This window comes from Musca domestica, unplaced genomic scaffold, assembly GCF_030504385.1.
Source record: "Musca domestica strain aabys unplaced genomic scaffold, Musca_domestica.polishedcontigs.V.1.1 2, whole genome shotgun sequence".
NCBI classification, from domain to species: Eukaryota; Metazoa; Arthropoda; class Insecta; order Diptera; family Muscidae; genus Musca; species Musca domestica.
In genome coordinates, this window is record NW_026712249.1 from 433258 (window position 1) to 505346 (window position 72089).

The 72089-nt window shown below is 35.0% G+C and overlaps 5 protein-coding genes and 2 long non-coding RNA genes across 10 annotated transcripts; 2 read left to right on the forward strand and 5 right to left on the reverse strand.

The window, feature by feature from the left end:
- Positions 1-21446: 21446 nt before the first annotated feature.
- Positions 21447-22250, reverse strand: LOC109613377 (uncharacterized). The gene is made up of 2 exons (XR_002194939.2): positions 21866-22250; positions 21447-21804 (listed from the first exon to the last, which is right to left on the reverse strand). It is a non-coding gene; the product is annotated as an uncharacterized LOC109613377 (long non-coding RNA).
- Positions 22251-31021: 8771 nt separating this feature from the next.
- LOC101891537 (mitochondrial amidoxime-reducing component 1) lies at positions 31022-32517 on the forward strand. Its single transcript, XM_005187242.4, has 4 exons — positions 31022-31196; positions 31288-31910; positions 31966-32252; positions 32317-32517. Exons 1-4 carry the CDS (start codon positions 31190-31192, stop codon positions 32429-32431), a joined length of 1032 nt encoding a protein of 343 aa, XP_005187299.1. The 5' UTR covers positions 31022-31189; the 3' UTR covers positions 32432-32517.
- LOC101891712 (vesicle-associated membrane protein 7) lies at positions 32501-36468 on the reverse strand. 4 transcript variants are annotated; one of them, XM_059121536.1, is made up of 6 exons: positions 36448-36468; positions 36264-36390; positions 35850-36069; positions 35545-35773; positions 35412-35479; positions 32501-32897 (listed from the first exon to the last, which is right to left on the reverse strand). In XM_059121536.1, exons 3-6 carry the CDS (start codon positions 36051-36053, stop codon positions 32739-32741), a joined length of 660 nt encoding a protein of 219 aa, XP_058977519.1. In that variant the 5' UTR covers positions 36054-36069; positions 36264-36390; positions 36448-36468; the 3' UTR covers positions 32501-32738. The 4 variants fall into 4 exon arrangements, with proteins under 4 accessions (XP_058977519.1, XP_058977520.1, XP_011294079.1 ...); XM_059121537.1 differs by having other exon boundaries at positions 35850-36065; positions 36448-36466; XM_011295777.3 differs by having other exon boundaries at positions 35850-36065; positions 36264-36454.
- Positions 36469-37703: 1235 nt separating this feature from the next.
- LOC101892179 (transcription initiation factor TFIID subunit 5) lies at positions 37704-39938 on the forward strand. The gene has a single exon (XM_005187246.4). It carries the CDS (start codon positions 37786-37788, stop codon positions 39835-39837), a length of 2052 nt encoding a protein of 683 aa, XP_005187303.1. The 5' UTR covers positions 37704-37785; the 3' UTR covers positions 39838-39938.
- Positions 39826-40993, reverse strand: LOC101892006 (uncharacterized). The gene is made up of 3 exons (XM_005187245.4): positions 40586-40993; positions 40347-40525; positions 39826-40291 (listed from the first exon to the last, which is right to left on the reverse strand). Exons 1-3 carry the CDS (start codon positions 40793-40795, stop codon positions 39952-39954), a joined length of 729 nt encoding a protein of 242 aa, XP_005187302.2. The 5' UTR covers positions 40796-40993; the 3' UTR covers positions 39826-39951.
- Positions 40994-41232: 239 nt separating this feature from the next.
- Positions 41233-44093, reverse strand: LOC131802115 (uncharacterized). The gene is made up of 3 exons (XR_009342047.1): positions 44012-44093; positions 43862-43954; positions 41233-43786 (listed from the first exon to the last, which is right to left on the reverse strand). It is a non-coding gene; the product is annotated as an uncharacterized LOC131802115 (long non-coding RNA).
- Positions 44094-50489: 6396 nt separating this feature from the next.
- LOC101893543 (sulfotransferase 4A1) lies at positions 50490-52440 on the reverse strand. The gene is made up of 5 exons (XM_005187254.4): positions 51910-52440; positions 51613-51847; positions 51352-51556; positions 51170-51296; positions 50490-51111 (listed from the first exon to the last, which is right to left on the reverse strand). The coding sequence occupies exons 1-5, from the start codon at positions 51998-52000 to the stop codon at positions 50726-50728; spliced, it is 1044 nt and encodes a 347-aa protein (XP_005187311.1). The 5' UTR covers positions 52001-52440; the 3' UTR covers positions 50490-50725.
- Positions 52441-72089: the final 19649 nt, after the last annotated feature.

Genomic DNA, 72089 nt, shown 5'->3' on the forward strand with positions numbered 1-72089 from the left:
GTATGGTAAAGGTAAAAAATCAATTATAAGTTCCCGATTAACTTCTGAATAGACATTTGCAAATTCATGATGTTTCAGAGAGAACACACTTGGCCTTTTCAACGATCTGCAGCCGAATCTTCTTTACCAACACAATTGATTCCCACACACAGGCGCACAGCAAAACTACTTCCGTCTATCATGCCTTCTGTCGTAGCCAAGGAGAGTGTCTGAACTAAAAGCCTACTGTTCTACGTACTTTATCACTCGCCTTCAGGCGAACAGTACCCGAATGTGTGCAGTCGAATGCATATGTGCGCGATATCATCCGACTGTTTTACACCACTTACGATCGGCAGTGCGAAATTGAGTGCAGAGATCTTCGGCTAAGCAGTAGCTAAACATTATCGAAAAGTGCTAGGCTTATCGACATCATTACAGCGAAACAACGCCGTTAACGTAATCTCATTCCACTTGCTTCTCACAAAAACATTCGATCCATGAGCGCGAACCAAATACAGGTATTGCAAAATCCACGGTTGGCGTCGGCATCACCATTCGGGCAAGATGCGTTCCAGATGACCGAAACGGCCGACCCCATTCGCACTGCAACTTACAGTGACTTGGGCTTTGGCAGTGCTGATCAACTTTTCAGATCGTGTCAGATTAGAGAAATTTATTATCGAGCGCTTCAGAGGAGAAGACCAACTCTTGTAACTTGCTGCTATCCATATGTGCACATCGACACTTGTTTCTCTGCTGCAAGAGTGTGTGTGTGTGTGCGTGTGTAACGAGCCACCGGCTGACGGTGAGGTTTCAATTTGCCGGACAACAAGTCTACTATTGGGAACCTTAGTTTCAAACATATCCCAGGTGGCAAAAACAGTAAGAGTCGCGAATGACTTGCTAACTGGTCGTGGCCAGTCTGTATTTTTGGCTAGAGTGAGAGTTTTGTCGAATGGTCCAACCGGCAGTAAATCATTGATAAAACGGCGTTAAGCGCGCTGATGAGACAAGGCAATCCAAATGGTCGTTAAGGCGATACGATTTCCACTGCCAACGTTTTCTGTCGATAGTCGCTCGCCCGAAGATTTTTTTTTTGTTTTTTTTTTTTTTTTTTTGGCTGAAACTGAAGCCTTGGCTCTTATCTGTCTCCCTTGCCTTGTGATTGGACGTTGCAAATATTTTGGGTAATTTTGTATCATTATGTCAATTAATCACATTTAATTTGGCAGAAAAGGATGTGCGAAAACTTCCACAGAACTAATTTATAATCCCACCACCGGCCGGCAGATAGTTGCACGCGATAGCAGGCCCCGCGGTTTTAATGCAGTTGCAGTGTGCAGTAGCGCATGTTTATTTGCAACAAAGTGAACGTCTCTTTGTGTCATCGTCAAAGAACTCATTAAAGAGATCAGATTTTAATTGGCGACTTGGCTGGACGTTGGAGTGGAAATCGTTTATGAAAAACAAACGACCGACCCAACACAAATCATGGCCAGTAAAATATGGCGGACAAACATAGAAATATTAAAAGTATTCCCGACCGGTCTTCTGGGAGTACCACAAAAACCCTTCACTATAGAAATGTATTATTGCGTACAGGGTTGCCCATATTCGACGGACCCATCTGGCAACGCCATAACTTTTGACAGAGATATCACATCGCTTAATGACATACCGCGTTTGAAGCGTCAGTCCAAGCAGATTTTTACCATGAACCAATACACGCCACGCGAGCGCTCTGAAATAGTTGAAATTTACATTCAACAGAAGAAGTCAATTGTGAAAACACAACGTGCTTTTAAAAAATGTGAGAATTGAGCCTTCTAAGAACACCATTAAGCGTTTATACGAAAAATTTTCGACTGGTAAGGCTCTTTCTAATCCGAAGAGGCCATGTAAAAGCGACCAAGGCGATCGGCCGAGAATATCGCTGCCGTACGAGCCAGTGTTTAGAGGTCCCCAAGAACATCCCAAAAACGCCGTTCTCAGCAGTTGGGCATGGCTCGGTCCACTTTACAACGGATTATTCGCATTGATTTGCATTTGTTCCCGTACAAAATTCAATTGACGCAAAGAATGTTGCCTGCCGACAAGCTTCGTCGATTGGAATGGGCCCAAAGGGGCCAAAGGTCCGTCGAATATGGGCAACCCTGTACATAAATGGGTTTCGGACTTCCAAAGACTTTTTTGCCACACGTGTCCGATGTAAATCGCACTTAATATTGGAAATGAGAAATCAAAGCAAATCAGCAAAAAAAAAGTGGAGAATTGTAGCCATTCAATATGACAACTTGTTTAATTCGCTGTTCCTGCATACTACAGTATAGCTCAATGATTAATCATACCTTCTAAAAGTGTGTAATACGAGTCCGATTGTCTTAAAATTTCGCACATCCCCATATTTCTAACATTGGGAAAGTATAACGCTAGGATATAACGGACCACTTCATCTCGCACAACGAGTCAAGATTTTGAATAATCATAGACCTTATAACATGCGAATCGAATCAATCAGAATCAGATACAGCGAATCAATTTGGCGACTTTCGTCAAACTTCGTATAATTCGTACATAATACCGGTCCCTCCCTCTGGTGCTTCCGCCACACAGGGTCAATAATTATAGCTCTCATAAAACGTAAAATATATAAATATATATGTTTGAGATTGGGACTGCTCGATCCACTTCTTTTGGTACCTTCGCCACCATATCAATGTCTCGTTCGATCGAATAATATATGTCCCAGATCTCTCTTAAAAGTTCTCGCATTGTAATATTTGTACTAAAATTCGCTTTTGTATAAAGATGTGGTAAGTAGGTCCAATCGTTATGGAACGTCTCAAAAGGTTATACATACATAAATAAATGGTAAAATTCGAATGGTTTCCGGCAGATGGGCGAACCGTTATAGTTAACATTTATTAATTAAAGGCGTAAGGCAATGGTTATTATCTGTAGAAAAAATCTAACAATTTCTAATATTTTCAAACAATTTCTCTTCGAATCCGTGAGACATCCGATCTTTTCCTCAATGTTTGAACCAATTATTCGAAAACTAGTCTAAACAGGACCTGAAGCGATCGAAATTTCTATTTCTATAAAATTTTTAAAATCGATCAATTCATATATGAGTAAAATAAACATCTACCCACAAAAACTATTCGATGATTGGAGTTTTAAAGCTGTGAGGTTTTCCCCTTTTTTCGCTTCAAAATGTGTTGACTTTTAACCTTCCACCCTTCTTGGCTTTGTATTGGAATAAAAAACAACCCCTTCGACATCATCCCTTTCTGGATGTGTAATAAAAAGAAAACTTTTTTCCATTTCATTATGTTCCAAAGAAAATTACTATGTATAAGACGACAATAAAGAAAACCCTCCCGAGAAAGACGATAAGGCAAGATGTAATAAAACTTTCAGATTTTTTCTTTTCCTTCTTTTTTTCTTAGATCAACATAAAAAACAACAACAACAAGAGAAGAACAAATTATGTTTGACGACGTTGCATCAGTTGTTCGGACGAAGAGAAGGACGTGCGGAATGAATGAAAAAATGAATTCATTTCCAAAGTCATATTCTCAAATGACTTGTGCCAGCGGTGGTAGCTAGGAGAGGGGCAGATAGGACATAAATGAAGCGCCCTTACATTGTTGTTGACCATTGTTTACATGGAGGATAGATTTGAAATTATGAAAACTCACTCACATTCAGTTATGGTTTAATCATTCAAAACATAACAAAGCAGCCACAAATGAAGGACATCCTATGCAAATCAAAGTCACAGATATTGGATGAGGCTCCAAGGGGATTTACTTTTATTAAAATTATTGAAGAGTCAGAACAGAAGATGGAAGAGTTTCCACAATGAGAATGCCTGCACTGCGGAGAATTTATCAAGAAATTTGAGTCCAGTTCCTTTACCAACAGCACAGCAAAAAAAGCCTACACATGACCACACATTTTTTTAAAATAACACATGGGGCATGCAAACCACAAGAGGTTCGTAAGTTAAATCGCAAGTGAAAATGTATTCATATAAGATATTCTGTGAGAAAAGAGGAAGTAAAAACATTAAGTTTGGACAAGCCAAACGTAGAATACTCCTCGCCGTGAAGATAGATTGGGATCAGCAGGACATAGCCAGATTATGTAAAGTGATAACAAATTATGACTCAAATAAAAACATAAAAAAAGGCTATGGAACTTGACAAAATAACTCTGTCGAACACTGATATGACGAAAGAAGTACGAATAACAACAAGATTACCATCCTACAGCAAAGACATAGAAATATAAAGATGGGACAAGACACAGTCAGGATATGACAACCCTGTGAAAATACCTCTTAAACGGCTTAGGCAATATGCAATTAATTGGGAAAGTCTGTGGAATATAATTTTAAAACCCACTTTTTGAATTTTTCAAACTTTTGTTTGTCATTTGTATACCCTCCACCAAAAAAGGTATGGAGGGTATATTAAGTTCGTCATTCCGTTTGTAACTCATCGAAATAATCATTTTAGACCCAACAAGTATATATATTCTTGATCAGCGTAAAATTCTAAGACGATTTAGCCCTGTCCGTCCGTCTGTCCGTCTGTTGTAATCACGCTACAGTCTAAACGAATTAGGATAGGAAGCTAAAACTTTGCACAGATCTCTCTTTTGTCTGCAGGGAGGTCAAGTTCGAAGATGGGCTATATCGGTCCACGATATCGTATAGCCCCCATATAACGGTACCCCCCGATATTCGGTATTTTGATGATTTTACCCACATTTTTCAACGGAATTGTCTGAAAATCCACACAAGGAGTTCCTTGTGGGTACTTTATACCTCGGCAGAGAATTATCTATATAGATCCACGATATTGTATAGCCCTCATATAACGGTACCCCCGATATTCGGTATTTTGAGGTTTTTAGCCATATTTTTCAACGGAATGGTCACAAGGGGTTCTTTGTACACAAGGGGTTCTTTGTGAGCACTTTACCCACCGACAGAGAATTCTCTATATAGGTTAACGATAACATATAGCTCCCATATAACGGTTCCCCGCGATATTCGGTATTTTGATGATTTTTGCCACATTTTCCAATCGTATTGTCTGAAAATCCACACACGGAGTTCCTTGTGAGTACTTTACACGCAGACATAGATTTGTCTTTATAGGTCCACAATATCGTATATCCCCCCATATATCGGCACCTTCCTATATTAGATATTTTAAAGATTTGAAAAGAATTTTTATTGGATTTTATTTTTTTGAAAATTTTCTAATTCGTTCCAAATGGTGGAGGGTATTCAAAGTTCGGCCCGGCCGAACTTACTGCTTTTTTACTTGTTTTCTATAAATGTGTTTTTTTATATTAACATTGTCCTGTCATGAGCTGTTATCTAGATAGTATAGACACAAACCATTTGCTCAGAATGCGTTTTGTCTAGTCTTTACCATTTTAGGTCTTTGCCTACAGGTCTCTAGAGATAGATGGTGGTAATTCAAAACATGATTTTATGGTTGGTGCAGATACCCATCACAAGAAAACGTGAAAAAACTTCTGACCAAAACACTATGGGGCCAATGGCATGTTCTTGGGGACGAAGTAGAACTTCCAAATTTCGTTTTTAGGTGCTGTTTACGATTAGAACAACATCTGTCAAATTTCTTTCGAATCGGCAACAATATAGATATAGCTCCCACATATAACTTTCATCCGATTTGAGATTTAGGCCCCTCAGAATCGTAATGTGAACTCTATACAATGATATTCGGTACGTGGCATCATATGCAGCTTAGAAATACTTTTGAAATATTTAGTCGAGATCTGTTCAGATTTACATATAGCTCCTATATGTATTCCCCCAATTTTTTGTATAACTGATACACCAACCGTACTATTTTTGTCTGTCTTACAGTACGTTTATGTATATAAGGGTTAACCCACTGGATTTAGATTTAAATTGTCATATCCAAATCGATTTCATTATAGCTACAGCTATTATATATAGCTCTCATTTTGTCTTTCGTTAAAATATCTAGGTGATAAGGACTTGAAGACTCTGTCTTGAGCCAACAATACCTTTTTATCTTTTACAAAGCTTAGCTTAGTTTTTTTTAGCTTTTTTCAGGGTGGTAAAATATTTATCGATAATATTTAATTCACATATTGCGGAAATCCAGTTTATTACATTGTAGGATTCCAGACAAATGATTTTCCAGACAAATCTTAAAAATATATGAATTTTAGAGCCTTAAGCTACATGAAAATGAAATTTTTTGAAAAGGTACAAATTGTCGGATTTTTTTATACCCTCAGCCATATGGCTACAGAGGGTATATATCATTTGATACGGCCAAAACGTGCCTAGTCGAAATAACGGTTTTAGACCCTAGGTCTCTTTGGACCAAATCCGTTTCAGAACATTTGGAGTCGATCTAGCGATGTCCGTCTGTCTGTCTGTCTGGCTGGTGCGCACGATAACTCTCGAAGGGAGCATCCGATTTGGTCCAAACTTGGTACATCGTAATATCTTTGTCAAACTTAGATCGAGTTCGGAGATGGGCAATATCGGTCCACTCCTTCTGGTACCTCCCCCACAAAAGTTTGGAATTTGCAAAAAAAAAATATTCTTTGCACAGAAAGAGAAAGGTTAATCCGATTTTGTTCCAACTTTGCAAATCCTAATATTTGCGTCAGTACTCGGTCAGGTGTGAAAATGGACAATGTCAGTCCACTCCATCAAGTACCTCCCCCACAAATGGTCAACATTTTGAATAATTACAACTCTCATAAAATGTGATGTACGAGTCCGATTGTCTTCAAATTTCACACATCTCAATATTTATGTTAACCCAAGGTCTGGTGTTAAGATGAGCCATATCGGTCCACTCCTTCTGGTACCTCCCCCACAAAAGGCCGAAATTTGCAAAAAATATATTTTTTGCACAGAAAGAGAAAGGATAATCCGATTTTGCTCCAACTTTGCAAATCCTAATATTTGCATCAGTTCTACGTTAGGTGTAAAAATGGACAATATCGGTTCACTCCTTCTGGTACCTCCCCCACAAAAGTTTGGAATTTACAAAAAAAAATATTCTTTGCACAGAAAGAGAAAGGTTAATCCGATTTTGTTCCAACTTTGCAAATCCTAATATTTGCGTCAGTACTCGGTCAGGTGTGAAAATGGACAATGTCAGTCCACTCCATCAAGTACCTCCCCCACAAATGGTCAAAATTTTGAATAATTACAACTCTCATAAAATGTGATGTACGAGTCCGATTGTCTTCAAATTTCACACATCTCAATATTTATGTTAACCCAAGGTCTGGTGTTAAGATGAGCCATATCGGTCCACTCCTTCTGGTACCTCCCCCACAAAAGGCCGAAATTTGCAAAAAATATATTTTTTGCACAGAAAGAGAAAGGATAATCCGATTTTGCTCCAACTTTGCAAATCCTAATATTTGCATCAGTTCTACGTTAGGTGTAAAAATGGACAATATCGGTTCACTCCTTCAAGTACCTCCCCCACAAATGGTCAAAATTTTGAAGAGTTACAACTCTCATAAAATGTGATGTAATAGTCCGATTGTCTTCAAATGTCGGCCATCCCAATATTTATTTTAATCCAAGCTCTGGTGTTAAGATGGAATATATCCGTCCACTCCTTCTGGTACCTCCCCCACAAATGGTCGAAATTTTCAAAAAAATACATATTTTTTGCACAGAAAGAGAAACGATGATCCGATTTTGCTCCAACTTAGGTCTGGTGCGAAAATGGACAACATTGGTTCACCACAATTGGTCAAAATTTTGAATAATTACAACTATCATAAATGTGATGTAAGAGTCGGATTGTCTTAAAATTTCACACATCCTAATCATTTTATTAGCCCAAGGTCCGTTGTAAAGATGGAGTATATCGGTCCACTTCTTCTGGTACCTCCCCCACAAATATATATTTTCTACACAGAAAGGGAAGCAATAATCTAATTTTGAAAAACATAACGTTCAAAGAAAGCGAAATAAGGATCCAACTCTCTTCAAATTTCACACATAAAAGCATTTTTCCTAACACCAGATCTGTTGTGAAGATGCTATATATCTTCGAACACCTGCTGGTACCTCACCCACAAAGGGACACAATTGTCAATATTTTCATCTGTCATAAATTGCGAAACAACTCAGCGATTCTTTACAATTGATTTATCCATCTGCTATAATAATATTTATATCATATTTATTTAGGTCCGATACGAAATGAACAATATTGACCCATTCTTTCAAAACCCACTCCATAGAGGGTGAAGAGGGCTGAGGGTATACATCTATCGGCAAAACCGACCGATACTTTTTTACTTGTTTTTTTTTTAATATTTAATAACTTCTGGGGAGAATATCCCAGACAAGAAACAAGGGAACTGATGAGGATTGGTGGCTCTTTCCGAAACCTAGGTATTCCCTGCCTTACCCCCTGGTAAACATTACCATCGTTCTCCACTCATAAACAAACGTTGTTTTTATAAAAACAACAATAATGGGATTTTGCCTGACGATTTTGCAACAACAAAATACTATGGTATCCCAAACAAGCAAGCCAAACACTGTTCTATTAATAGACACAGGCACGGTCGACGAAGGGGTTTTTGTTGTAACAGACAAAACAAACTTACATGGTTATGTTACTTCGTTCAGGTTGAACGAAAGCATACCAAGTGGAGAAAGATGTAAATGTTTATAAGTGCGGTTGTAAGATTTAGAAGATTTTCCAGAAGAATTTTAGTTTTATGTAATTCTTTTGTTCCTCTTCTATTGAGCTTACGATCTCGTCACTTGGGTAAAAAAAATGTTTTTTGTCATAGAAGTTATTTTTTAAAATAACTTCTGGGGAGAATATCCCAGACAAGAAACAAGGGAACTGATGAGGATTGGTGGCTCTTTCCGAAACCTAGGTATTCCCTGCCTTACCCCCTGGTAAACATTACCATCGTTCTCCACTCATAAACAAACGTTGTTTTTATAAAAACAACAATAATGGGATTTTGCCAGACGATTTTGCAACAACAAAATACTATGGTATCCCAAACAAGCAAGCCAAACACTGTTCTATATGATAGAACGCTTTTTCTCCTTTCACCAAATGTATATTGTTTCCCGAATACGTCCCAATACCGAAAATTTTACTTCAAATGACACACGGACTAAAACAAAAACTAGATAAAAAGAAAGAAATAGAAATAGAAGTCGCCAAAACAGCGACGAAACGTCGGGAAAAAAATACAAAATAAAATTATTTTGTTTTAATTTGTATATGAAACCTAAGGTCAAGAAGCTAAAACACACAAACCATAGAAAATTTAAACGTTTAACAATACATTTTTATACCCTCCACCTTGGATAGGGGGTATATTAACTTTGTCATTCCCTAAATATTCATCGTAGACCCCATAAAGTGTATATATATAAATTCATAATCAGCATACAATTCTGAGTCGATCTAACGATGTCCGTCTGTCTGTCTGTTGAAATCATACAGCCCACATTATTTGATGTAGATCAAAATTTAGCAGAACAATTTGTATTGTGCCTAGGATGGTTGGTATTGAAAATGAGATATATCGGTCCACGTTTTGACATAGTCTCCATATAAAGGTACCTTTCGATATTCGGTATTTTGATGATTTTTGCCACATTTTTGTACGGATTTGTCTAAAAATTGGAGTTTGTTCGCCTGGGTTCTAGCTCCGGTGGCAAAATATTCTACGTATAGGCCCACGTTTTGGTGTTGCCCCTTATAACGGTACCTTCCGATATTCGGTATTCTGATGAGTTTTCCAACATTTCTCCACGAATTTGTCTAAAAATTGGTATTTGTGGGACATAATGGGTTCTAGCTCGTATGGCGAAACGGTACCTCCCGATATTCGATATTTTGATAAAAGTTGGTATTTATAGTTCATAATGGGTTTCGGCCTCACTCACTTTACGGTTTTTAGATAGGTTTAACTGCCTTATCCAGACCGTATTACTGGTATTTGTAGTTTAAAGTGTAACATGTTTGAATTCAGATACTTTTCCGGCCGAACTTAATGTTTTTTACTTGTTTATTTTTAATAATAATCTTAAATTAAATTCTTTTCTGTGTTTGTTTCTCTTTCGAGACGAGCTTAATGATCTGAAATTTGCAGTGAAAAGGAAAGCCAGATAGACACTATCACACACTCACCACTATGCGACGCGTTTTGCCGTTGGTTCATCAGGCATATTTGGTGTGCACGATGGCTTACAAGGGCCGTTCTCTGGAAAGTAGTATTTATTTCGAACTTATTGCGATTTAGCATATGTGAATTAAAATCTTTTCTGTTGTTAATATATTGCAAATATTTTACGTTTTGGCTTCTTATTTAATAGCGGTTGTCATCAGTTTATGTACGCGGACGACACACATTTATTTTTAATGGCCAATCAAGCGTTCAATTAGAGAATAACACGTTGGTGGATTAAAAATAGTCTAGTAGTAAATGTTTCTTAGACAGCGGCAATAATATTTGGTCCACCTTTCCGACTCAATAGCAGTGTTAATATACAGGTAAATGGTGTAGCAGTGGATTTTGTTTACCGTAGGGTAAGAGTGCCTAACTTCGACATGTCCAGTAGTCGGCAGTTTTGAAATTTAAACTTAAATAACTAAGAATAGAATTGACCAAATAATGAAATAATTGCAAAAAACGTCAACAGTGTTCTCTGCTCTCTCCCTGTAAAGAACAATGACCTCCGATCATTTATTACGAGCGAATAACGGTTTTCGTCAGTGAGTTCCTTCCAACACTTGCGATAGTGCTTGTTTGTAAAGAAAAAATTAGTGGTGGCGCGAACTTAATAGTCGATTTAAGTAAATTAAATTTAATACTTTTGGAAACAGAAATATTTTATAATCGTAAATAACAGACTAAATATCATTTTATAACTCAAAAATATACAAATCAAACATCTTTCTGTTATATTATTTAATGCCGACATTAGGAACAGAAAAAAAGAGATTTGCCAGTAGTCGGCAGGGGGTGCCAATTACTAGAAAAATATCATTTTTGACCATCCTTGAGAAAAGTATTAAAAAGTAATCCAAAAACTACTCAATTAAAAAATTAGTTTCGAGTCGGTAGTTGCTTTTATTTGTGCTTTCTGACTATCTTTTAAAAATTAAGTAGGTTTTTTACATCAGCTATTTGACGTTTCAGATAGCGGTGGCATATTTGAAAAAAAAATGTTGGCTATCTAAAGGAAAAATATCAATTCACAAATTAGAAATAAGAAATGTACTTTTTTCTTTTTTTATTAGTTCTCATTTTTATTTTAACTGAAAATCTAACGTTACTGAAGGTAATGATAATTGAATAAAACACGAAATTAATTTCAAATTCTGGATTAAACTGTGAATTAGTAATTTAGCATTGTTTTATACTATTTGAAATAAAAAAATATACAAAATAATATTTTTTTTACTGAAATACCATATGCCGACTACGGGCAAATAGACATGAGGAGCATTGGAAAATGGTGCCGACCACTGGCAAAAAACTAAAATCGGAAATTTTTTTTAGTAAAAACAAATTTAATTTTTGTTTATTATTTCGAAAACTAAACAAAATTTGGAATCTGAAAAACTTTATTTTTCTGCAATTGAAAGATTTCACTCAGAATGTTGAAAGATTGAAAAATCGAAATCCTAAAAGTGCCGACTACTGGTACACTTTCCCTATAAGTTGTTTATTTTTCTTTGCATATTTTTGTTATGAATATGCTCCGAAAATTACACACAATTGATATCTACTTACCTTTCTTTGTAAAAATAAATCTTGCATGTTCTAGGTTATTCGCGGTAATTTCCTATTGTAGTGAAGTGGTATATGATCCAACACATGAGTATTTTATGAAAATAGAACAACTTTTTAACATGATTATATGATATGTTTATAATTTGCGTCCTTTTAACCATATTTCTGTACATGCAGCCCTCTTTCTAGCCGTGTCATTATATTCTTTTGTTGAACAACGTGTGGTTTCATTTCTATATAAATCTAAATAATAATATAAAAAAGGACTAACTCTGTGATAATAATTTGTATTTAATTGAAAATTGAAATTTTTAATTTTCCCCGAAAAAGGGTATTTTAATGGTTGGATTGTAATGGGTTGTTATGTAAATAATTTACCTGTTATTTTGTGGTACAGTAAAATCAATGAATGTAGGTTTAAAAAACAAATTATTGTCATGTGTTTAAAATCAGTTTTATGATTTCGATTTTTTATGCGTTTTTTTAGCGCTCCGACTGCGGTACCCTACGATCATCGTTGCGTTCCGGTACAGTATCACTAAAATATTTTTTAGTGGTAGCGCACCGTTACAAATTCTGTAAACTTATAGCTATAGCTCCCATATACATGTTTTTTTTTTTTATCGGATTTGGTGTTTAAGTCCCTCACAAGCCTAATGTGCACTCCACAACATACTGGACATCAGATGCAACTCGAAAATACCTCTGCCAAATTTTTTCGAGATCGGTTCAGATTTTTATATACATTCCATATACATCTTCATCTGATTTTCCGGTTATTGTTCGCTATATGTGTAATATCAGCCCAAATTGGATAGATTTTTTCATATCCATCCAAAATTTTTCCATTTAGTAAAACTTGGTCCAGAATATCTATTGCGCCAATAAATAGTTTTAATATAATCCATATCATAGTCATATCTTATAATACATTAATGTTATTTGGTACGAGATGTGCACAAGCCTCCGTCAAATTTGTTGAAAATCTATTCAGATTTGAATATATTTCCCGAAATTATGCATTCAGATAAGGTTCATAATTGGTATGATCTACTTCAGATAAATTGCCAATATAAACTTTTTGTTACGGCAGCTCTACTAAATACACATAGTGATGTAGAGTATCATATAGTCGGCCCCGCCCGACTTTGAACCTTTCCTTACTGGTTTTTGTTGAATTTGAACGATTTTCAAGCTGATCATAGTTAGAATCCATTTCACTAAGACAAAATTGATTTGAATTTGTGTTGGTAGTTAGTCGGTATTATTTTAACTGTATTATTTAATATATATATATGTATATATATATATATATATATATATATATATATATATATATATATATATATATATATATATATATATATATATATATATATATATATATATATATATATATATATATATATATATATATATATATATATATATATATATATATATATACTAGCTGAACCCGGTGCGCTTCGCTACCCCTTTTGATTTTATATGCATTCAAAATTTTATTTACGAATATATGTTGGATAAAGAAAAACAAATTTAAAAATTAAAAAAAAAAAAATTGCACTAATTTAATGCGTTAATAAACAAAATCATTACAAAAGCAGTAACATGACGTGCATACACGAAGGGTTTGTCCTTTGGATTTATTTATTTTATAGCAAATACCAAGCGTGCAGGAAACTGCAATTTTTTTAAGTAGAGTGGCATTTCTATTGCTATTAGTGGATTCGAGATAGCAACATACTTCGCCGTAATAAGCGTATTTCAAATCAATTGTTGTGTTGTTTTTTAGTGTTAGCCTAAGGCGTTGTGGGTCAATGGTTCTTATTAAAATCATATCCCAATCTGATCCGGTTTAAATATAATTTTAAAAAAATAACTTTTACACCAAATTCCGCCACACCTTTCATATTTCATTGAAGTTGATGCGTCAAATTTGTGAAATCGGCCCAGAATATATATATGGGAGCTATATCCAAATCTTAACTAATTTCCAATTAATTTGTCACATTTATTATTGTAACCAAATTCCGCCACACATTCTGAATTTCATTGGTATCGATAATATATATCATGTTTGGTGCATAACATGTATGAAATCGGCCGAAATATATATGTTAGCTATATCCAAACCTCAACTGATTTCAATATAATTTGGCAATTTTTTCTGGTGCCAGATTTTGTCTCTCTCGCTTTGGGTGCATCAAATATGTGAAATCGGCTGAGTATATATATGGGAGCTATAATCAAATCTGAGCGTATTTGGATATAATTTGTCTAATTTATTTTTGTACCAAATTTAGCCACTCATGCCGAATTTCATTGGAATCGGAAATACGTATCGTGTTTTGTGCATCAAATATGTGAAATCGGCGGAAAATATATATGGGAGCTATATCCAAATCTGAACCGATTTTAATATAATTTGACTAATTTATTTTCTAATCAAAATCCCGTTAAATATTCCAAATTTCTTTGGAATCGAACATACATATCGTGTATGGTGCATAAATTACATGAAATCGGTCGAGAATATATATGAGAGCTATATCCAAATCAGAACCTATTTTAATATAAATTGACAAATGTATATTTGTTTTAATTTCCGCTACACATTTCAAATTTTATTGAAATTAAAGATACATAGCGTGTTTGGTGCATCAAATACATGAAATCGGTCGAAAATATATATGGGAGCTATATCCAAATCTGAACCGATTTCAATTTAATTTGACAAATTCATTTTGGCACCCAATTCCGTTACTTTTTTTAAATTTCATTACAATTGGAAATATATGTCGTGTTTGATCCACCAACTACATAAAATCGGCCGAAAATGTATATGGGAGCTATATCCAAATCTGAACCGATTTCAATATAATTTGGGAAATCAATTTTTTAGTTAAAATCTATCACACGTTTCAAATTTCATTGAAATTGGGGATACATAGCGTGTTTGGTGCATCAAATGCTTGAAATCGGCCGAAAATATATATGGGAGCTATATCCAAATCTGAACCGATTTCAATATAATTTGACAAATTTATTTTCGGATTAAATCCCGTCACACATTCCAAATTTCATTGGAATCGAACATTCATATTGTGTTTGAGGCATCAAATGAACGAAATCGGTCGAAAATATATATGGGAGCTATATCTAAATCTGAACCGATTACAATATAATTTGGCAAACGTATTTTTGTTCCAAATTCCATTACGTATTCCAAATTTGGATACTGTATCTTCAACCAATCAATAGATATGTGCATATAAAATCTAAATTTTTGGGAGGTACCTCCGATTCTGATGCTATATCTCCAGTTCCAAGTGGAAATTCAAAAATGTATATAGCCTATGTTATTTTCAGGCGATGTTGCAGTATATATGGAAATTTTCAGGAAAATCTATTCAGCGCTTTTCGAGTCCATAAATTACAAACAAACAAACAAACAAACAAACAAACAAACATACAAACATTTTCCTCTTTTATAGATATAGATATATATATATATATATATATATATATATATATATATATATATATATATATATATATATATATATATATATATATATATATATATATATATATATATATATGTATATATATGTATATATTGGAATGTCGCTCTACATCAATAGTAGAACAATAGTTCATGATGTTTAATTAAACCATTCCGGATAGTTAATACTCTGTTCTAACTTCAATAACGCTTTTAACTCCATCAGCTTGCACAGCAAAATATGGTTTAGTCGTCATGATACGAATACGATGCTGGGAAGACTTAGTTCATAGTCTCTTTTCGTTATATCACTCACATATACGCCTTTGCTCCGCTGGGCGGTTGGCCAGCGTTAAATTATTTTAATGAGTTCGAAAGTCAAACAATTTGCATTTTGCTTAAAGTTTGATGGAAAAAAGTCTTCAACTTTTACTGAGGCAGCGTATGGGCTCGAGTTATGATGGTATCCCTCGGAGTAGACTTTCATGGTGCTTGCTTCGTGCTTGGCAAACACATGCACCAAACGACATCTCTCGCTGGAAGCTTATTTCGAAAGTAGCCAGCGTCCTCCTCGACAGTGCTGGGTGCTGTTAATGGCGATGAAATAAAAGTTTGTTCAATGCTCTTAAGCGTTGAACGAATTTTATATGAGTTAAATTACTTTGGATTATTAGCCACAAAAGTAACATCAATTAGCACCACAGTGTAGTGTTTGCACTAGCCAATCGCTCCATGGACGGAGTAGAACGTAGCACAGCACGTCTCTTCTCGGGGAACTATTTCCCAGACGAGGTATCCGACAATGATGAGTCCTCCGGAGGGAAAAGAAACACTTGACCCCCACTTGCCCGCCTCCTGCGCAATGGTTTATGTTTAATTTGGAAATTTATTTACCACAAAAATACCCATATTACGGGCCAACTTTAAACTTTGGAATCACTCGGTATTATAATTTTCTTTTAAGAGCACATCCCTCGCCACCCAACCGGGGCAATGTATACAGCATTCCAGGCCACTTGGCCAACAGAATGTTTCAGCGTCAACAGCAACAAAAGTTATTTACTTTATAACAGAAAATACAAGGAACCAGGAACTTTGTTCATGGAAACCACAACACAATTTTCAAAGCGATGCCAAGTGGAGGCAGCCGCACTTTGTGCAGGCATGTCGAAGGACAACGTCGACATCCAGCAACAATAACTTCATTATCCTAAAATAGACCACAAAGAGTTGTTGCTCTTATCAGGCAGCATCAATAAGTCCTTGTTGTGTCGTTTTTTGTCGACCATCCTATGCCAACAAAGAGCTGATGGAAGGAGGGAAAGTTTGAAAAAGGGAGGGTGGGCATGAGTGGAAAGTTAATGAAAGTACGGAAGTTCAAAGTATTTGCAATGAACGCGCTTAGCAGCAAAACGACTACATATTTGATGTGCACATGTATGCATAGGTCTCACATCAAGTCCGAGGCCCCTTAATCCAAAAAACCGAATAAATATAATTAACACAATCGCCGGACTGGGATCACTTTCAGAGGGATGGCCGCATGAGTCGATTGAATGTTAAGAATTGACGTTCAGTAAATACGTAAAAGTATCTGGATTCAAACGTGTTCAACTCTACTCTGCAAATACGACTGATAAAGGCTGAAGAATGGAGTTAACGTTTTAAAAATCAATAAAGTGGGTGGAATCGTTTTATGAGGGCCATACCAAAACGGGGACACTTTTCTACTGCAAGCATTGTTATCTTGATACCAAGAAAAATCCTTTATCGTAATAAAATTTGTACATTCTTGCAGGTTCTGGAAGAGAGTAATTGACAGAACTGCAGCATTTTTTGTATGTTTTTTTTATAGATTGCCCTGGAGATTTGGACCTTGCGTATTTAAATAATATGTGTGTTTGCATACCTTGAAAAAAATGTTCATATGATTGAAAAAAAAAAAAAAAACGCACAAACACTTCTAAATTTGACATGATAATACTAATAACAAGCACAAAAGCAACTAAATTCGACCGTGTACATCTTTTAATACCCTCCGCCATTTGAAAGGAACTTGCAAAATGTAAAAAAAGATCCGTTGAACAATGTCGTTATAATTTTACCAAAGCTGGGACTTATGTGTCCAGCCAATCTATAGGAAATTCGGTTTGAAATTGTGTCTAAAACACCCCAAAAAAACATACATTTGTCGGAACAGTTATATGGGGCCTACATCAAAACGCCAACACCAAAATTCCTGCACTCATAAAGCATATTGAGTAAAATTATATCAACATACTTCATTTCGTTCGGAAACTATATTGATTTCCACAGACGGACGAATGCCTATGGTAGTGAGTATACAAATGAGATTTGATTGATGGATATGGCCTTCCAAATATGAAAACAATTTGATTTTATTTAACTTTTTAGCGACAATTGATATTGTTAATTAATTGAGTGTTTCCCTTCAACAACAAAATAAAAAACATTGCCATTCTATAACAGTAAATCCGTTTCAGGACATTTGGAGTCGATCTAAGGGTGTCCGTTCGTCTGTCTGTCTGACTGGCTGGCTGGAGCTCACGATAACTCTCCGATTTGCCCCAAACTTGGCACATAGTCTTATTATTATCAAACTTAGATCGAGTTCGGAGATGGGCTCCACTCCTTTTGGTACCTCCCCCACAAAAGGATAACATTTGCACAGAAAATAATTTACCGCATATAACAAGAAAGGATCATCCACTTTTTGCAAACTTCGCAGATCCCACTATTTCTATCAGTGCCAGGAATCTGGACAATATAGGTCCACTCCATCTACTACCTCCCCCAAAAAGGTGTGAGGTAAAAGCCGGTGTGTCAGATTTTCTTCATATTTCATACTTCTATTAACCCAAGATCTGGTGTGAAGATGGAATATATCGATCCACTCATATTGGTACCTCTTCCAAAAGTGGTGAAATTATTGAATGATCACGAAACTCATAAAACGTGAAATAAGCATTTATTTGTCTTCAAATTTCATACTTAGAGTATAAGGATGTAAGATATCGACGCACTACTAATTGCAAGAATCTACAACGTTAGCAGTTTTTTCGATGTCATAAAGAGATGTAGTAAAAATTTTATATTCTCGCTGTCCTGGAACAGGTCAACGTTGTAATATTTATTTTAGACTTAAACCATGAGTCCTTCTTCGAAACCATCCTCACAGAGGATCAATAATCATAGCGCAAGTCAACGAGGATTGGCTGAGGGTATATATCTGTCGACAAAACCGACTGATACTATTTAACCTGTTTCTATTATAACCGATTTTGCCTTTACGATATCGAAAAAAAAAATAAAACAAGACAATAATTGCAAAAATAATCGATAAAATATATAGAAATAATTATTTATAATTATTTATCAAAATACCGAATATCGGGGGTACCGTTATATGGGGGATGTACGATATCGTGGACCTGTGTAGACAATTCTCTCTCAGGAGTTAAAGTACTCGCAAGGAACTACTTGTGTGGATTTTAAGACAATTTCATTGAAAATGTGGCTAACATTTTCAAAATTCCGAATATCGGGGGATACAGTTATATAAGGGGGATATACGATATCGTGGACCTATATAAACAATTCTTTTTGAGGGGCTAAAATGCTCACAAGGGACTCCTTTTGTGGAATTTCAGGCAATTCCATTGAAAAATGTGGCTAAAAATCATCAAAATGCCGAATATCGGGTGGTACCGTTATATGGGGGCTATACGATATTGTAGACCTATATAGATAATTCTCTGCCGAGGTATAAAGTACCCACAAGGAACTACTTGTGTGGATTTTCAGACAATTCTATTGAAAAATGTGGCTAACATCATCATAATACCGAATATCGGGGGTACCGTTATATGGGGGCTATACGATATCGTGGACCGATATAGCCCATTTTCGAACTTGACCTGCCTGCAGACAAAAGAGAGGTCTGTGCAAAATTTTTGCTTCCTATCTTAATTCGTTTAGACTCTAGCGTGATTAAAACAGACGGACAGACGAACGGACGGACAGACGGATATATATATATATATATATATATATATATATATATATATATATATATATATATATATATATATATATATATATATATATATATATATATATATATATATATATATATATATATATATATATATATATATATATATATATATATATATATATATATATATATATATATATATATATATATATATATATATATATATATATATATATATATATATATATATATATATATATATATATATATATATATATATCACCGTAAAATTCTAAGATGATCTAGCGATGTCCGTCTGTCTATCTGTTGTAATCACGCTATCTTTCGAACGAATTGAGATAGAAGGCTAGAATATTGCATACATGCATAGTTTACCAGTAGAGGCAGGTTAAGTTCGTAAATGGGCTATGTCGGTCCATGATTTCGTATAGCCCCCATATTTTTCATGATTTTAGCGACAGTATTATTATCGTATTTGAAGTTCGTAGTGTGTATGCAGGTCCACGTCTTCGTAAACGTCCCATATTACGGTTGCTCCCGATATTCGGTATTTTGATGATTTCAGCAACATTATTCAAAGTGGTGGAGGGTATTAAATGTCCGGCCCGGACGAACTTAGCTGCTTTTGGACTTGTTTCTTGATTATTTTTGTGCTTGTAAGCCTGCAAATGTTTAAAATGAAATATAAGACCTCTGCAAGTATTACCTGATGCATACATTGAATATATGTTAAAAGTTTGATGTCATGTGTGCCTTTGATTATCTAGAAGATAGGGACCTTGGGAGGAGGGTATTAGGAAGGCCTATAAAACTATTGGGCACTGTAGAGTAATGAACGTTGTTAAGTTCACAAGGCTTTTCAAATCTGTACCGTTGCCAACATTTCACTTTAAAAATGTATACTTTCCAAAATCCCAAATATGCAGGTCCACGTCTTCGTAAAGGTCCCATATAACGGCAGCTCCCGATATTCGATATTTTGATGATTTCAGCAACATTATTCACCGGAGGAGAGTATTTTCGCACCGTACGTAGGGTATTAGGAAGGCCTGTAAAACTATTGGGCACTGTAGAGTAAGCAATATGCATGGTACGATGAAGAGAAGGTAGGTCAACTTTGAAGAAATTGCAAGTATAGAGGACTACCTGTTTGGCTTGTAATGTCAGAAATAGTATCAAAACAATAACAAAATCAAACAACTTGTTGCATTTATTTTGAATAAATAATTGAAAACCGCGAAAACTGAGTGAAAGGTCAACACTTCTTTTCAAACCCAGGTTCTATATATCTCTAAAGGATTATTTCGCTACAAAAACTCTAGATTTTGTCGATGCATATGATGAAATAAACATTTTGAAAACATCCGAATTTGAATGTTTTCCTAACAATTTTTTTGTTTTTGAAAAGAAAACACATACATAAACAAATAAAGATGACATATTAAGCCAAGAAAATAAAAAAGTTTAAATCATATGGTATCATAGCCCTACCTTGATATCATTGTACCATGGCAATATGTAAATCAAGTCTGTACCGTTGCCAACATTTCACTTTAAAAATGCATACTTTGCAAAATCCCAAATAATTTCCTATACTATTGAAAACGATACAATAATATACAAAAACATTACGTTCCGGATTAAATGGAATTGTAAAAACTTAGCGCTTCCTTTATGAGGCATTACTTGAGGTATATGAAGTGGAATCGGCAATTAAAATCCTATGGTAAATCCGGTAAACTGTAAACGTACTATAAGCCTTCATTAAATCTCGATAGAGTGACAAGTCCATTATTAATTAATGGGTAACTATGTAACACATTTACAAATAAACATTTGTTTTATTCTTTTCTTTGAATTCACGGCGTTCTTTTCTTGGAAATTAAGATTTGACTCTTTTTGGCACCGCTTACATTTAAATCCGCCATTTGTGTCCACTAGGATAATGTTTGCTTAAAAGCTTTATTTCAGAATAAACCTACCTTGAATTATAGGAAAGAAAACTTTCCCTGTAACAGTATGCCTGTTATTAATCGGCTTCCCTAAAAATAAATACATATACAAACACACATACACACATCTGTTTGAATCTTAGCATTCATTCGTTCCACACATCGTTTTATTAAATAGGTCGAGAGCGTGTACACTATTCTTTGATTCAAGGAGAGTGGCAATAAATCAAGTTGTAAAGCTACCAGGCTGAAAAACGCTTCATTGAGAAAACATATTTATGTAGATTACCTTCCCGACAGAAAGCACAAGGCAGGACGAGAGATTTCAATGAATATTTAATGCATTCTTCTCACTCATTGTGTTGTTCTAAAAGTCATTGAATGGCAGGCTTTCGAAAAGTTTGCCATTCTTGTATTCCGTTTGTGAATTTTGAAATGGAGCAGCGTTCTACTTGGCGAGAATAATAAAACACCGAATTCCTTCGCTGAAAATGAAATGGGTGCGAACATTATTATTCGATTAATATGTTTACGAGCATCAATAACCTTCAAAAGAGCTTGCCTGCCCCGTCAAGTGTTTTGAATGAATTTGGGTCGGCATCGACAGGAGAATTTTCACAAGACAACACATACACACTCCATGCAAACATTTGTTATCTGTAAGGCGTTCTTTGGACTGAAACTGATATTTCACTTTCGCTATAGATGAATATAACGTGTTTACGATGTAATGCGAACTTTTGACTTAAAAATATTTTCAGGGTTGCCAAAAAACAACGTTAGAGAAACAATTGTAAAAAATCGTTGAACACACAATATACGAATCACCCATGGTAGAAAAAGACAGGTAGATGCATCAACGCTTGGGAACATTGATATGTCAAAATATTTCAAAAATAAGTAAATTTTTAAATGTTTTCTTATGCAAGCACACACGATACAACTGGTTGTACAACTTGGAGAGGTTGTATTCAAGATTGTATCGTTTTAGGGACGGTTGTACGATGTTGTGTCTCGGTTGAATGAAAAATCTAAATTTTTGGATTTTTGGCATTTTGTACCAACCGATTGCAACGTTTGTGGGCATGTCGCATACAATTTCATTTTGTGTCCATTTTTGAAGAGGCAGCACCATTGTTTCGCATATCAAAACAATACGAAATTCAAACAAATGTCTGATTTTAATGTGTATATCAATCCCACATTGATCCTTAGTGGGGAAGGTATCAGAAAGAGTGTCCGCAAAATTTCATATTCACACTAGATCGAACGATACTGGAAGTATAGTTTTGTGCGCAGTTAAGAGAAACATCGGTTAATTATTACCATTTTATAAGAGCTACAATAATTCAATTTTTTTGCATTGGGAAATGTACTCAGTTTGGACGGAATCGAATATTCCTTTCGAGAATTATCGTGCGCACCAGCCAACCAGACAGACAAACCTCCCGGAGTTTCGATAAGGTACATAGTGGCCGCATCAAATAATGTATACCCTCTGTAGTCATATGGCTGATAGTGGTAAGTGTAGTTTCTCAATTTTTGGTGAAATGGGTCAAAAATTATATTTTTCTAGTAATCGACACCCCCTGCCGACTACTGGCAAATCTCTTTTTTCTGTTCCTAATGTCGGCATTAAATAATATAACTGAAAAATGGTTGATTTGTAATTTTTTTAAGTTATAAAATGTTCTTTAGACTGTTATTTACTTTAATAAAATATTTCTGATTCCAAAAGTATTAAATATAATTTACTTAAGTCGATTATTAAGTTGACACCACCACTATTTTTTTTTACAAACAAGCACTATCGCATTCGTTGGAAGACACTCACTGACGAAAACCGTTATCCTCTCGTAATAAATGATCGGAGCTCATTGTTTTTTTACAGAAAGAGAGCAGAGAACACTGTTGACGTTTTTTTGGAATTATTTCATTATTTGGTCAATTCTATTCTTAGTTATTTAAGTTTAAATTTCAAAACTGCCGACTACTGGGACATGCCGACCTTAGGCGCACTTACCCTATAACAAATCTTGAAAAACACGCGAAAAAACGGTTGGCAGAAGATGTATAGCCTAAGAAATATCTTCACTGATACTTACTAAAAAAGATATTTCCAAAGTTTTTTTCATTATTCAGAACATACGGAACCTATGTAGATGTTATGACATTACAAGACTACCCAAAGAAAAAATTGTATTCAGTAGTGCGATTCTCTAGCTCGTTTTTTGTGTTACCGACAAAAATCGGTAACTTGAATCCCAAAATGTTGAAATAAAAAATAAGTTAATGTTAACAACTTTGGTTTCTATCGATATCGATGTTAGCGACTACTTTGATTGTGTCGCTAACACCGAAATTATAAGCATTTTAATTTGACCAACTCTTTGCGGTAACTCTAAAAATGATTGCTATGGCCTTGAAAATCGGAAAATGTAGTACGACGTCTGAAGTGTTGATTATTATTATTTTCTTTCTTTGTTTGTTTTTATTAAGTCCACGTAATACCGTCGTGCTGTAAAAAATATTGAAGAAGCCCTCTATGGTAAATCTGACACTTTTCTCCCGATATATTTATGTAAAAGAAAATCGCGAAGAAAACGGATGGAACGCCGTGAATTTTTCACAACATCGGGTTCCTAATTCGACATCAAAAACATCGAGTTACAATTCAAAAATGGCGCCCAAAGGTGACCCAAAAAATTCAGATTTTATATGCACATATCTACGAGGGCAGTTCGGAAAGTTCTTAGCCTGGCGCAAAAAATCGCGGTATAAACAGATAAAAGTTAAGGGTTTTGGAAACTTCCATCTCTGTTATGAACACAAGTTTAATTTAAATTTTCGATCTAGCAACTCCTGCATATAGAAACAGCTGTTCCAAAATGCGGGCTGTCATTAAATATTTGCATAAAAAAGGTTAATCGGTTAATTCTCACTAATATGAATAGAAGAAATTTTTGTTTTTCTTCCAAAGAATAATTATATCATTAATTTTACAATTTTCATTCATTAATGTTTTCAACTTTTTGTGTAAAATATTGACATTTTGAACATATTTTTGTACTTCTCTATTTTTCTGCTGGAGAGATACTTGTCAAATTTTTTTTCTGCCGATACAAACATTTTGAAAATATTGCCTCTTTTGTTTGTAGTTTTCTGTGGAAATTTCAACTCGTGGATAAAATGCGTACCTCGAATGAAAGAGAAAACAAAATGTACTTTCGTTTGAATGTACATACGCCATTCAATATTGTAGTTTTCATTCATAATTTTCAGTCTTCCCAAATTTTTTTTAAAATTTCATTAAATTTTTCTAGTTTTAATTTTTAAATGTCATAATTTAATTTTTCGACAAATGCTCTCATTTGTTAGGGATGGGACATATTTTTTCGTTGTTCTGAGAGTGATTGGATTTGAACAATGTACAAATATGAGTGTTCCCTCAGGAAATTTTGTGTGAAGAATTGAGTAGTTTTTTCATAGTTAAGGCTCAAACAACGAATAGAGAGCGAATCAAGTGTAGTGGAAACGCCACATTAGGTGAAAGTGCTCCTTCATATGCAACAGTAAAGAAATTGGGTTGTAGCCAAAGTGCATGATATGATATTAAATGACCGACGAATAAAAGTGTGTGATATTGCTAATACTCGTAACGGTATCTCAAATGATCGAGTCCATTTAATTTTGAATTAAGAACTACAGATGAAATAGCTTTCAGCAAGATTTTAACATTTGTTTAACAGTCGATCAAAAACGCATAAGAATGAACATTTCTCAAGCTTATTTGGATCGTTTTAAGCGAAATAAAATGGATTTCAAGCGTCGTTTCATAACTGTCGATGAGACATGGATTCACCACTGTGCTCCAGAGACAAATACATGAAATCGGCCGAAAATATATATGTGAGATATACCGAAATCTAGACCGATTTCAATTGAATTTGGCAAATTTATTTTTGATCCAAATTCCCTTCATTGAAATTTGGAATACAAAGCGTGTTTGGTGCATCAAATACATGAAATCGCCAGATAATGTGTATGGGAGCTATATCCAAATCTCAACCAATTTCAATATAATTTGGCGAATTTATTTTTGTTCCAAATTCCGCTGCACCTTCCAAGATATATGCCATCATAGAATAATACAGGTAACAGCAAGTGTTGTTGTACAACAAACGTAACAACAACCACACACAAATTTGTATTTGTACGTAATACAAGAGTCAGAGTTATATGTGATGAGACATTTTTGGATTTTGAATTATTAAATTCAAAATGCAGAAGAGTCGTTCTTAAAATATTTCATTTTAATGGCTTCACACCATTCCCTTGAATGTGTAGTTCTCAACTGTAGGTTCAAATCTCTCAACGATTCAAGCAATCGTGGAAAAAAGCAACATCTCTTTCAAATTGAAACCATATTACATACATACATAAAGTATTCTACACTTTGCAATTCCAGGAAGCATGAAATATACGACTGTACTACCCAATGTGGTATAGCCGTTCTTTAACCGAAAAAAAAGGTTTCCGCACTACCGCCGTTGGCGTTTTGTTAAGTATAACAGCGAATTTTTCTATTATTAGTCAAAAAATATGTTCATATTGTCCTGCAGTTAAATATTATATCAAAAAAGGGCATATATATCAAGAAGTGGAATTAAATCACAAAACGTCATATCGGAGTTGACACTAGTATTACTATAGACTCAAATCAGCTGGGGTTTGCTTCTACCTGTAATAATTATACCGTAGATATGTGCATACAAAATCAAAATATTTTGGATCACCTTTGGGCGGTTTGATTGGGGAAGGAATAGAGCTGGAAATCTGAAATTTAGAGCGAGGGCCATTGATATTGTGTAGGATAGACAAACTAAAGGCTTTTTCGAAACTCTAACAATACGTGTGCCGAAAGTACTAAAATGCACTAAATTTGGTACCATTTGAAAATGGTAAACTCGTGAAATCAGGTATGAGAATCAATTCTTGGAAGAACGTGGTTTTAGAAATGTGCACTAAGTGTGAGACGTGTACTAAATGGTATAGTGCTTGAAATCTGAAAATTTGGTATTAAGGTGTATTGAGGTCTCTGTTGGTATATGGTGTTGAGAACTTGTGGTGGTTTTTGAAATGCGACTTTGGAATTTGTACAAAAAGTTCTAAGTGGTACTACATTTGTACATAGAGAGAGAGAGAGAGAGAAAATGAGGTTTTTTAATCAAACTATCTAGAAAATGTCTAAGACTGCACCTATCTACTTCAGTGCACTGTTTACCAGGATTCTAGGATTCACATTTTATCTTGCGCCCCTTAAAATGGTCTCAGAAACATTAAAACATATTACACAAAGCTCTTAAAACGGGTCGGTAACAGAATTTTAGCAGTAGGTGTTTCTTTTTATTCTGAAATCTCTACTGAAAGAAACCTTCAAACCGCGGAAAATATATATTAATAAGAGAACATTACGTTAATTATTAATAAAGCAAAGTTTCAGCGGAAATATATGTGGTTATATGGTGTTCATATGTTTGTTAAAGTTAAAATCTACCGACTAATAACGTAAAAATGGGTATTTTTTAACGTTAAACCCATTGTTATATTTTCCAATTAAAGACATTCACACTTTTCGTTTCATTCATACCTATTTTCAATAGACAAAAAAAGAAATGGTTCAATTGTCAATGTTGAAAATGTTCAACTTTGCAATGTTGTACGCCCCATGGTTCAATGAAATGAAGGAAACAATTATAATATGGAGCATTGTGGAAGAACCTCGCTAGATATCGATATCATGTAGCCCTCATATAACGGTATTCTCGATATTCGGTATTTCGGTGATTGAAGCCAAATTTTTCAAGGAATTGTCTAAAAATCCACATAACATATATTCATAATCATTATAAAATTCTTAGTCAATTTGAGAATGTCCGTTGTCTGTTCGTCTATATTTTAATGATTTTTGCACTTTTTACGGATTTGTCTAAAAATTGGTATTTGTAGTTCGCAATGGGTTCTTGCTCCGGTGGCGGAATATAGTATCCACGTTTTGGTATAGCCCCCACATAACAGTACCTTTTAATAATCTTAGTCACAATTACCCACGAAATTGTTTCAAATTTGGTATTTAAGAAGATTTAGTGGATAACAATCTTTGAAGTATAAAATTATAACGGTTTTTTTAACTTACAGTTTTTTTTTTTCTTTTTTGAAAAGTTAAACATTATTATCCAAACGGTTTTACTGATTTTTGTAGTTTAAAGAGGAACACGTTTGAATTCAGATATTTTATTAAAAATGTTTTCTTTACCCAAATTTGCCTGGCCTAACATGTTTTAATCAAAATGCGTATTACAACGTGTACATGGCCAAAATTTACTCTTTTTGTAGCAAATCACGATTTGTGTTTAAATATTCAAAGCCAATGCTACGACATGTTTTGTTTATTTGATAAAAAAAACAACTTGTTGCGATTGGTTCAATAGTAACTATTTCGTTACAATCCTACTTTTTACTTGCAAAATTTTTTGTAAATGATTGATTTTGAAAAAAAAAAAAAAATAAACATATGACTATGACTTTATCTTCTTCATTCTACCATGGCAGTAATCAATATCATATGTAGACTGCTGCAACAAATCTTCTAAAGCGGTGGGGTTGGAATCATGAATAATATAGGTAAACGTGCGACACAGCTGCTGGGACAATGAATTGTCAAACCAATATTGGAATTGAAAATGTTGAATGAAAATTATTAAATTTGTAAAAATTGTTGAAAAACGCAAATTGTAATAGCCTCCGAAAGACGTAGTATAAGAAAACATATAAAAATCTACTTATATTTGAAAAAAAATTAAGTTTTTTGACATATCAATGCTCCCAAGCGTTCTGCATTCTTCTGCCATGGGTTGGAATGATGAATTAAAGACGTTGGGAATGTTAGTTCTAAATTATATGCAAGGTCTGGATTAATTATTGGTTTTTATCCATGGTAGAATAATAGTAGAAGTAAAGTCATGCAATCGTATGTTTACAATTATTTCAAATATTATTCATTTGACAACATCTCATTGTCAAAATAACCAGAATAAGTTCTGCCAAAGCTGAATTTTTCAACAATAAAATTTCTACATTCGTCGTATTTCGGTAACATTCAAAAATACAACTCTTGTGGTGAAAAAAGTCTCAGTAATAAGGTGTGACACGTGCTGCACCACATAGTAGAATAATACAGGTAACATCAACATTTTTCACCACACAAGTAAAACACTCATATTTATATCAATGTTACCCAAATACGTCGATCGTACTACATTCCGACGTTGAACAATTTCGAAGAATTTCGTGTTTTGTGTGCTGGAAATATAAATGAATGATACCAAAAATGTGAATGTTTGCAATTGGAAAATATTACAATTATGGAGATTTAGTCAAGTATATGTTCTTAAAACGTTATTGTTTGGTAGATTTTGAAATATGGACCATGCTTATTTAGGTAATACGGACGTACAAACATTTTACTACATTTGTCGAATTGTAAATTACGCTGTTTACTCAGTATTTGTTTTTTTTTTTTTTTTTTTTCTGAAAACTTTGTAGTACACACCATGGTAGAATAATACAGGTAACAGCATGTGTGCACAACAAACACATACAAATTTTTTTTGTACGTAATACAAGTATTAGAGTTATATGTCCAAAAATGTAAACAAAGAACAACTAATTTTCATTAAATTAATTAACTAATTTCAAATAAATTATATTTTTTAAAATATTATTAAATATTGATGTTTTTATATCATTCCCCCCCCATACTTCTTAGATGAAGGTCCAAAACTCTTAACATTTCAAGCAATCTCTAGAAATTCGTGGAAATAGCAACATCTCTTTCAAATTTAAACCAAACTGTATACATATATACATAAAGTATTCGAACACAACATTTGTTGACCCACAAAGGGTCAACATTTTTAATAACAAAGCGTTCATAAAAGCATCCACTCCTTCTGGCACCTCACAAGATCTGGTATGAAGATCATAAAGTGCCAAATAAGCATCTGATTCTTGCTGAATTTCACACATTCCAAATTAATAATAATAATAATAATAATAATAATAATAATAATAATAATAATAATAATAATAATAATAATAATAATAATAATAATAATACAATATTAATTGTGAGGATTATAGATAACGGCACAACCCTTCTGGTACCACCCCCACAAAGGGTAAACATTTTCAGTATTTATATATCTCATAGCTTGCGTAACAAGTCATCGATGCTTTTCAAACTTGGTAGGTATAGTTACTCTTTCTCTCTCTCGACACCTCTGTCAGTAAAACCCATGGTAAAAGAATATAGGAAGACGCATCGACACAGCTGCTGGGTCATTGAACTGTCAAACCGATTTTGGAATTGAAAATGTTGAATGAACAATTATTTAAATTTGCAGAAATTGTTGAAAAACGCGAATTATAACAACCTCCGAATGACGTCGTATAAGAAAACATATAAAAATCTACTTATATTTGATAGAACATTTAAATTTTTTGACATATCAATGTTCCCAAGCGTTGATGCATCTACCTGTACTTTTCTACCATGGCAAAACCGAAGGGTAATAAAAAAATAAATAAAGTAAAACAATTAAAAAAACATTGAGTTGAGCCGGGCCAAACTTTTAATACCCTCCACCTTAGGGTGAAGGAAACATTAGAGCTCATTATGACCCACAACTACGAATTTTTAGACATATTCATAGGAAAATGTGCCAAAAATCATCAAAATACCGAATATCGGGAAATACGGTTATATGGGGCTATACAAAAACGTGGACCTATACATGCAATGTTTCGCCACACGAACTAGGACCCATTATGACCCACAAATACCAATTTTCGGAAAAATCAATGAAAAAATGTGGCAAAAACCATCAAAATACCGAATATCGGGAGGTACCGTTATATGGGGACTACACCTACTACTACTAGAATCACAGACGTACGTCGTTAAATCGGCTTAGAATTTTATGCTGATTATGAATATATACTTTTTGGGGTCTACGAACGACAAAGTTAATATACCCTTCATTTCCAAGGTGGAGGGTATAAAAATATTAGTTAATGCAGATAGAATTTTGCGTTTAGATCCAAATTGTATCCGGATTAAATCACATTATCAGATTTTATTGCTTAATTCGGATTAATTCACAAAGACATTGATAAATGAATAGTCGTGATAAATTTGAATATGGAAAATATACGTTAAATTTATTATGATTAACTTGAATTGAACTGTTGCAAGACTTGAAGATTATTGCGCGTAAGGAACATCGCTTATATGTATATAAGGTTGGCAATGCGGATGTGGTCTTATTGCTGTTCAAAGCGACGTAACTTCAATTCTTCATAATTTAGATAATTTCAAATTCAAACGAAGTATTCGATTTACTTTACAAATATGCAGGGCACATGGATTCAAACTAAAATAAAAACTTGCGAATTCGGCCTCTCCCTAACCATACAATTCATTTTATCTTCGCTTCGGCCAATGAGCGACTGGAATATCGTACTAATGGGAGTCACGCTATTTTTACATTATAGCATACCAACTGATTAGAGTTCAATAATTTTTTATGGATAGGTTACCTCAACTTTGGGCGATATTGCCATCTTGTCATCGTAGTGAATTTGTTAGTTACACACGTTTGCATTTGATGCGCTGACGCCAAGAAAGTGCAAAGTGAATATTAAATTTCATTTCCAAACAGGCGAGATCCAGGTAAAAAATATTCAACTCAGTTGGTCTCCGTTATCTGTGACGAGTATTTTAGACGGAAAGTTTTTAAAATTGCGAAAATGTCAAGTAGGTTATGATTGCTGATGCCTAAATTGCGTCTTATTTATATCAACTTAGCAAGCGTTAAATTTATTTATGTCGTACAACTACTTTTCAGTTTCCAATGTTGCGAGCGGTAGTAGATCGTCTATCCTTATTGGGGCTGGTTTGGGCGTAACTTTAATAGCAGGTGGCTTGTCTTATTTATACTATAAATACTTAAAGCGAGATGTTATGCCTCTAAAATGGCGCAGAATTGGCACTTTGGACCAGATCAACATATTTCCGGTGAAATCATGCGGGCCATTACAATTGACCGACCAAGACCAAGTGTTTTGTGAAGTCTTGGGACTTTGCTACGGCGGAGTACGTGATCGTGCACTCATGTTGATCAATGATAAGAATGAAATGATAACGGCTCGTATTTACCCAAAAATGGTGCTGATACGTATTTCCGTTGTAGGAGATGCTAAGTTGTGTGTTAATTTTGACGGCATGGAACCATTAGAAATAGACTTTAGCAAAATGGTTGAAGATGCTCCAGGCAGGGATGTTCATACGTCTGTTTGGGGGACCAAAATAGATGCAATGCTATGCGGGGAAAAATATGACCATTGGTTTTCCCGCTGCATCTTGCAGAAAGATTCGGGTTTACGATTGGTTTACTATCCATATCCAAAACCAGTTAGATCCACAAACGCTCGAATGATGAAGGAACCATTTATTAAACAGGAAGACTCGGTTAGAGGTAAAATAGAAATGGAAAATTGCAAATTTTATATTTGTTATTTTTAAGGGTACTTTCGGCGATGCTACCAGTTACATGCTAATGAATTTGGCTTCGGTTGATGATTTAAAGCATAAAATGAACAAGCCTGTTGATCCTCTACAGTTTAGGGGCAATTTCCACTTGCGCATGGACAAAGATGAACCCTACGCCGAAGATAAGTGGCAATGGATTCGCATTGGGGAAGATGCTGTTTTCAGAGTCGTAGCACCATGTACACGATGTATATTCCCTAATATAAATGTAACAACTGGAGAACGTGATCCCAATGGCGATCCACTAAAAACATTAAAAAGGTAATAGTACACCTACCGTTTGTTTTTTACCAAGGACTCCGATATACATTTCTTATACTTTTAGCTATCGCATGTTCAAAAATTACGCCAGCCCAGCTCTTGGCGTTCACTTGGGACTACGTCGAGGAGGTGTAATAACCAACAACGACGTGATATATGTTGAAGATAACACGCCTTAAAGCATTTATTATTCCAGTTGACTTCCATTTACAAACCCCTTTATTATTTTTCCAATAAAACATAAAATATTAAAATTTGAATGTAATTTTTATAAGCCGTTCAAGCTTTATTTTCAAACGTACATATATTACAAAACTATATATGAATTTCATAATTAATAATAATGGTTTAAAAATCAATATAACGTTGATTGTTTACATTAGATACATGAGAAATAATTTTAATAAAAATATTTAGAAAGAAAAATAATATCGCAATGTTAACCAATAATGTCTGCTAATCTTCGATTAATTGCTTCTTATATATCTATTTCAAGCAGCCTTGCCACGCTAGTCCACCGCAGGCCATGCTCACAATGACATATATAACGAATATGATTATAAGGCCAACGACGACATAAAGACGTATATTTTTCCAAAACATTTGCCTTGCCAAGTTCCGGGAAGCTTTTCGGAATGCTACAGACTGAAAAGGCAATAAACATTATTTAAAATTAAAACATTAATCTTCAGTAATAATCTCGTCATAAAAAGAAATACAAAAATGTAAATGTTTTTAATTGAAAAAAAAAAAAAAAACAAAAATTGATAGAATTTAAAAACTATCCATTTTTACAACATCTTTAGTTGATAGATTTTAATACATGAATCTGGCGTCTGATATAATTATTGCGACATGCCAGGTTTGTACTATATCGACCTCCTCCTCCCCATTATTTGAGATATTTTTTTGGAAAATGTTGATTAAAGTTTATTTAAAATTAAAACATTAATCTTCTAGCATTACAGTAATAATCTCGTCACAACAAGAAATACAAAAGTGTAAATGTTTTTAATTGAAAAAAAAAAAAAAACAACAATTGATAGAATTTAAAAACTATCCATTTTTGCACATCTTTAGTTGATAGATTTTAATATATGAACCTGATATATTTATTGCGACATGCAAGGTTTGGACTATATCGACTTCCTCCTCCCCATTATTTGAGATATTTTTTGGAAAATGTTGAACCTTTGTGGAGGAGGTAGGAGAAAGAGTGGGCCAATGTATTATAACAGATAATACCAAAACTGATAAAAAATTGAGATGTGCAATAATTACTTATTCCCAGTTTTGTGGGATTTTTTGGTAATCAATACTTCTTATATCTTGTGGAAGTAGTGGACCAACCATATTTATATTACATCTTTAGCTTTTAGGCATCAGGAACCTAAAGAATGGACAGATGAGTCTCATATTCACAATAGAACTTATATGATACTTGACTTATTTAAAATTTTAACCCCTAAGGTATTAAGGAGGGGTCAAAAAATTCCATATTCACATCAAATATTCCATATTCACATCAGATCTCAAGTGTAGTCAAACATTGAGATGTACTTAGTTTAAATAGAATCGCTGACTTGTTTCGCATTTTATAGGGGTTATAAGTAGTGTTAATGTTGACCCTATGAGGGGAAGTACCAGAAGGAGTAGACCGATATTACCCATCTCTGAACTCGATTTAAGTTTGACAATAATATTACGATGTACCAAGTTTGGACCTAATCGGATACTCCATTCTAGCGTTTTCGTGCGCACCAGCCAGGCAGACGGACACCCCTAGATCGATTCCAAATGTCCTAAAAAGGGCCGGGCCGAACTTTTAATACCCTCCACCATTTGCAACGAATTTGGAAATTTTTAAAAAATAAAATCCTTAAAAAATTTTGTTAAAATTTTAAAAATACCGAATATAGCCGTTATATTGGGGTCTATACGACGTGGACATACATAGGAATTGTTTGTCATAAGCCATTACCATCTTCAAATTCGAAACTTGAAATAAACGGTGAATAATGTATCTAAAATCATCAAATATTTATCCTTATATACGATATTATAAGGAGGTGCAGTTAAATTGGAGCTGTGCGAAGACCTGGACCAGCACAGACAATTTTCTGTCACAGGCTGTAGCATCCTTTACAAACTTCAAATACTACATCTCAAACAATTTCGGTGGGTATTGTACCTAAAATCGTCAAAATACCGAATATAGGGAGGTACTGATATATGGGGCCTATACGAAGACCTGGACCCGCACAGACAATTTTCTGTCACAGACTGTGGTTCGCATAACGAACTTCAAATACCAAATTTGAAACAATTCCGGTGAATAATGTCGCTAAAATCATCAAAATACCGAATATAGGGAGGTACCGTTATATGGGGGCTATATGAAGACGAGGACCTGCACAGACAATTTTTTGTCTTAGGGTGTAGTATCCATTTTTAACTTCAAATACCAAATTTGAAACAATTCCCGTGAATAATGTCGCTAAAATCATCAAAATACCGAATATCGGGAGGTACCGTTATATGGGGGCTATACGAAGACGTGGACCTGCACAGACAATTTTCCGTCTTAGGGTGTAGTATCCATTTTGAACTTCAAATACCAAATTTGAAACAATTCCCGTAAATAATGTCGCTAAAATCATCAAAATACCGAATATCGGGAGGTACCATTATATGGGGGCTATATGAAAACGAGGACCTACATGGCCCATTTACGAACTTAACCTGCCTACTGGAAAAATAAACATGTGTGCAAAATTTTAGCCATCTATCTCAATTCATTCGAAAGCGTGATTACAACAGACAGACAGACGGGCATCGCTAAATCGACTTAGAATTTTACGCTGATCAAGAATATATATACTTTGTTGGGTCTGACATGAGTATTTCGAGGAGTTACAAACGGAATGACAAAGTTAATATACCCTCCATAGTATGGTGGAGGGTATAAAAATAATGGGTTAGTAGGCTGATTTTTATGTAGGTACGACTGCTTGAGGATTTCAAATGTCATGTTGTCCACTTTTTTGTCTTGGTAATAATGTTTTACATAAAAGAGCACGATCAAGGTAAAAACTTGCAGTTAATTTTTTACAAAAACATAAAAAAGGATGGTGTGCTAATGCCGTGGGAGATACTCACATTGTTACTTAAATTTTCAGTTTTATTCACTAGCAATTCCAACTTTTCCCCTCGGTCTCTTAGGTTGTCTACAACGGGATTATTAGCAAAAATATTTAAATATAAAGATACAATGAAAAACTTTAAAACATACCAATATTTTTCACCACGATGTCCTTTAGTTCGTCAATTTGTCCATGTACTCGTGAAATAGCATCGATTTCGACGGACTGACTGAAGAAGGTCATTTGCTGAGCCAGGACCCTTGAAAATTCGGTGTTCATTGCATAGGCAATTGCAGTGGCTACTTGCAGGCCATATGTGTGAATGAATTTCTGCTTAATGTCAGCCAGGAAGAGAAATGCCCTAGAGCGTTCAAACTCCTGTTGTTTGATTGGGTAAATACTCAATTGTGTAAATATAATGAAGATTTAGATTTTAGTTTCGCAATGTACTTACACTGTCTGTAATGCACATATAGATCAATTTATTTTCACACACGTAATGGATCAGATAATCGCCGTGCGAGTAGGTAAGTTTGTGGTTATCTAATGTGATCTTGGAAATAATCTGATCGGTTACCTCTGCGAAGTTACCCACACACTCGGCATACTTGGCTAAAACCGTAGTGCCTCTGGATATTACGGAATATAATATAGGCATTTCTGACAATATCTAGCTACGTTAAAAAGGTAAGCATTCATTAATATAATATGTCAGTAATTCAACCATACCCTCGTAGCGGTGTATATTAACAAATATTTTTGTTCTCAATTTCAATTTCCATGCCTGTTGTTTTCATTGGTGATGAGATGGCTGGTGCATCCCATCACCAAACAAAACAACTCGCCTATGTGTGTATGTATTACTCACCAACAAAGGAATGTACTTCAATATAACTTGTATGGCCCAAGACCTTATGAAATGGACTTTGCCAATTGTAGATCCCTTTTCATAAAGCAAGCAGTTATTCTATTATTTGTAAATCAAGCTGGTTAATCTGTAATTATAAAATACATTTCTTATTGATCCAAGTTCGAACCCCTTTTTTATGCACTTTTATCTTATACTAGGGATGGCTAAATCGACTTTCGACTAATTGTCAGAGAAGGGAAGATTAAATCAAACGTAGGAATAGGAAATGAAACTAATGTCATGTTCTGATTAGCATTTGAACAGCGCCGTTCACTCTCCGAAATTCATACACTTTAGATATACTTGCAATTTTTTCAAAGTTGGCCTACACTTTAGATATACTTGCAATTTTTTCAAAGTTGGCCTACCTTCTCTTCATTGTACCATGTATACACATATGTTTTTTTTTTTATTTTTTTGACGACGAAAATACGCCGCGAAAAATTCGTCGTTCGCTCCAATTGTGTTCCTAGCATTAGGAACATGGTAGAATAACACAGGTGAATTCATCAACGCTTAGGAATATTGTAATGTCAAAAATTTTAACATGTTTTTTTCCAAATATATTTAGATTTATATTTTTTTTTGCGGCGTTAATCGGATTTTATTATGATATGCCTTTTTCAATATATTTTACAAATTTGATTAATTTTTCATTCAAAATTTTCAAACTCAAAATTGATATGACGGTTCATCATACCTGTATTCTTCTACCACGTTTAGGAGGATATAAATGCCAATCAGCTGATGTTTGCTTACAAATACATAGGCCGGGTATTACATCTTTCCGATAGATAAAAAAGTGATGTTGTCGGACACATAAATTGTTTTTCGTTATTACAAGACCCATTCAAATAAAAACTTTAGTTCATTTTAAAGTGTTTTGTCAAAAATAAGTATATCTTTATATGTTTTCTAATACGACGCTAATCGGAGGTTGTAATGATTTGTATTATTCAACAATTTTTACAAATTTCAATAATTTTTCATTCAAGATTTTTAATTCCAAAATCGGTTTGACAGTTAATTGTCCCAGCAGGTGTTTCGATGCGAAAGTGAAATTCTTGAAAAACGATAAAATGTGTTTTCGAAGTCGAGTGGGTTGAACTCGTAAATCAGCATGTTGACTATGCAAAACATGATGAGAGCCACCTTGATAAAAAACACAAAACTTACTTTTCGTTCTCTATTGCCCTGTTCCAGAACCTGTAAGAATCTTCTATTTTTGCAATTTTTTTTTCGATATCAAAAAGGGAAAATCGGTTATCGTAGTAAAAACTTTTCAATTCTTGCAGTTCTGGAAAAGGCCATATATCTTCATTTGTCTATGCTTAATATCGATTAATCGGAAGTCGACTTACCTATCCCTATCTCATAGTTCCTTCAGCTGAATATCTTCATTGAACTAGTTTTGTTAGTTTTGTTCAGAAACAATCACAGAGTTTTATTTCGCTTGTATTTTAAAAGGTTCTATTATAATATGAATACGAATGGCGGAACGGATTCGCCCGGTGTTGTTGGTGAAAATAAAAAGCCAACCACAGATAAACGGGACCTTCTAGTTTTGCTAAAACTGATTAAGAAATACAACTTGAAGCAAACAGAAGAACTTTTATGTCAGGAGGCAAATATAAAACAAGATGAAGTAGAAGATGTAGATGACAAAGAACTTACTAGTATATTGAGCTCAGCTTTGGGCGAGAATTCGGAGTGTAATGGAGAGGCCAAAGATGGTCCTGGAAGTGATCCCGAATTGTATGATATGGCTTACGGAGATTTGTGTAATTTCGTGGACGAGTCTTTGGATATTTATAAGCATGAACTGTTCATGGTGCTTTATCCAATATTGGTACAGATCTACTTTAAGCTTGTCTCAGGAGGTTATGCCAAGTCAGCCCGCGCTTTCGTTGAAAAATATGGGCCTGACTTAGACTATTTTTACAGAGAAGACCTCCAAAATTTGCTGTTAATAACTAAGAAGAGTGAAATGGAAAATAACGACTGGGTTACTTCAATGGATTCAGATAAATTTATAATACGTATGTCAAGAGATGCCCATTCCCTTTTTAAGAGACACATGCAAGATAGAAAGCAGGAGTTGATTGCCGACATTGTAATGAAATATCTAAGTTTTGATACTTATGAAGGCACAGCACGTAGTAAATCTCAATGCAATGCAACTAGTGGGTCGTTAATTGGAGAATCGCGTAGACAGGATAATAAGATCCGTGTTTACTATGGTTTGTTAAAGGAAGTTGATTTTCAATCACTAACTACACCTGCCCCAACAACCGTGGAAGAAGAGGATGATAATGACCCCGATGCCCCAGATAAACCAAAGAAGAAAAAACCCAAGAAAGACCCACTTTTTTCGAAAAAATCTAAATCGGACCCAAACGCTCCTTCTATGGATAGAATACCATTGCCTGAATTGAAGGATGCTGATAAATTGGAAAAACTGAAAGCACTTCGAGAAGCGTCAAAGAGAGTGCCTCTTGGAAAAGATTCTCTGCCCTCTGTTTGCCTGTATACAATATTGAACTCCCACAACAGCGTAACATGCGCTGAAATATCGGAAGACTCGTTTGTGATGGCAGTTGGTTTCACAGATTCCAGCATAAAAGTTTGGTCACTAACTCCGTCGAAACTGAGAGAAATGAAGCCTGCGGAAATGCTAAAAGACATTGATAAAGATGCCGAAGATGTGTTAGTTCGGATGATGGATGATCGTACGGGCGAATCAGCGAGAACGTTTTATGGGCATAGTGGACCCGTGTACCGTTGTGCATTTGCTCCCGAAAAAAATATGCTGTTATCTTGTTCCGAAGACGCCACTATTCGATTATGGTCGCTACATACTTGGACTTGTATAGTGGTCTTTAAAGGTCATTTGTTTCCAGTTTGGGATGTACGATTTTCACCGCACGGCTATTATTTTGCCTCATGTTCCTATGACAAAACAGTGCGTCTTTGGGCAACGGATTCTAACCAACCTTTAAGAATATTTACAGGACACCTATCTGACGTTGACTGTGTACAATTTCATCCTAATTCAAATTACATTGCCAGTGGATCCAGCGATCGTACAGTAAGACTTTGGGACGTACTCACCGGGCAATTGGTGCGCCTCATGACAGGGCATAAGGGACCTATATACGCTTTGGCGTTCTCAACATGTGGTCGATATTTGGCATCAGGTTCATCCGATCATAATGTATTAATCTGGGATTTATCACATGGCCAACTCGTCACTTCACTAGTGAGGCATACAGGATCAATTCATACAATAACATTTAGTCGAGATGGAACTATACTTGCAGTTGGTGGCTTGGACTGTTACCTTACATTATGGGACTTTTCAAAACTTAGCGAAGATTACATAGCGCAAAACTCGAACGCATCTCATAATCTAGATGTTGACGAAAGCGATCACTATCTTCTTAGAGCATTTCCAACAAAGTCAACCCCGTTCACAACCCTTCATTTCACAAGGCGCAACCTATTGCTAGCAGTAGGCACATTTAAATCGTAATATACATCTGATTATTATATTTTAAATTATCCACCCCTACGTACATAAATATAGACGCAATACAGGCATACAGTAAGAAATAAATGAAGATTTAAACCAAACTTATACAAAGCTTTAATTGCTATATTCCATAGGAACACATTCTTCTGCAGCGACATGAGAGGGTGAAGAGCATTCGACTAAAAGTTCATTGGGTTCACTATCCAAGGAGGGTTCATTACTAAACATTTCTTTGGATATAGTGATTTGATCAGACATCAGCTCCAAAACAGTTCCATTAGGTAAATGTGATTCAGCCTCAGTCTTAGGTTGTTGACGATCATCTGAAATGCTTTGTTGAGATGGATTCACTTTTAAGCAAGAGGTATCCGGGGTGACTGTTGCTACTATTTTCTTCTTCCTTCCTCTCGATGTTCCAGGAGTTGAAAGACTTGCTGATACCTCGGTTTTGCGCCTGCAAAAACAAAGCGAATTAAATAAATATTATATTGCCTGATTCATTTATGTACTTCTTGACTTCTTTCGTTGCTTCATCTTCGGAAGACTCTTCTGTTTCTTCACTCTCTGAAGAGGTATTTTCCGGTTTTTCATATTGCAGCAACCGATCTAGGAGAAATGCTCTATCGCGAGACACCTTTAGTAACCGCCGCTGATTGGATCGAAGAGCGTCTTGAAAAAACTCGTTTTCCTAATAAAGATATAACACGAATTGTCAATTTTGAAAAAGGAGTGAATAATACTTTCTTACGTATATTAAAAACTTAAGCTTTCGTTTCAGGTATCTGTATTGAGATTTGTAGTCAATGTTGTTAGTTGATTGACCCCGGTGACTTTCTTCATTGTCCTGGCTTGCTGATGAATCCGTCTCATCATTAACCTCTATATTTTGGTCACTTTGGACAGGCTGAGAGGATTGCTCCTGCTCATTCAAAGTTCGACAATACCAGCCTTCCAACATTCTAGCTTGCTTGGGGTAGATAGCGAGGAGTTGAGATTGTCGTCTCTGCTTCAAGCGCGTTGGAAACAAAAATGAAAAACGTCCCAACGAAACGAATATGAAGGCCACAAAGGAATACCCGATAAAAAATAAACAGAAAAAAACAAAGACTCGGGGTACTCTGTTGTTTACGAATGAGTGTAATGCATAGCGCCCGGGTAGAATGAGACATGAGAAAATTGAACATCTTCACTAAAGAGCGCGGAACTACTTGCTACTATCGTTTGTTGAACTCGACTATGGACTTGGGTGAAAACCGAGTATTCGACTATTGATTGTCGATTGTTCGACTTATGCTATGTTCTCATTGCAATTTCAATAACGTTGTTCGCTCTCAAAATTAAGTACACGAATTAACCCTCCAAAGATAAAGTAAATCGTTGGAGGGTTAATTCGTGTACCTAATTTTGAGAGCAAACAACGTTATTGAAATTGCAAAGAAAACCAAATATGCTCTTTATGTATTTCCAGCCTTAGGACTAATTATGGACCATAGGCTCATAACATTCCTAACATTCAATGTTCGCTCACTTGTTGAAGCGAGTCGTCAAATAGCGATGAAAAATATTCTCCACAGCGAAAAAATTGACTTTGCTCTTGTTCAAGAATGCCACCTTCGAACACCTATTGGAACAGCAGTGATAGTGAAAAATGACATAACTTTCACTCGAATAAAAAACGATATTGGCATTAATACTTCTTTCATACAAGTAGAAATTTCTTCAAACAACGGACCTAAAATGTTCTTGATTGGCACGGTATATATACCTTGTAGTTATCCTGTCAACAGACTCGAAGCAGATCTAAATAAACTTCTGGAATTCTGTACTCCTTTTGATGGATTTATCATCGGTGGTGACCTTAACTCCAAAAATCCTGTATGGGGTGATTTGAACGAAAACTCAAATGGTAAAGTTTTGAATTCGTGGCTAAGCAACAACTCCTTAGATGTCACTCGGCTTTGTGACACCTCGCCGTCGTACCCAAATGGACCGTTTTTCTTGGACCATTTCTTAATCAGCCCACATCTAATAAACCATGGAATTCAAAACTACCACATATCTTCGCTGCCGACCTTTTCATTTTCCAATAAAACTTTCTTTGAAACTCGATGGTTCCAATCTAGTTCTGAAGCAACCAAAATTCTTCACATCTTACAAAAATACAAACTGGTATGATTTTCGTAGAAATTTGGAGACAATAACACAACAAATTATGCCACCGACAAATAAAAACCTCGAAAACAATGAGATTGAAATGATCATCGAGAACTTCAACAATGAATTTAACAGCATTCACAGCTCTCATTCAGAAAAGATATTCATAAATGACGAAAAATTCCCTCTTTCCGAAAAAACTAAAAACTTTCTTAAAGTCAAACACCAATGGCAGAAAGAACTGAAAAAAATTTTCCACCGTACAGGAAACAGAATCAACAGTGAGTACATAATTCTCTCAAAACAAGTTCAATTACTTAAAAACATAATAAAGGAGCTCATAAATATAGAATCTGCCAACATATTTAGCAACAAGCTGAAAAAAATTAAACCCGGACCATCAGCATTCAAAAAAATTCCCCAATTTACTAAAAAAACAAACTCATCTTTTTGTCAAAAACTTCAACACGGCGACAGTACTATTACAAACAACTATGAAATTGCAAATAAGTTCCAGTTATTTTATTCTTCAATTTTCCTAGAGAAATTGCCTCTACATCCAGTTCACGATCTGAATTCCAGGGTTTCATCGTGTATTGACACCACAACACCTTACATTTACACTTTCAATGACGAATTTAGTATCCTGAACAATCCCGACTCCCATCACTTTACTACTCCTGAAAAAGTAAAGAGTGTTATTGCTACTACCAATTCAAAAAGATCTTGTGGATCCGATGGCATATCAAACTTTATAATTTAAAAATTTCCGGACGCAACAATAAAGCTGGGAATACATAAAGCGCTTATTCGGTTGGCTAAAGTCATCGGCTGGCTTCTTCCGAAATGAACAAAGGAGCCTAGGGCTAAAATCGAACTAGGTCAACCTAAAACTCCTTTGTTCATCTACGAAGAAGCCAGCCGATGACTTAAGCCAGCCAAATATGCGCTTTATGTATTTCCAGCCTAAGATTTTTCACTTGTCTGTTCAACAATTGCATCAACAATGGGTATTTTCCAATACAACGCGCCCAAATCATTCCAATTAAAAAAAGCCGAATGCTGCGTTTGTTGATGACTTTCGGCCAATTTCGTTGTTGTCCAACATTGGGAAAAGTTGTTCCATAACGATATAACCTCTAATTTGCGAACAAAATGAGTACCGTGGCAATATCGTAAGACATTCAAAGAGCATTTGACTCAATATGTCACGTCGGAATTATTTACAAGTTAATAGAAATTGGCATTGACCCATACTTAATAAAAATTATGAAAAGTTTCTTCACATCAAGAACGTTTTCCGTCCATATAAATGCCGCATCATCACCTACGGGAGAAGTAAATAGCGGAGTCCCACAAGGCAGTATTTTAGCTCCATTTCTGTTCAATCTATTCCTTCACGACTTCCCTCACATCAGTCAAAATTCAAAAGCAATTTTATACGCCGATGATTGCCTCATTTAAGCGCATCATACATCACCGTCAATTGCATTAAATAACGCAAAAAATCACCTTCAGAGCATTAACAGCTACTACAAAAAGTGGGGTATTCAAATAAACACCGCGAAGTCTGTTGCAATCTGAATAAGTAACGGATCCGGAAAATGCCCATGGTACGTTGTCCCAGAGAGCAAATCACTACAACTGTCCTTGGATGGCATATGTGTTAAACAATAAACACCTACTTCAAAAAACAAAATTCATTCTCTACAAGGTAGCAATCCGTCCACGTTTGATCTATGGATTTCCGATCCGGTTCTCTATTTCCCCAACAGTGGCCAAAGAATTGGAAGTCCTGAAAAGAAAAATTATAAGGAAATGTATCAACAAAAATTTCATGAATGAACATCAACGATACTCAAACACCCACATTTATACTGCGTCAAATGTTGTCCCTCTTTGTGAATATGCCCAACGCCAACAATTAACATTCATCGAAAAACTTGCCACGCATGAAAACTATCTGATGAATGAAATTTATGAAATTGAAAAATAAATTTCCTGGTCACAATCCTCCTACCTATCATGTGTAGGAATCTTGAACGAAACGCTTGAAAGCCTTCTTGACCACAACTTGCCACAATTTTACAAAAAATCGCGTCTGGCTGTCACAGAGGATAGATAAATAAGTTTATTCTTATTTTACATTGTATACTATATAGCAACTTTACATACCATATAAGGTTCCATAAAATTGTTTCCATATATAAGCTCACTGAGCACTCGATTAGTATTATCCGATACATTTATCTGTGATATCTGTGATAATGTTATTTTACCATACAAAAAAAAAAGCTCTTTGAGCACTCGATTAACTGTGATAAACTATATATTAAGCATACAATTAAATTTAAAAACTATCATTTTTATACCCTCTGTTTTAACAGACCACTTTGTTATTTAGTTTTTTAGTTTGTTTTGATTACTTATTTATTATTACTGCGAACGTCAAAGCGCTGATCGTATCAGCGGAGGCCGGGAGCAAGTCTCATTTTCTCTTTTCACCTTGCATGAAATAAATAAAACATTCTCATATTACGCTAAAGGTACGGTCACACTGGGCAAATATTTAATCGAAATTTGTTATCCCATATTTGACTGAACAAATGTGAAATTCATACAGAGTTGATTCGATGTTCACATTACAGTCAAATATTTGACAGATTTTGTTTGCTCAAGCAGTCACCAAACAGCGTCAAATAGTGCTATGGGAAAACATATTTGACACATGTTCACATTCATAAAATATATTTTCCCCATGAAATTGTTTGATCAAACTCTGAGGAAACATAAGTTTATTTGGCCGAGAGAAATAGACAGAGAGAGTGAAAGAGAGACATAAATAAAATAGAGTTTCGGGTGTAATTTATTTTGGAGAAGGGAAACAAAAGACCGGCTATTGTGAAATAAATGCCTTGCCAGAACAACTTTTTTTTTTTGCAATTTTTGTATGTTTATATGCACGCGTATAAGTATGCATATAAATCATGGTGCATAAAATTCATAGTAGGGTAGTATGCTGTTGTGTTCAATTATTGGGCTGTTCCAGAACCTGCAAGAATCGACTAGTTTTGCAATTTTCTTCGATATCATAAATGCAAAATCGGTTGTCGTAGTAAAAACATTCTGGAACAACCATATGTAAACAGTTTACATATAAATATATATAGATATAGAAAATTATTTTGAGAAGAAATCTTGACCTACTACTCACTTTGGTGGACTTTGTTAATTAATTCAAAAATACCAAACAAACAAAACTACTTATTGCATTCGTTTGTCATTATATTCATTAAACATCATGTTACAAATGCTTCTGTTCTTAAAGAAAAATGGTGAGACAATGTTTTAAACCGATATTTTTCCTTGTTTGACCTTACAAAACATTTGCAACGTCAAATAAATGTTTGACAAAAAATGAGGAAAATAATTGATCATATGTGTTCACATTATGGACACACTGGTCAAATTTTTGTTTCCTGGCAAATAATTTTGTTTTCCCAAAATCAGCTGTTTTTATATTTGCCGTCAAATAATATTTGTTGGTCAAATTGTGACAAAGAAATATTTGACATTTTTCGTCAAATATTTGCCCAATGTGACCTTACCTTAAGTAGCATATCTTTACGACTTCACTGTACAATAGAACAAAACGACTATAGTTCTAAATTAAACATGTTAACCATTCGATTTGTACGTACATTTACCAAAGGAAAAGGAGAAGACTCTAATAAAGTTTACTTTTCTTTGTCTAATTGGGCTTTTAGGCCCAATTTTTCTGTTATTAAATTCGCCTGGAGAGTCATTTGTAAAAAAATTGTCGATACAAAAATGTTGTAAATATTGCCTCTTTTGTTTCCAGGTTTCTGTCGAAATACTCGTAGACAAAATAGGGTACCCCGCATGAGAGAAAAAACAAAATTTACTTTCGCTTGAATGCACATACGCCATTCAACATTATATCTTTCATTTATAATTTTCAGTCTTCCTGAAAATTTTCATAAAATATTTCTAATTTGAATTTTTAAATTTCATAATTTATTTTTTTTCCATAAAGGCTCTCTTTTGTTAAGGATGGCACAAATTTCACCGTGATTTGAATGGAACAAAGTAAAATCTTTCTTCTGATCTTTTGAGTGGGGAATCAAGTAGATATTTTATAATTAATGGTCGAACAACGAATAAAAGAGCGAATCACGTGCCATGTTAACTTAGCATTACTTCACTCATGTTGGGCGCCACTTGGCTTGGGCGGGAGCATGGCCCAATTATAAGGACAACCAGAAACCGAAACCCAAAAAATACAACTCTTCATCTACATAATTGTCAAGAGTTGTTATTAGAAAGAGAGATCTAATACAAAATTAACCAGATAATATCTCGTTCCATTAGGTACATAAGGAGGATCTCGAGGATCTTTTTTAAACATTTTTACTACTTGTGGAAGAAGATACTAGAAGGGATGAGTCAATATTGTCCATATACGAACAAACTCAAATAAAATTGTTGTTTTTTATTATGAACTTGGGTTCTTTTTTAAGACATCACTACAACACACTTTCTTAATAACGAAAATAATATTTATTGTTTCTTTTCTTTAATGGGAATGGGTAAGAAATAGTTATGGTAATTGAGGACCTTTTGACTGATGATAACAATCACCCACATGATGCTAATCAAATTTGCCAATTTCCAATTTATTGCTCAGCCCTTTCCAAGTTTTCCTTAAGAATGAAAGTTCAGCCATTGTCAAAAAAAAAAAAGAAACACAAATAATTGAACAGCATTTGGTAGGCAAATGGTCAAAAGATCTCTATGTTTCTTCATATTGATCCTGATCCTTACATTGTTCAATTGTATTTACTTGACGCGATAGGCTTCCAAAACAGCATCACACGTATTGCAGCAATATGTACTATAAAATTCAGTGCAATAACAACATCTTTCATTAATTGGCTCGGTTTAATTTAAGGAACAAATCTAAATATTGTTAGGAAATATCAAGGCCAACACGTGAATGTTGGTCCCCTGATTTTTTTTAATTGTTTCTATCGTTTATTTGATAAAAACTGTTTTTTCCTTTTGTTGAACTATTTTCAAATTGAAAAAGCAACTATTGTAGTTGTCAGGCTAATTCAAATTAGGTTGACAGAAAATTAAGGTATCAGCTGGTCTTACTTGTCGAACTTATAATTGGCTCATTGGCGGGAGCATGGTAGAAGAATGTAGGTAGATGCATCCACGCTTGGGAACATCGTATTCTCATACGATGCAAATCGGAAGTGGTTATAATATTTTTTTTCAACAATTTTTACAAATTTCAATAATTTTTCATTCAACATATTCAATTCCAAAATCAATTTGACAGCTCATTGTCCCAGCAGCTGTGTCGATGCGTCTGCCTGTATTCTTCTTGGTACAATTAAATAAATACCAAATTTGGAACGATTCCGTTAAATAATGTCGCTAAAATCATCAAAATACCGAATATCAGGGGGTACCGTTATATGGGGGCGATATGAAGACGTGTACCTACATGGCTCATTTTTTGACTTAGGGTGAAGTATCCATTACGAACTTCAAATACCAAATTTGAAACGATTCCCGTAAACAATGTCGCTAAAATCATCAAAATACCGAATATCGGGGGGTACCGTTATGTGAGGGCTACACGAAGACGGGGACCTGCACAGATAATTTTCTATCTTAGGCTGTAGTATCCATTACGAACTTCAAATACCAAATTTGAAACAATTCCGGTGAATAATGTCGCCAAAATCATCAAAATTCCGAATATCGGGAGGTACCGTTATATGGGGGCTATATGATAACTTGGACCTACATGGCCCATTTACGAACCTAACCTGTCTACTGGCAAAATATACATGTGTGCAAAATTTTAGCCTTCTGTCTCAATTAGTTCGAAAGATAGCGTGATTACAACAGACAGACAGACGGACATGGCTAAATCGTCTTAGAATTTTACGCTGATCAAGAATATATATACTTTGTTGGGTCTAGCATGAGTATTTCGATGAGTTACAAACGGAATGACAAAATTAATATACCCTCAAATCAAATTGTCAAATTGACTTTTAAAACATGCAAAACTTTGTTTTGGTTTTTTTATATTTTTTCATAATAAAACTACATTGGATTTTCTCCACAAAATTGAATCCATGATAGTGCGACAATATTGTTGCAACCCAAAATTATGCATTTTGTTGCCAGTTAACGTGGAAAATATGCATTTCTCTTGCATGAAAATTTGAAATAATTTCATATTGTTTTCTTTTTTATTCAAAACAATAGACACAAATATACAAACTGTTTTGAAAGAACAGGGCAGGGGTAGGCAGAGAAATTCAAAACAATTTGTGATTGTATGTATCATTATTGTAAGTCTTCTTTTGTTTCTCTATAAACAGAGATTATTATAATTATAATTTGTTAGCTTTAATTTTTTAATTTAAATTTTCTGTTTTCAAAATAACTTTGATGGTAAATTTAATATTTTGATCAGACAATTCGGAGCCATATTTGCACAATTATTTCAATTATGATTATGTTTTTCAAAAATATGTAAGTTGAAATTTTCTACAATTTTGATGAAGTTTGTTTTTAATAATTTCAAACATAACATGCTAACCATCTAAGTTAACAGACATACGCAGATACTCGTAGAATTTAACGCTGATCAAAAACTCATGAACTACAAACGGAATGACAAACATCGCATCCTGTTGTTTTTCCCAATATTGACCAATATTGATTTCAAATACGCAGTAAGATATATTTATGTGCTCCAATATTTCTTACGGTGTATTCGTAAAAGTATCAGACAGCACCTTCCGCATCGACTGCTCGAACAAAACTTAATATTTTCCCAAAATTCTGTCAAAATTTAAAACAATTTATTTTTTGCGAACACACATATATCCAATGAAACTCTTTGCCTTGGAATAAGGCAGCAAAATAAAAATTTGTTAGGTGGTTGCTTTGTTCTACTTTTTATAATTGTGCCATGGTTAAAATCACGGTATAATAAGAAGATATGGTGGAGCTACCAGCTGATTTCGATTTTTTCTGGGTGTGTCCGACGCCTGGTAATTTAGTGTTTAATATATATATTAAACACTATAATATATGCAATCATATTTCTTCAATTCTTTAAAAATTAACAACATCTCATTGGCAAAGTATATATTTATAAATATATTGTACAAACACAAATCAGAGATGGGAATCTTTTTTCTATGTCGGGAAATTTGACAAGGTAAATTACAGAAAATCCTGAGATGGCTTTTCTTTCAATTGCATGGCAAACTCATAGTAAAATCAAGAAGGTAAAGTCATGTAAACATATGTTTTTTTTTTATTTTTTATTGGTACAATGATATCAAGGTAGGGCTATGATACCATATGGTTTAAATTTTTTTTGTTTTCTTGGCTTAATATGTCATCTTTATTTGCTTATGTATGTGTTTTCTTTTCAATAACAAAAAAATTGTTCAGAAAATATTCAAATTCGGGTGTTTTCAAAATGTTTATTTCAACATATGCATCGACAAAATCTAGAGTTTTTGTAGCGAAATAATCCTTTAGAGATATATAGTACTTGATTTTGAAAAGAAGTGTTGACCTTTCATTCTTTCATTCATTCAATTATTTATTCAAAACAAATGCAACAAGTTGTTTGATTATTTATGTTTTGATACTAATTCTGACATTACAAGCCAAACAGGTAGACCCCTATACTTGAAATTTTTTCAAAGTTGGCCTACCTTCTCTTCATTGTACCATGCTAATTACGAAATTGGCGAATTTGCAAACATTGATTCAGGGTGCTCTCTGATAATAAATGTCCACTCTCCGAAAAATATAAAAAATGGACAAAATTGAACATCTTTGGCATAAAGAGCCTTAACACATATTCCATCGTAAAGAAAAAAGAGTTTGCTATGAATATAGGATCCCTTAAGCAAATACAATTTGCTAAAGATTATAATCAATATTGCTCCATCGAACTTCAGAGCGTCGGTTGCTGATCTTTGCTCGACAACTTTATTTTATCAGCTACTTTACTGCTCTCGCTTTAGTGCTCTTACTACTGATTCCTTTCATTTTGAAAAATCTAAAAAAGATTTTGATATTATGTAGGATAGACAAAATAAAGAGTTCTTCGAAAAATTCGTATGCCGTACGTACTTAAATGCCAATTTAGGACTATTTGAATTTATGTATGAGAATAAATTCGTAGAATTGGGTACATTTTTTTATAGATTGTAGGAAAATATATTGAGTAGGAAAAGAGTTATAAATTTCGGTAATAATATCACTGCGAACTTTATGCAATTTAGTCATATTTTATAAATGAAAAAAAAAAAAATACAAAGCTACATAATCTATGCACCCGTTTTTAGAAAATCATTAGATAGAAAAGTACCAGTTTGTATACTCGTATTATATTTATTTATAATTTGAATAGTGGTCTTTTATTTAACACTTTTCACATTCCAAAGCCACTTAATATAAATTCCTATTTTCGAATACGAAGTAGCGGGCATTTGCTAGTTTTAGATAAACGCACATGAAGCATGGACTCCTGGCGTTAAGGCAAGATTTAGACCTGTGGAATTTACCAGAATTTAATTTCAAATGATTTTGTAGAATATTTTGACTTGATCTTTATTGTTATGACATGGAAAATTCAAGCAAATACTACTTGAATAACTCATAGTTGTCTGTTGAGGCCTATTGTATTCTCAGTAATCCACTTATTTGCTTGCTCCAACAACCCGGGCACAGCTTGGAACTCGGAAATTGAGGACCCAGTTACCCCAATGCGAACAAATCCATTCTCTTCTTTATTCAAAACGTGAGCGTCTATCATCTCTTGACCGTTTACAGAAGTGTTTAAACGGAAATTTGATATATTAAGATGCTTCAAGAGTGCTTTCATTTTGGGCTCTTCAACTTCGCAGCCCAAAAAATTAGCAATGTGTTCAATTGAGCTTTGAAGGTCGGAAGCCATATCTTCATACTGAAGATAGAGAAAGTTCTTGGTCTTTCTGAATGTCATTGCTTCTCGAACGTGGCTAAAATACGGCATCCACGGATCTAAAACAAGTGAGAGTTTTTACAAAAAAAGTTTATTTATACTCCTGAAAACACGTACTTAGCCCTTCCTGAAAGTAATTCCAATAATGTTTAAAATCTCCGATATATCCTTGGGTGCGGTACAAACGATTCAAATAGTAATATGAAACTGCAACATCCATCGGATTGCGGGCAACATAAATAATCTGAAAGGGTGAGTGAGTGGGTGAATTAGGAATGATACTCAATTAAACAAAATACTTTGCACTTCTGCTCCATCACACTTGGTGGCAACAACGACAACGGAAAATGTGTCTTAATAAATCTTCGTTTCGTTTTTGGAATCTCAGACAACAATTTATAACCGGGTGTCGATATTAGCTCAACAAATTCCTGTTGTTCTTTGCTACAGGCGTTCTCTTTAAGAATTTGTTTCTTGATCTCGGGATGTAGAAACAAATGGAACCTGTGAAAATTTGCAATAATCTCATTGCTCGCAGATGTAAACGTCCTACAACTTACTCAAAAAATGGAAAACGTTCCGTCAACTTTATTTCTTTGGCTGTTCTAAAATCCATATTGTTGCAAAGCAACCAAACCAGCTCCTGCGTTAATGTCGTTCCAGACCTGGGAAATGTTACAATCCACACATCGTCCGCTCTGGCTTGAAAATTGTAATAGTTTTCAGCTTCATACTTATATTTGTATGGAAAGAAATATTTTTCGGGTCCCACTTGAACAAATCCGGTTTTCTCGCCTTCAAACGTACAAAAGTTCCAAACGAATTTTAATTTTTAATTTGAGTTAAGGATGTACTACCTTGAAAGTATTGAAGCAGTTCCTTATTCTTCTCTGCATCGAGTAAATTAATTTCATATGGAAATTTGTGATTCCCTGGTGTTTCTGTCATTGCGGCTTAATTAATACTGAAGCTACAATTCGGATGAAACTCTTCTAGTTGCACTGTCGACAGTTTTTCCACTTTTTCTAGTGGTCAATGTTAGTTGAGTGTACGGTAGTATTTATGGCCCCGTTCATACACAGACAACTGCATACATGTGTTTGTTTTATTTCTAGTCTGCAACCAGTTTTCGCAAACTTTCTTTTTGTTATATGAAGATGTTGTGGAAAAAACTAGATTTTTATGATGATTTTGGCGGTATTTTTCGTTATGTTGGATGGTATACTGACATTGCCATTCCGTTTGCAATGTTTTGAAATTTTGGTCGGAAACAAAGAGTATAGATATCTAAGTCAATTCAACAATGACCGCCCGTCTGCTGAAATCAAAGTCACACTGTAATAAGATAAGTAAGTTTTGTCATAGGCTGTACCGTTCCCGGACTATAAATGCGAAATTTTAAACAATTTCTGTATATAATGTCGATTAAATCATCAAAATGCCCAAGATCGGGATGTACCGTTATACCGTTCCCGGACTATAAATGCGAAATTTTAAACAATTTCTGTATATAATGTCGATTAAATCATCAAAATGCCGAATATCGGGATGCACCGTTATATGAGACGAAGACGTGAGCCTGCATATGCAATTTTTTGTCGTCGGCAGTAGTAACCATTAAGATCTTCAAATACGAAATTTAAAACAATTTCGGTGTATAATGTCGCTAAATTAATAGAAATACCCAATATCTGCCGGTACCGTTATGTGGGGCACAAACTTTTGCGACAATAAATCCATTACATAGTAATTCCCATATTGCGATACCACTTTATATTTGGTACGGCATGAATGTAAACGTTTTAACTGCAATATCCGATTTTTCCTTTATGATATCGAAAAAATAGTAAATTCTTTCAGGTTCTGGATCAGAGTAACCATGAGTCGACTTATCGTCGGTGTCATGTTTAAGTGTTCCATTCGGAACTTGCCTGTTAAAAAAAGGCATTTCGAAGTTTAGCGGACTTCTCACAAATTGTTACATTTTTGCGCAAATACCATTTTTCAAATTGAAATATGTATTTTAAAATTTTAATTAAATCGTTTAGGGAAGCAAGCACATGTAGGGGCACCTGTAAATACATTTATTCATTTGATTGTTTAATTTTAACACCCCCAAAACCTTGGTTTGGACAGATCTGTTGAATTTTAACATATATTTGAGTGTAAACTAACATGTCATGTTACATCGATTCTTAACAGGTTTTATTACTTTTCTTTGTGAGAGATTCTATTTATAGAATCGAACTCTAGCCAGCATAACCACACTTCACCGCATAGTGTAGTTGGTTTACGTGTTCGTCTAGCCATCCAAATCTCAACACTCTTCGTAGCCCAGAGTATGTGTTGTCGGCTAACAAACATGACGGCCCCGGTTCGTCTCCCAGAACAGGTCAATTTATTTTTTTTATTTTTTTTATATGATTAAATAATCCACCCCTAATGGTTGGGATCGTTGGTTTTGGTTGTAGCTCATGTGGAAGATATAAATTATACATAAATACAGTCCGATCTATTCTGCGTGATTACAGGCTTAACTCCTATTTACATCGCCCGAAAATTTATCTAACCTGTTAAAATTTCCCCGCTCTAACAGGTTGAAGTGAAAGGCATAATTCCGTTCACTACCTTTCTCTTTTTTTTCTCGGGTTGCTCACACATGCGCACAAAGTTGGTAGATGGTGTAGTGTAGTTCAATTGTATACATTTTCATAAGGAAGCCATTTTTCTTTAAAATTTTAAGATGGTATTGGAAATTCAGCCATGTACCCAGCAAAATAGGCGAGGTTACAAAAGGAGGTTAAGAAGTATACATGCTGGTCATTTTGTTATAACCTAGCAACTGTCTGCATCAACGTCACACATCTTTCCCAGATTTCAAAATTAAAATTGTGGATTTTGGTGAAAAAGGTTATATCCTTCGATTGGTCTCAATGAGATTATTAAAAATCAAATTTGACATTGATTAACGAAAAAATAAGAAGTTGTGGTTTTCTCTGGAGTGTTAAATTTTTTCTCCTTATCAACTGTCACCACTTTTCCTGGGTTCAAGAATTTGTTTAATTGCTTTTTGCTGCTTGCTCAGTTTGGATACGTCATTGATGACTTTGGAGTTTTAACTCTTGCCATTTCCAAATGATCTTCTCTCTAACTGTGTTGGTAAGTCCCCATCATTTACCTAAAACCTTTGCAATATACGAGTGCTAATTTTCGATTGTCACTTCTTGTTACATGCGTTTCTAGAATGCTCTTGTCCCTAAGTCAACATCACTGCGCCTCTTTGCCTACCAGTTTCTGCGCTCAGGAGGAGCCACAGTGCGCTAGCAGTGATCAGTGTTTTGCAGAACTCGTGTAAAGCGGTCGCTGGTAGTCGAAGCCCAAGAAAAAATTTGATAAAAGCAAGTTTAATATTCAAGGCACAGGGCATGCGAATCTTTAAAGAAAATTGTTCATATTAAATTTGATAACGCGTACCCAAAATAAGGCGTAAAATCTATAATTACTATTCAATTTAATATTTACTAAAAAAAGTCCGGACTTAGTTTCATATCTATATATGTGTGTAAATTTTATTGGCTACCTGGTGTGAGAAAAAAAATTGTCTTTATTATTTTTATTGATCGTGGTTGCATAGAAAAGTTCAGACCTAGAGACAACTTAAAAAAAAAGAGCAAAAGTTGGTAACGATCATTATCCTATAGTGCAGATATTATAGTAAAACCATTGAAAAGTAAACAATATCGGTCTAAGATCATATTTAATGATGTAAAACATTGATAAATGGTGTAAATTTGCATGAGATTATAATTTGTTGTGAAATTTTGATTGGTTGGAGCTTGCTGTGGATATTTTAGCCATTCACCCCCCCTCGAAAGGCCTTTCAACGTGGGAGCAGCGCCAATAAAACAAGTAAGTGGTCAATCTCTTATATCCATAATAAACAGACACAAATGGTTCATGTACTTTTGAGAGTAAGCGAGTGTCCCGTTATTACTCTCTGAATTTGCTATTGTTGTTAAGTTGCCAGAAATTTTAATAAAATATTTTAAATTCTTTAAAGTATTTTGCAACTTTTAACTAGACCAGTATTTAGAGAAGAGCTAAACCAGTATTTAGGTGATATACTGGCTGCTATTTGTGTTTGTTTGATTCCTCTGTAAATTTACACGACTGCTATGATACTGGTTGATAGAGGCAATGTTAATGGCTGTAATAACAGAATGCATGCTGTAAATCGTATGTTCTCTGTTAATGGAAAATTAAAGTTTGAGAAGTACTATTTTTTTACAGTTGTCAATTGTTTAACTAAAAGTTCGTTTGGTTTTTACTAAATGATTAAAACATTCTTATTAATTATGTTCTTTTATTAGCCTACACAACCAGAATCATTTTTATATCATTTATTTTACATTTAATATGATTTCATTATTATATACCGATATATATTTCACTCAAATGGCTGTCTCTTCGTTTTAAGAGGTCAATGTACCATCAGCTGATCAAATGATCATTATCATGATCGCACATTCACACATGAATATTACTTTCTTTTTTTCAAGTTGCTCGTCTGATTTATTAATAAAATATTTTTTTCCCTTCCGCAAATCCTCATTTTATAGTTACCCTCATTAAAACGATTATTAAAGGGTTTTTAATTAATTTCATGTACAGAACACCATGGCGCCATTAAAATTAAATGTTGAAAAATTTTTTTATTTAAATTGTTATGCCTATTTATATTAGTCTAAGATTTTCTATTAAGCCTTTATAGTTTGCAAACATTATAATTTCGATTCGGTTAAGAATTGTAGTATTTTCATATCGTTATATTTACAAACCATTCGTTAATGTTGCAGTTAAATATTACATTATATGTTATTATTTTCTTCCGGTCATAGAACAGGACCATAGTTGGTACTATTTTAGTTGATAATTTATAGATCTAGAATGGAAATTATTTTGAATAAAAATGTTGATTTTGTTATCATGAAGTAAATGAATCCTTAAAGTTTGATTTGTAAGGAGTTCGGAGTAGTTAGGTAGGATACAGAAATGGGTTTACTATTGCTATTTTGGTTGGTCTTTGGGATTGATGGTAAACAGGTAGGGAGGGCATACATGTAGTTGACACCTTTGCATGTGCTAAACCAGCTGCGAGAAAAATGTATTGATCTTTACTTACTCTTTCTATGACTATGGGTATATGGTTTCTTCTCCTTCGTTTCAAATGTCTGTCAGTTAACTTGTTTCATCTGATATGCACGCATAAAAATATTTAAAGCTAGTAGTTTGCTAAAAAGGTTGATGAACAGTGGCAAGATCCCCCCCGAAAAGGCGAGCAATAAGGCCGGTGTAAACAATGCGTGTAGCCAACTGTTTCATCCTAGAACACCCTTTTACACTTTTATACACACAGGCACACTACAGTTGTTGGCGCCCAACGTGGGGCCCGAGTGGAAGAAATTTAACTTTAATTTGGAAAAGTGTAGCTTTTCTACGAAACAATGCATTTCCACTTAGCTCCAGATTTTATTTGTATATTCTTTCATCTAGCTTTTCATCATCTGTCCTTTTTCTTCATTGTGTTTTCTTTGTTTCCCTTACTATTAGGATAACGAAATCTTTGGAGTTTTTATGTTTTGAATGCGGAAATGCTGGTTACATAAAACCAAGATCGACGTTTTCCTGCGCTATCCTTGTTGTCTGGTGGGAGTTGTTTTAAAAATTTTCAGGTCGAATGAACACAGTCCTGGATTCTCTTCTAGCACTGGCTTCGTCCTTGATGATTATATAAAAACTTTCATTTCTATTTTTTCATTATTTGGATTTTATAAATATTATAGATGATGTTTATAACCATAGTGAAAGTATATCCAGGGTCTCCTTTTTTTTTTTTTTTCCTTACCTTGCCTTTTTTTTAATTTTTCTTTCTTCATTTTTCTTATCGCTTGCTGTGCTTTAAGTTTTTATCCTACCTTTCCCGAACACCGAACAATTCGAACTTTTTCTTTTATGATTTTCCAAGTTTTTGACATAATTTTTTTATTTATATTTTTCCTGTTGTTATTGTAATTTGAATAATGCCTCTTGAGAGAAGCTTTGAAAATTTATCAGCTGTGGGAGCAGCTGATGTTCAGAACGCTCCTATCTGCAAAATTTGCAGTTCTCCTATACAGGACCCTTCGGGTTTATTTGAGACGGTTTGCAGACACTCGTTTCACAGAATATGTATAAATAACTATGTAAAAACACATTCCGATTGTCCCGTATGTGGTATAAAGATTTTAAAGGATAGTAAGGCTACTAATCCTTCAAATTCACAAAAATCAACAACATCAATTATAACCAGATCGTCCTCTAAAGCAAGGAATTATGATGCCAACAGAACTGAAGATTCGGTCCGACAGGACATACCCGGTAATTCAAATGTTTCTAATGGGGCGACTACAACAGCAACCACAAGCCCCCAACCAAACCTTACCGTGGATAGTGTTCGGGATATCATGTCCTCTCTTATGAATAGTCAACAAGCTGTAATTGTTCAAACTCTCTCTGCTCAAATATCTTCTATGGTTGAAAAAAGTGTTCAGGCAAGTTTGACACGTCTCAACATTAATAATGTGCCTCAGGTTAGCAATGCCTCATCCCCTGTTGTAACCAGAAATAATCAAGGTATGCAACATGTATATGATGTTGAACAAAGAACCCTTGAACAACTACTTGGATTACCATCTGCAAATGACGATCAGGGTGCTAATGGGTTTAACCAAGTAAACAATGAAGGTAACTCTTTGAACAGATCTAGGGTTAGCTTTCCAATGTCAAGTAATGACTTGGCTGCCCGTCCAGACAAAGTTAGCCAGATAATTGCAAACTGGAAATTAAAGTTTAATGGGAGTTCCAACAGTTTGCCTGTTGACAACTTTATTTACCGAGTAGAAGCTTTGACCAGACAGACCTTAAATGGGGATTTTGACACTCTTTGTCGTAGTGCGAGTGCTCTCTTTGAGGGAAAGGCAAGTGATTGGTTCTGGAGATTCCACCGTACTGTGCGTGCTGTTCACTGGACTGATCTTTGTCAAGCTTTGCGTCGACAGTATCGGGACTCCAGAACCGACATTGATTTTAGAGAGTTAATACGCGACAGAAACCAAATGAACCATTTGACCTGTTTTACGATTCGGTCATTGAGTTAGTTGACCGTCTTGCCACGCCCCTTGATGATAAAACCCTCGTTGAAATATTGCGCAGAAACTTGCTGCCAGATATTCAACATGAAATTTTGAATATGACTATCAAATCTGTGGGTCAATTAAGAGAGGTATGTCGTCGAAGAGAGTTTTTCCTTCAGGATATAGGCCGTCGGCATGGAGTTTCGGGTAATAGAAATAATCATTTCTCCAGACGTGCTGCGGAACTAGAGGTGCCTGAAGGTATTGATCAAAATTTACCTCAGTATGAAGAAGTATCTGAAATTTCGGCTATTTGCTGGAATTGCAGAAGGTCTGGGCATAGATACCAAGAATGCTTGGCAGACCGTACGGTTTTCTGCTATGGCTGTGGTACTCCCCAGGTGTATAAGCCGAATTGTGGCAAGTGTAAGTCAGTTTCAAAAAACTACCAGAGCAGTGCACCGAAGAGTGTACCCAAACCCACAACTTGCCAGCAATCATCACAGACAAACTGAAAATCACTAGGCCTACACATAATGACTCCAAACGTGTTTCCAACACAAAACAACATTATGATTTATACCCAGATTTTCTTAATAATAATTTGACAGATCTGGACAAACCTATCAATAATATCGAATTAATTCCAAATGCATCACATCGCAAAGGTCCTCACCCAATATTACCCTTACATACCCGTCTAAAGAATTATATTCAAGTTAGAAATCGCATCTTCAATGAAGAACCCAAAATCACTCGGTCTTCTAAAAGAATTAGAGAATTTTGGAAGGATGTAAAAGCATTAAAGAAAAAGTTTAATATCTCAATCCTCGAAAGGCCAGGTGACATACGTCCTTATGCCGAAGTCGAGTTGATAGGAAAGACTATGAGGGGTCTTTTAGACACTGGGGCCTCGGTAACGTGTTTCGGCTCTCAAGCCGCAGTTGAGTTTCTTGGTTCTTCAAGCCCCTATAAGAAATTAAGTACTATTATAAAAACAGCCGATGGTAAACCACAAACCATTGCTGGTGTCTTCACTACCGATATTATCTTTAGAGGTAATAGTCACCCCATAACTATATATATTGTACCCAATCTGTCTCAAGATTTGATTTTGGGTATTGATTTCTGGAAGATGTTCAATCTCCTACCGCCATCTCTTTTGCCAGATATGGCGTGCTTAGAATTGTCAGTACCGAACAATAACCCGTTGATCCAAAAACAGTTGAACATGGAACAAAAGTATCAGCTCCAAGGAGTTATAGAGAAGTTTCCTTCGTTCGCGAAGGAGGGACTGGGTAAAACAAATGTCATATGTCATACCATAAACACTGGGAATGCTATTCCGATAAAACAACGACATTTTCCAGTCTCTCCAGCGATAGAGAAACTTATCTACGAGGAGCTTGATCGTATGTTGAACATGGGGGTCATCGAAGAATCAACAAGCCCTTGGTCATCTCCCGTGGTGTTACACCGGAAACCGGGTAAAAACCGTTTATGCCTAGACAGTAGGAAATTAAACTCCGTAACGGAAGGGGACGCATACCCACTTCCGCATATTGATGGAATATTAAGTCGTTTGCCTAAGGCAGAATTCATCTCTAGTCTCGATTTAAAGGACGCTTTTTGGCAGATACCGCTAGACGAATCATCGAAGGGTAAGACCGCCTTCACAGTTCCAGGAAGACTGCTCTACCACTTCAAAGTCATGCCTTTTGGGCTATGTAATGCACCCCAAACGATGTGCAGATTAATGGACAGGGTGGTTCCGGCGTCTCTCAGGTCTGAGGTTTTGGTCTACCTGGATGATTTGCTAGTGGTATCGCCAACGTTTGAAAGACATATGGAGGTGTTGTTGGAAGTAGCTAACTGTCTCCGGAGGGCTGGACTTACGATAAATGTGGAAAAAAGCAAGTTTTGTATGACCGAAGTGCGTTATTTAGGACACGTAGTGGGGAATGGAACGACTCAAACTGATCCTGACAAAATTTCGGCAATTACCGAGTTCCCTATACCAAGGTCGGTGAAACAGGTTCGTAGATTCCTTGGTTTGTGTGGTTGGTATCGGAAGTTCATCCGGAATTATGCTGCTATTTCTACCCCATTGACAGATTTGTTAAAAACCAGCCGAAAGTTCAAATGGTCTGATGAGACTCAGAAAGCCTTTGAAGATTTAAAGTCCATCCTCAGCTCAGCCCCTGTCTTGCATAGTCCGGATTTCACACAACCGTTTTTTATACATTGTGATGCAAGTAAGACAGGAATAGGAGGAGTCCTGGTGCAAAAAAGTCCGGAGGGCGACGAGTTTCCGATTGCATTTATGTCTAAGAAACTCAACCAAGCCCAAAGGAATTACAGCGTCACCGAACAAGAATGCTTAGCAGCAATGCTTTGCATAAAAAAACCGATCACCGATCACGCTTCACTTAAATGGCTCATGTCCCAGTCCGACTTAAGCACACGGCTAGCTAGATGGGCTCTAAAACTTCAAGGGTTCCGGATCAGAATAGAGCACAGAAAGGGGTCGCAGAACATAGTTCCGGATGCGCTTTCGCGTACCAACACTGAGGACTTGTCAACAATAGGATGTCTGTCAGAAGTGGCGGACGAACGTGGCGTTTTTGTTGACTTACAATCCGAACATTTCTCTTCGGAGGAATATAAAAACTTAGTAAAAAGAGTAGAAGATAACATTAGTTCAACTCCTGACTTGAAAGTGATTGATGGATATGTTTATAGAAGATCAGAACATGCGGTAGGTGACCCTGTGGCAGATGATTTAGCATGGAAGCTATGGATTCCTAAGGACATGGTTCCTGAACTCCTTTGGAAATACCATGATGACCCATTGTCGGCTCATAGTGGCATCAATAAGACTTTGGAGAAAATTCGTAGGTATCTGTTTTGGCCTAATTTGGTTAACGATGTGAAACGTTATATTAACTCATGCGAAGTCTGCAAAAGCACGAAGCATCCAAATGTGGTGATGAGACCTCCACTTGGTGACACGGGTGCAACTCACCGATTTTTCCAACGCCTCTATGTCGATTTTATTGGCCCTTATCCTAGATCCAGATCAGGGAACATAGGAATATTTATAGTCCTGGACCATTTTTCCAAATTTGTCTTCCTTAAACCAGTAAAGAAGTTCACAGCCGATGCAATAACAAAGTATTTGGAAGAAGATCTTTTTCACGTATTTGGGGTCCCGAAAGCTTAATATCTGATAATGGTACCCAATTCAAAGCAAAGAAATTTAATGATTTGCTGGATTTTTATAAGATATCGCACGTTTACACCGCAGTTCATTCGCCACAGGCAAATGCTTCTGAAAGGGTAAACAGATCAGTTATTGCCGCGATTAAAGCATACGTAAAATCTGATCAGAAAGACTGGGATGAGAAGTTGAGTCATATTGCTTGTGCTTTGCGCTCATCTGTGCATGTTGCAGTCGGAACTTCTCCATATTTTATGACCTTTGGCCAGCACATGGTTACCAATGCGTCAACATATCAACTTCTAAGAAAATTGGGTGTCTTGGAAGATAGGTCGATGAATTTCAACAGGCAAGATACCTTCGACATTGTAAGATCAAAGGCTGCTGAAGTTATGCGAAAACAGCAAGAACGGAATAAGAAACAGTATAATTCAAGATCAAGGCAGGTGTCGTATTGTGTAGGGCAAGAAGTGTACAGGCGGAATTTTAGTCAAAGTAATTTTGAAAAGGGTTATAGCGCGAAATTAGCACCAACTTTTATTAAAAGCAGAGTCCGACGCAAAATTGGCAATTGTTATTACGAGTTGGAGGATCTCCAAGGTAAATTGGTTGGCATTTATCATGCCAAGGATATAAGACAATAAAATGTATTTCCAGGTGGTATCAGCCTTAATATCCCTTTTGGTCTAGTAAGTCTGATTTTGGAGGGGGGTATATATAGGGGCGCCTGTAAATACATTTATTCATTTGATTGTTTACCTTGGTTTGGACAGATCTGTTGAATTTTAACATATATTTGAGTGTAAACTAACATGTCATGTTACATCGATTCTTAACAGGTTTTATTACTTTTCTTTGTGAGAGATTCTATTTATAGAATCGAACTCTAGCCAGCATAACCACACTTCACCGCATAGTGTAGTTGGTTTACGTGTTCGTCTAGCCATCCAAATCTCAACACTCTTCGTAGCCCAGAGTATGTGTTGTCGGCTAACAAACATGACGGCCCAGGTTCGTCTCCCAGAACAGGTCAATTTATTTTTTTTATTTTTTTTATATGATTAAATAATCCACCCCTAATGGTTGGGATCGTTGGTTTTGGTTGTAGCTCATGTGGAAGATATAAATTATACATAAATACAGTCCGATCTATTCTGCGTGATTACAGGCTTAACTCCTATTTACATCGCCCGAAAATTTATCTAACCTGTTAAAATTTCCCCGCTCTAACAGGTTGAAGTGAAAGGCATAATTCCGTTCACTACCTTTCTCTTTTTTTTCGGGTTGCTCACACATGCGCACAAAGTTGGTAGATGGTGTAGTGTAGTTCAATTGTATATATTTTCATAAGGAAGCCATTTTTCTTTAAAATTTTAAGATGGTATTGGAAATTCAGCCATGTACCCAGCAAAATAGGCGAGGTTACAAAAGGAGGTTAAGAAGTATACATGCTGGTCATTTTGTTATAACCTAGCAACTGTCTGCATCAACGTCACACATCTTTCCCAGATTTCAAAATTAAAATTGTGGATTTTGGTGAAAAAGGTTATATCCTTCGATTGGTCTCAATGAGATTATTAAAAATCAAATTTGACATTGATTAACGAAAAAATAAGAAGTTGTGGTTTTCTCTGGAGTGTTAAATTTTTTCTCCTTATCAACTGTCACCACTTTTCCTGGGTTCAAGAATTTGTTTAATTGCTTTTTGCTGCTTGCTCAGTTTGGATACGTCATTGATGACTTTGGAGTTTTAACTCTTGCCATTTCCAAATGATCTTCTCTCTAACTGTGTTGGTAAGTCCCCATCATTTACCTAAAACCTTTGCAATATACGAGTGCTAATTTTCGATTGTCACTTCTTGTTACATGCGTTTCTAGAATGCTCTTGTCCCTAAGTCAACATCACTGCGCCTCTTTGCCTACCAGTTTCTGCGCTCAGGAGGAGCCACAGTGCGCTAGCAGTGATCAGTGTTTTGCAGAACTCGTGTAAAGCGGTCGCTGGTAGTCGAAGCCCAAGAAAAAATTTGATAAAAGCAAGTTTAATATTCAAGGCACAGGGCATGCGAATCTTTAAAGAAAATTGTTCATATTAAATTTGATAACGCGTACCCAAAATAAGGCGTAAAATCTATAATTACTATTCAATTTAATATTTACTAAAAAAAAGTCCGGACTTAGTTTCATATCTATACATGTGTGTAAATTTTATTGGCTACCTGGTGTGAGAAAAAAAATTGTCATTATTTTTATTGATCGTGGTTGCATAGAAAAGTTCAGACCTAGAGACAACTTAAAAAAAAGAGCAAAAGTTGGTAACGATCATTATCCTATAGTGCAGATATTATAGTAAAACCATTGAAAAGTAAACAATATCGGTCTAAGATCATATTTAATGATGTAAAACATTGATAAATGGTGTAAATTTGCATGAGATTATAATTTGTTGTGAAATTTTGATTGGTTGGAGCTTGCTGTGGATATTTTAGCCATTCACCCCCCCTCGAAAGGCCTTTCAACGTGGGAGCAGCGCCAATAAAACAAGTAAGTGGTCAATCTCTTATATCCATAATAAACAGACACAAATGGTTCATGTACTTTTGAGAGTAAGCGAGTGTCCCGCTATTACTCTCTGAATTTGCTAAGTTGCCAGAAATTTTAATGAAATATTTTAAATTCTTTAAAGTATTTTGCAACTTTTAACTAGACCAGTATTTAGAGAAGAGCTAAACCAGTATTTAGGTGATATACTGGCTGCTATTTGTGTTTGTTTGATTCCTCTGTAAATTTACACGACTGCTATGATACTGGTTGATAGAGGCAATGTTAATGGCTGTAATAACAGAATGCATGCTGTAAATCGTATGTTCTCTGTTAATGGAAAATTAAAGTTTGAGAAGTACTATTTTTTTACAGTTGTCAATTGTTTAACTAAAAGTTCGTTTGGTTTTTACTAAATGATTAAAACATTCTTATTAATTATGTTCTTTTATTAGCCTACACAACCAGAATCATTTTTATATCATTTATTTTACATTTAATATGATTTCATTATTATATACCGATATATATTTCACTCAAATGGCTGTCTCTTCGTTTTAAGAGGTCAATGTACCATCAGCTGATCAAATGATCATTATCATGATCGCACATTCACACATGAATATTACTTTCTTTTTTTCAAGTTGCTCGTCTGATTTATTAATAAAATATTTTTTTCCCTTCCGCAAATCCTCATTTTATAGTTACCCTCATTAAAACGATTATTAAAGGGTTTTTAATTAATTTCATGTACAGAACACCATGGCGCCATTAAAATTAAATGTTGAAAATTTTTTTTATTTAAATTGTTATGCCTATTTATATTAGTCTAAGATTTTCTATTAAGCCTTTATAGTTTGCAAACATTATAATTTCGATTTGGTTAAGAATTGTAGTATTTTCATATCGTTATATTTACAAACCATTCGTTAATGTTGCAGTTAAATATTACATTATATGTTATTATTTTCTTCCGGTCATAGAACAGGACCATTGTTGGTACTATTTTAGTTGATAATTTATAGATCTAGAATGGAAATTATTTTGAATAAAAATGTTGATTTTGTTATCATGAAGTAAATGAATCCTTAAAGTTTGATTTGTAAGGAGTTCGGAGTAGTTAGGTAGGATACAGAAATGGGTTTACTATTGCTATTTTGGTTGGTCTTTGGGATTGATGGTAAACAGGTAGGGAGGGCATACATGTAGTTGACACCTTTGCATGTGCTAAACCAGCTGCGAGAAAAATGTATTGATCTTTACTTACTCTTTCTATGACTATGGGTATATGGTTTCTTCTCCTTCGTTTCAAATGTCTGTCAGTTAACTTGTTTCATCTGATATGCACGCATAAAAATATTTAAAGCTAGTAGTTTGCTAAAAAGGTTGATGAACAGTGGCAAGATCCCCCCCGAAAAGGCGAGCAATAAGGCCGGTGTAAACAATGCGTGTAGCCAACTGTTTCATCCTAGAACACCCTTTTACACTTTTATACACACAGGCACACTACACACAGGAATTTATTTTTAAGTTAAAACTAGACTTGTTATTAAAAAGCTCATACTAACTGGGGTAGGTAAAGGGACCTAAGCATTTCTTAAATTCCTCCGACGTTGTCGTTATACCCTACACCACAAGGTGGTCAGGGTATTATGTCTTTGTGCATTTGTTTGTAACAGGCAAAAGGAAACGAGATAGACCAATAGTTCCTTTTGATGATCTGCATAGAGTCACATTCTGAGTCGATTTATGCATTTCCATCCGTCCATGTATTTTTGTAAACAAAGTACAGTTCGCAATTATTGCACTATCCAGATGAAATTTTGCACAAATCATTTGTTTGGCCCAAGGACGAACCCTATTAAAATTGGAGATAATCGGTCTAGCTCCCATATATATATTCATCCGATTTGCCTTTTATTGTGCACCAAACGTGTAATATCAGACCGAATAGTATGGAATTTTACACATACAACCAGATTAAGCCTGAAAATAAGTATGCCAAATTTGATCGAAATCGGTTCAGATATAGCTATAGCTCCCATATATAATGTTCATCCGATTTGTTTTATTTGTTACCCACAGCCGTAATATGAACTCCGTAACAACGATATTCAGGAAATATATCAAATACAGCTCAGAAAAATCTTTGCCAAATTTTATCGAGATCGGTTCCGATTTGGATATAGTTTCCATATATATTTTTATCCGATTTCAAATTAATTGTGCACCAATGGGCAAAACAAGTCTGAATTTAAAAGATACAAATGCATCGGCATATTGAGTCCTTTGAACTTTAAATTATAATTATAATCATAGCGTGTATGATTGAATTCTCCCATAAAAACTTTTAATTGTTATGCGGAGCTCTACTAAATTAGCAAAGTGGTGTAGGGTATCATAAAGTCAGCCCCCCTCGACTTTAAGACTTTCTTTACAGGTTTTTTTGATAGCAATGAATGATTGCTTTTATCATTGTCGATACAACAGTCAACGCGTTTTTAAATATTATCTGTCGTCGTAAAAAAATGTGACGACATTATATTTTTAGTCGACGTTGATATTTTAACCATTTTGTACTTGATATTTGACCAAGGAAATAACAAGAAAACAATTTGAAAATATTGAAGTCATTTCCGACACTGGTCTAATAAAATCCCAGCGCTAAAAACTTCAATACTCCTATTGGAACAACTCTAGTTTAGTTTTTTCGATTCAATTTCCAAGATATTTAGACTGATTCCGGGAAACTATTTTTTCTTGGGGGACGGACCCGGATCCACTTACCCGATATAGGCAATATAGGAATCGTCTGAAAGCTTGTGAAAATACCTATCCAACGGCTACAACAGGTATCCAACGGCTACTTGCAACAACTGTTAAATTTAGAAAACTTTATTTCGCGGTTGAACAGAAGAAGAAGAGAATATATCTGGGCCCAGAAAAGGTATTAGCACAAATTGTAGCATTTTGGAAAGGTAAGAGTGTCAGCTATAATTTGGCAAATCTATAGTTTGACTATAACTTCCGAAACGCTTTAAATAACCCCATCAAGTGACTACTTGTTGGATATGTATTTTCATAAGCGATACCTATGTTGTCTATATGTCGAACCCGGTGAAAAATCTGGGGTCCGTTCCCCAAAGAAAAATATTTATAAATAGTTTCCCAGAATCGGGGTACAAATACCTACTACTGTAAAAAATGTCCAAAAAATTGAAAAGTTTGGCGAAATGTCTATTATCACATGCTGAAAGCAGTCCTTTATATACCCTCAACCATACTATGCCCCCATATAACGGTACCTCCAGGTATTCCGTATTTTGATGATTTTATCGACATTATTCACCGGAATTGTTTCAAATTTGGTATTTGAATTTAGAAATGGATGCTAAATTCTGTGACAGAAAATTGTGTATGCATGTCCAGGTCTTCGAATAGCTCCGATATAACGGTACCTCCCTATATACGGTATTTTTATGATTTTAGCTACATTATTTATTTTATTTATTTATCTCATTCATTTCTGTAATACAAAGCCTATAAGACAAAATACAAATATTACTAGTTAAAAAATTAAACCTGAGCTTATAGTAATAATACAACTCTTTCATATTTACTAAAATACACCATTTTTTACTATCTATTATTAAGAAAAGAAACATATATAAATGTCCTAGAAAACAATAACTCTAGATTAGTCCATCATTTTAATTCATTGCCAAATGAATTCGCAATTTCCTTTTAAATACATTATTAGTATGCGAGAATATTCTAAGTTCATGTGGAAGCACATTTCAAACGCGTGCAATCCGAACTACAAAGGATCGCGCATAAATATTCCTACATATCCTAGGTATAATCAATTGAGGATTTCTGGTTGAATGTGAAAAGGGAAAAAATCTTGCTAATGATGCAGGCTCACCATTTTTAACTACATTAAAAAATCCTACCAGGATACGATAAGATATGAAATTGTTAAAAGAACAACCCAGAAAAAACTTAACATAATCAGAAATATGACTTCTTAAAGGAATCTTATAGACAAAGCGTACATTTGCTTTTACAATTTTCGCAACCGAGAGAGATGTACACCAATGCAACCTGACACAATCTCAATACCATATAAAAAGGTAGACATGAGCAATGCATGGGCTACCTGTTTCTTAACATGAAGAGGTATATACAAATTTGATGCGTATATTCTTCTTAACAAAAAACAAATTTTGCCAGATAAAATATCAATGTGATTACTAAACGATAGTTCATTATCAATAGTAACACCCATAACTTTATGGTTTTCAATAAAACCAATAAAATTATTGCCTAAAACAATGTTTAAGTTCAATGATGCATTTTTGGACATGCCAAACAACAGTGCTTTGGACTTAGATGAGTTAACAGTTAACTGAGCTGTTAGTTAGCTGATTTGCAGACGCCCAACTTGAAAATTGATGGAGGCACGTGTTGATAGTATTTTCTAATAAAGATAAATTATCTCCTCGACCAGTTAATAATGAGAATATATCATCGGCAATGTGAAATGTTGTGCAACATTCCACGTCAATGCAAGCACGTAACTCATTTACGTAAAGGATAAATAATAGCGGGCCCAATACGGAACCCTGCGGTACACAACTGCAAAGGGAAAGCAAATTTGATTTAAAGTTATTTACTGAAACAAACTGAGTCCTATTATTAAGGTATGAGAGTATCAGCTTACATGCAATCAATGAAAAATTAAAAGTGTGTCTTAACTTGTTAATCAAGAGGGAAACATTTATTGAATTGAAAGCCTTTGAAATATCAAGAGATATCAAAACATTAACTTTGCCTTCGTTAAGATTCAAACGGATTAAATATGTGGCTCACAATAGTAAATGTATAGTACTGTGACCCCGTCTGAAGGCATATTGTGTATCACAAATTAAACTGCATGTATGTTCTAATATTTGGTTTTTTAAAATAACTTCTACGATTTTCGAAATGGCTGGAAGTATTGATAGCGGGCGGAGGTCTTCCGGACCCTGAACATTTTTTGATTTTGGAATGGGCACAACACGCGCAGTTTTCCAATCTTGTGGAAATGAAGAACTAGTTAAAATGTAGTTCACGAAATGTAGAACCAAGTCAGAAATATATGAAAAAACCAATTTAAGAAAGTATATTGGAATTTCATCAACACCAACCGACTTGCATTTGATCTTGCTCAGGACTTCACGAACCTCAATTTCCGAAACACAGCGAAAGGAAAAGGACGAATCTGTGTCAGTAAATTGCGAGAAGTCAACTTCATTATCCTGCACAGAATTATTTAGAGCAAACAAATTATTAATGTTATTGACATCAATGTCAATTGCAGCATTATCGGATTCTACACATCAATATTTTGCATATTCCAGCAGAATTTGCATTACCTAAGAGTTTAGAGAAAATTTTCATTTGGCCCTACGCATTACGGTCCTAGCCCTATTCCGATATCTGCGGTAAGTGTACCAATTTTCTTGACATCTGTTATGTTGTAGGCAGAAAAAGCTAAATCCCTAGCCGATCTAGCAAAATCTACATCCATTGCTTCAAGCCAGCGGTCTGAATTAACATTAATTTTCTTTCGCACAACCGGAACGCAAATATATGCAAGCAGATTTGTTAGAAATTCACATTTCATGTTTACATGTACTGAACTATAAAAAGCATAGCTATCAAACTCACTCAAGAGAGTAAACAAATGATCCCAATCGACTGTATTATATTTTCGAAAAACTATGAATTTGGACGGAGAATAAACATTGAAAATAAGGCATGCAAAGATGAGGGCATGATCTGAAACAGACAGACATTGAACTTGGCCAGAAAAATGTTTGAAAGAAGCATCACTTACTAACATAAAATCTATAAGCGATGTCGACCTTCTGGCTAAATCAAAATGCGATGGCTTTGAGTTATGAATTATCGACATATTGTATCTGGCGCAAAACGAGCGACAAATGTTTGCTTTGGAAACATCAAATAAGTTAATGTTGAAATCACCTAAAACGACTATATTTGAATATTTGGAAAACATTTCTCTATGATTGACTTCAAAATGGTGTAAACAACCCGTAGACAAGTAAACAACACCAAACAAGACTTTAACATGTTCAAATACCAATTCAATAAATATTGATTCACATCCAGCCAATGAGATTTGAAAAACAGTTTTAAACTGTAGTCCATTTTGTACAAATATCGCAACACCTCCACCTCTGCCAGGGAATTGTCGATCGTTACGATATATTCTATATCCAGGGATGGAAATTGCATTATTACAAACTTCAGGAGTAAGCCAAGTCTCTGATACAGCAAATAAGTGCAATGCGCTATCTACAATTATACGCCCTAACTCCTCAATCTTTAGCTGGGCCTTTATACTACGGCAATTCAATAAACAGCTTTTAACTCGTTACTGCCTTTTAACTTGTTAATTCTTATTTAATTTAAAAATCTAAGAGAACACACTAAATACATATTTTCTTTCTTTTTTGATATGATGCCATAGAGCCCTACCCTTAGCTTTTAGACCGGGGGCATTTCCAGAATATTTACAGACTCCGTCGTGTTGTTAGGTATTCAAAACAATTTCACACGAAAGTTGTGGTCCTTTTTACAGCTAAAAATAATTCAATGAATCATTCATCCAAAGGGTATTATGTCTCAACACATAGTGTTGCATTTCATATTTAATTATTGTACCTATTTTGCTATATATCCGATATCTTATCTATTGGCATCACTGTAATGGTCAGAAGTGGTGGTTCGTGGTTTAGTGGAAATTTTCTTACTTTTCTAATTTAAAAATTAGGGTTTATTTAGTCCGATTACCATCCATTTTGTCAATTTTTTACCCTAAAAACTTTGCTATCATATTCAAAAACAATTAGCATCTATTCTGGCCCGGTGACGTCGCTTCTATGCCTTAATACCATTTTTGAATCGAAGCGACGACAAAGACGACTTGCACATAACGTCGACGACGAAGTTCGGAAGTTATAGTTAAATTATCGATTTTTAGACCCGGACTTTTTATAAAACCCCCAAAAAGTCGAAGAAGGGTCTATTATGGGGGTCGATGCCAAATTATAGCTTACACTCTTTCCTTTCAAAATACTAAAATTTGTGCTCATACCTTTTCTGGGCCCAGAGTTATTCTCTTCTGGGTATGTTCAACCGGCTACGCGGAGTATTTTTCTAAATTAACCAGTTGTTGTAAATAGTCGGCCTCCGGTGGTCATGTGACCACTAGTTGGATATATTGCCTATATCGCGTAAGTGGATCCGGGTTTTGAACCCGGACTTTCGAGTCAAGAAAAAAATAGTTTCCCGGAATCAGGGTACAAAGACCTACCTCTGGAAAAAAAAAAAAAGAAAAGTTGTTCCAATTGGCCACAGTATTAAGGTTTTTATGCCCTCAGTCATATGGCTGGTGAGGGTATATATCATTTGATTTGATACGGCCAAAACGTGCCTTATCGAAATAACGGTTTTAGACCCTAGGTTTCTTTTGACCAAATCCGTTTTAGGACATTTGGAGTCGATCTAGCGATGTCCGTACGTCCGTCTGTCTGGTTGGTGCTCACGATAACACTCGCTGTGAGTGCCCGATTTGAACCAATGGCACATCGTAATAATATTGTCAAACACAAAATAAATGTTGACATTTTGTGTGGGAGGTACCAGTAGGAGAGGACTGATATTGTCCATCTCCGAACTCGATATAAGTTTCAAAGAATATAATTTACTGCGCAGAAAGAGAAAGGATAATTCGATTTTGCTTCCCTTTTGAGAATCCTAATATTGGAATCAGTGCTAGGTCAGGTACGAAAAGTACCTCCATAAACACAAGATCTGTCAGAAAGATGGAGATCGGGCCATTCTTTCTGGTAACTCACAAAGGGTCGAAATTTTGAATAATCAAAACAATATAAAATCCGAAATAAGCATCAGGTTGTCTTTATATTTCACACATTCCATTATTTCTACTAACACAAGAACTGTTGTTAAGAGGGGATATATCGGTCCTCTCCTTCTGGTACCTCCCCCACAAAGGGTTACAAATTTGAGAATTCAT

Bases quoted from the DNA above. Each gene is read 5' to 3' on its own strand.
- LOC101891537 (XM_005187242.4), top strand. The intron at 31,911-31,965 runs GTTAGAGGTAAA...GTTATTTTTAAG, and splicing joins TTATTAAACAGGAAGACTCG to GGTACTTTCGGCGATGCTAC. The intron at 32,253-32,316 runs GTAATAGTACAC...TTATACTTTTAG, and splicing joins CCACTAAAAACATTAAAAAG to CTATCGCATGTTCAAAAATT.
- LOC101891712 (XM_059121536.1), bottom strand. From the start codon at position 36,053: ATGCCTATATTATATTCCGTAATATCCAGAGGCACTACGGTTTTAGCC. The intron at 35,774-35,849 runs GTAAGTACATTG...ATCAAACAACAG, and splicing joins ATATGTGCATTACAGACAGT to GAGTTTGAACGCTCTAGGGC. The intron at 32,898-35,411 runs GTGAGTATCTCC...TTGCCTTTTCAG, and splicing joins CTGAAAATTTAAGTAACAAT to TCTGTAGCATTCCGAAAAGC.
- LOC101892179 (XM_005187246.4), top strand. From the start codon at position 37,786: ATGAATACGAATGGCGGAACGGATTCGCCCGGTGTTGTTGGTGAAAAT.
- LOC101892006 (XM_005187245.4), bottom strand. From the start codon at position 40,795: ATGTTGGAAGGCTGGTATTGTCGAACTTTGAATGAGCAGGAGCAATCC. The intron at 40,526-40,585 runs GTAAGAAAGTAT...TATCTTTATTAG, and splicing joins AGCTTAAGTTTTTAATATAC to GAAAACGAGTTTTTTCAAGA. The intron at 40,292-40,346 runs GTACATAAATGA...TTGTTTTTGCAG, and splicing joins GCAACGAAAGAAGTCAAGAA to GCGCAAAACCGAGGTATCAG.
- LOC101893543 (XM_005187254.4), bottom strand. From the start codon at position 52,000: ATGACAGAAACACCAGGGAATCACAAATTTCCATATGAAATTAATTTA. The intron at 51,557-51,612 runs GTAAGTTGTAGG...AAATTTTCACAG, and splicing joins GAACGTTTTCCATTTTTTGA to GTTCCATTTGTTTCTACATC. The intron at 51,297-51,351 runs GTATTTTGTTTA...TCACCCTTTCAG, and splicing joins TGATGGAGCAGAAGTGCAAA to ATTATTTATGTTGCCCGCAA.